General features: G+C 41.0%; 2 protein-coding genes across 2 annotated transcripts; both read right to left on the bottom strand.

Moving 5' to 3' along the window:
• Positions 1-3,339: 3,339 nt before the first annotated feature.
• Positions 3,340-22,822, bottom strand: slc7a1a (solute carrier family 7 member 1a). Its single transcript, XM_080482779.1, has 13 exons — positions 22,714-22,822; positions 15,331-15,601; positions 15,056-15,238; positions 14,801-14,959; positions 12,946-13,129; positions 12,630-12,763; positions 11,092-11,314; positions 8,744-8,880; positions 7,498-7,600; positions 6,988-7,193; positions 6,730-6,881; positions 6,524-6,632; positions 3,340-6,097 (listed from the first exon to the last, which is right to left on the bottom strand). Exons 2-13 carry the CDS (start codon positions 15,509-15,511, stop codon positions 5,913-5,915), a joined length of 1,956 nt encoding a protein of 651 aa, XP_080338905.1. The 5' UTR covers positions 15,512-15,601; positions 22,714-22,822; the 3' UTR covers positions 3,340-5,912.
• A 1,996-nt stretch (positions 22,823-24,818) lies between these two features.
• paxbp1 (PAX3 and PAX7 binding protein 1) lies at positions 24,819-34,016 on the bottom strand. Its single transcript, XM_080482962.1, has 18 exons — positions 33,584-34,016; positions 33,288-33,410; positions 32,494-32,703; positions 32,101-32,322; positions 31,697-31,797; positions 31,092-31,315; positions 30,614-30,803; positions 29,597-29,720; positions 28,888-28,990; positions 28,567-28,682; positions 28,273-28,472; positions 28,031-28,178; positions 27,809-27,930; positions 27,614-27,690; positions 27,435-27,501; positions 26,651-26,797; positions 25,675-25,829; positions 24,819-25,517 (listed from the first exon to the last, which is right to left on the bottom strand). The coding sequence occupies exons 1-18, from the start codon at positions 33,876-33,878 to the stop codon at positions 25,397-25,399; spliced, it is 2,745 nt and encodes a 914-aa protein (XP_080339088.1). The 5' UTR covers positions 33,879-34,016; the 3' UTR covers positions 24,819-25,396.
• Positions 34,017-63,272: the final 29,256 nt, after the last annotated feature.

Here is a 63,272-nt window from a genome sequence, read left to right as displayed (position 1 = left end):
TGCAGGGGAGGAGCCACAACAAGCTCATTGCCACCTTTCAGACAAAAGCAGCGTGAATGTGAGAATGCAATTTTTTCCTGTGTGCTGACACTTCATTCACACTTGAACGTGCAATAATTGTATCTATATCCCCCCCGCTGAGCACATACGTATATAAAACTGCTCAATGCAACAATCGCGACTTGCTAATCAAATACTGCAGTCTTTCAGCCTTTTGACTCATGATTAAAACATCATCCAAACATAGGCAATAAAGTTATATGACACACCTCTTCTTTCTCCTTTCTTTTAATTCACTTCTATGTGCTTTTTTCTCTCCTCCAGTTTGTCCCGTCTTTCCATTAGCTTCTTGCCTGTTCCATAAAATGACCTTGGAGGTCATACCAGTGTGCTGCACTCATGGGCTTTGTAACCAACTGTCTTGCCCCACCTGCAGACGAACAGACACTCACACTCACCAACAAGCACATGGAACTGGACAAACACGCACTCGAATGTGCTGCAAGTGATTTTGCTGCGGAATTGATTGCGGTTCAGACATGGCAGAGGTCAGATGTAACGAATCAATCACACATGCATCAGCATCAAGAACAGCCGCTACAGCAGCCAGGGTACAGTAGGAAGCCAAGGCCACGGGATCGGCTGCCCCGCTTTGATGCAGCATCCGTCTCCACATTAACATGACTGGGAGGGATTTGAAGATTTAGCAAAATGGACTGGAGGATCCATACATGTGGGAAGTCTGTGATTTTGGGATCAATAATGAAAACAACTATGGTCCGCTCATATATTCCCCCCCCCAAAGAACGCACAGTGAACATTGCTTATCAGTGCAGGCCGAGCCTCCACAATAGAAAAAAAATAAATAAAAAAACTGCAGAAGTAAGTACGAGTATTGGTTGGTAGGTAAAAAAAAAAAAAAAACCCCAACAACATTCACCCAAAGGCAATTGCCTCCCACAGTGTCAAGGACAACCCGAATCAGGCACCGATCAATCAGGAACGGAGACATCCGAGCGTGAAAGACATGCCCTCTGTCTGCTCACCTTTATTTGATCTGTCCTTTCTTTTCTTGTCTTAGCAAGTCCTAAGTAATGCAGCTGTCAACATGGGGAAGTTCTGTCCAAACAACGGAGACAATCAGCCCTGCCTCTGACCACAGGGTTCCCACTGTAGCCTACACATAGGTCTCATAAACAATGTCCAATAAAAACATTTAAAAAAAAAAAGAATGTGAATATAACTAAGGATGCATAAACAGTGTACAACCGTATGATCTCAGATCATTTGACGAGAGCGTAACAACACTGTAAAAATGATGTAAAACACTCCTGACACACAAGTACAAAAACAGGGATTCCTTCGCTTCTTTTGATCAAAAGAAAGAAGAATTCAAACTTTGAAATCAAACAAAGCTTTTGTCTGAAACACCTTTCAATTGATATCTTTCTAGTAAAAAAAAACCAAACATAAATTGAAATGACTTGTGCCCAGCTCGTGTGCAGTGGATCATAGCCGAAGTGTGTTGTTAAGTCCAAAATCTATGCTTGATCATTAACAACACCACTGGAGACTTGACCTGCTCCATCCATCACACTGAGACGATCCCGGCGGAGCGCACTTTTCTCTCGCTCTCTTTTTATTTTTAGCCTATATACAATCAAAACTTCCATGCTATGGGCATATTTTCTGTTAAAAAACATGAAATGGATCCATAAATTGCACCTCAGTGGGCCTGCGAAAATAAACCGAACCGATCCGAGCGTGGTTATTATTAGCCGAACCTGCACAACAAATCCATCATGCGCAAATACGCAACACGTCTTAAAGGAAAATATACAACAAAAATAAATGGTTGCAGGCTCCTAAGAGCTGCAGTGCTGTTTCGGCTGGGGGTCTTACCGCCAGGTATCTCTGCTGTTGATTCATTGAAGAATGTCGCTCGAAATGCGGGTCGTTGCGAAACGAAACAGCGGCGCGTCTCTCTCCTGTGAGCGGATGGAAACGGTGCGCGAGGGGAGAGAGAGAGAGAGAGAGAGAGAGAGAGAGAGAGAGAGATACTGCAGAGAAGAGGAGGAAGAGGAGGGGAGACGCGATGCTGATGCTGCAGCCGACACCTGCCAGAGCATCCTCATGCTTTTCCTCATGCTCAATTCTTTTTCATACACTCTGTCGCCCCCTGCTGGATCAAAGTAGGACATGTGGATTTGTCATGCAGCCGAGCTGAAGAAGGAGCTTTTTTTTTTTTTTTTTTTTGTTTCTTTTCTGAAAAGCTTGCTTTATTTACAAGATGAACACAACAAAAACACATTTACAGAAATGAAGCGGAGATTAGCGGACTGGGTGGGAGACGCGGCTATGGGTTTCCTCACGATTCTACTTGAATTGGCTCTCAATATCAACAAGCTGTGACAGCAACTTGTGAGATGAAAGAAAATCTTTAGTTGTTAGAGGTAATCACATATTAATCCGTTGCATATTTGTTTTCACTAGAGTGTGGGTTCTCAACATTAAAGCTGTGAAATAGCAATATCTGGTAATTCCTCACGCACACACACAAACACACACATATATATAAACTGTCAATGTTACACTAATAGTTTCTCTATATTTCTCATTTGCAAGGATTTTTAGATTTAAGTGAATAATAGCAATATGGCTTCATCACACCATCATCTAATTCAGAGATTAAAAGATAATGCTTTCAGTGAAATTCTTCATAGTCATACAGATTTAAATTGGGATTTTATTTCAGAAGCTAATGGTGAAAATCCTCATAATCCCAGGATTCTACTGTTGCTTCAATCCAGCTTCCTCCACACCTTGAGAGCTACTGCCCCAGATACACAAAAAGTGTTTGATGGTTCTATAAGCTGACTTGTGAACAGCAGGAGACGTCGATGTCAAGCTGTAGTTGATGCTCAAGATCACATGGCAAGTTATTGAGGTATTGACATCTTGTGTTGTCGTGTCCCAAATACATTGTTTGAGACGAGGATGTCACAATTGAATGCTTCTACTTAAATGCCCCACTTTCATGATATATCACTGTCGCATGAATTTTTTTAAAATTTTCCATAAATATCACCCAAAAGCCAAATATCCCTAATTTTCCATCAGTAGTGTATTTAGAGGTTCATGCCTCGATGGGTCAGGACTGTCTCAGCAGCAAACGACTGCTGAGACACTGAGTACTGAGTACGACTGCGGCTGAAAGTGAACATGAAGGCCTTGGAAAGGGGCATCCTGTCACTTTGTCCATCTTGCCATTTATCAAACGACAAAACATTTTGACAAAAGCGAGCCCATCGGACTGAAAAGAAAAATGGGACGAAATTTGCAGAGCTGTGTGTCAACACAGCAGGAGAAAAGACTAAGCTCCTCTTTAATAATCTACGATCGAGCAGATATGTGAGAAAACATTAGCAACCCGTCGACATAAAACCAAATACACAGATTTGAGCAACCAGACGACAAACAAAAAGAAAAAGCGTATTGAGCCACAGCAAAGTGACTTAAATGAAGAGGATGGTGTGTCTAAAAGTCGTGATGTACTTCGAAAGCTGAATGATATGGCAGAACTAGTATAAAAGCAATAACTATGTCACAGCTTTCAGAATCAGTGAGTAAGTGTCTGCTCATACACGTACCGTATATATATATATTTCAGACGTAAAACACTGAGCTTCGGAAGAACACATTTCCACAATTCCTCTGCATAGTGTGCGTATCTTTTCTTCTAAACAAATGAAATGAGAAATGGGATCAACACTATTGATCAAAATGCATAATGTTGACAAATTACAAAAAGAGTTATACTAGTTATAAACATTAATGAGGTAATGTGTGACGCTGCTGATTAATATTACATCGCCGCTGCAAAAACCTGCGATGAAAAGAGTGGCAGAGGCAGAACTTTTGTCAACCCTGAGAATACAAAGTTGCACTGATCATGTAAACGCAACAAAGAAAGAACCAAAGACGGAAGCACAACATATTCAGTCCTTGAAAATAGCAAAGAGCCTTTTTTCTTGGATTTACAAATAATTTACGGCAAGAAATATACACAACATCCTATATACACATTCTTGAATGGACATGTTTATATGTGCAGTTTTGTTAATTAGTTTTTTTTAGGATTTACCAAAACTGCACTTAAAAAGATGGATAATAAAGATCACAGTAAAATGCGTTGAACTCTTTTTTTTCTTTTACATCAAGCCCTTTAAGTAAAAGAAAAAGGAAGAAACAAACCAAATGGTACATTGCTTGTCGGTATCGCCTCAAAGTCAATGTGGTAGACAACAAATAAAAAGGTCGAAAAAGATACAACTGATTTGAAAACAAAAGGGGATAATACATATGTACAAGCTTGGCAAATTCTACCTGATCAGTTTCTCTGTGGGCTTTTATAATTAAACTCATAAAGGAGAATCAAGTTCATCTGGAAATGACTGCTTCAAAAAGAGGGAAATAAAGACACGGGTGAAAATGAGAAAAGGCACAGAGAACACAGACATTCTTCTAAAAAGACATTTAAAAAAAAAAAAAAAAAACCCTTTGCAAAAAGTTGGCCAAGTTTTTTGTCTTTTTAAAGAATCTAAATGTTACAAGCTACAAATGCAAAAACACAGCAGCCAGCACTGTGAAAACTCACATCACCTAATGATACACAGCATCAACTGACAATCTGCAGCCATCGAGCATCGAGTCACCGTCAACACGTCAACATTCAGACATCCGATCCAGCCCACCAGAGAATATTTTGATAAAAGTAACTGTCATTGTGAAAAGCCATGTTCTGATGATTTCGCGTGGTTTTTCCAGGCGTTTGGCCCTATTGCATCGTGTGAATGTTTGTGTAACAGTTTATGTAACGGCGCCAGAAGATAAAATGGGCCACAATTTTTTGTATTCTTTACCATGTCAGATTTAAACAAACGATCTTATCTTCAGATAACTTGCGAGAATAATATAAGCAAGAATATAAATGTAGACTACATAAGTTACTTAATTTGAATTCAATTTCAGATGAAAAACTGTGTTGAAGTAATGGAAAATGCCATTTTTATGTGATGACCTGCTTGCTTGTGTGAGGCCCATGGATCCGGCATCATAATATCTATATCAATGGGAAACCATAACCAGCTTTTTCATGGAAATGAAAGCCGGGAAATGTTCTTACAACACTACCTCTGCTAAAGCTGCTGTTAACCATAACGGGACACCAGGCCAAGCCTTTGACCTAACATTGTATAACACGAGACTCTGGGATACGACTCACCTTCACATGCAGTCCCTGACCACCAATTTCTGCTAGCAGGTGAGGGTAATTGTGTCATACATGCAAAGTGTGTTGCTTTGTGTTTCGTGCACACTCCCACTTGTCCGGGAGGACTGAGCAGCTTTTAATCATCAGTTACATAAGCTTTGCTTTTAGTAGATGTAAGCATTGGGAACAATGTCTATTCGATACTATCAGGTGTTGTCCGGCTGTTAAAAAAATCATGGCCATATATTGAAGCAGATATTTGCCATGGCATAAAGTCTGACTGCCAGAAATGTAACATAGAAACACTCCAAAGAAGTAACTACACCTCAGCGTGAAGAGAAAGAAGTAAGGTGATCGCCCCTGCTTTTGAATCTCATTGAAATACCGGCACTGTCGAATGTCTCTAACATGAGCCCTCCCAATCTCAAGCAGCAGAGATAATGAACCTCTGAATCTCAGAGGGAACAACCTCACAGCAAACTGCTGCAGCTGAGAGGAAAAGTCAGAGCATTGTAAGTCTTTGGTCAAAGTTGTTTATCGTTGCTTCGACCAAAAGGGAGTATCAGCAGTGGGGGGCGGCTGATATCCTCCCACACAGACGGATATCAGGGCAGGCCGACTTGGAAGAAGCACATTCTTCCTACAAATCCCCGTCGTCCTCTTCCCCGTCGTCAATGCCATTGCGCAGGAAGGCTTCCTTTTCTGGCGACATGGCTTCAGATTCATGGTCGAGCTTGAAGCCGTTCATCTCCGTGTCTGGAGACGAGCGTGCCATCGACGCCTCGTTGCTGTGATGAATCCCATAGCAGAAGTAGATCACGAAGCCTGGAAGGGAGCACAATGCTGTTTGTTTGGTACGATCACTGAAAATATCCTGCATGTTCTTATGCACAACACAAAACTGGGTGGGTTTTTATTCAATCTTAAAGAGTTGATATGTACGTGGCAAAGTCATAATTGTGACAGCAAACACAGATAAATCAAAGTGAAAGAGCACAGTTCTTGTTTTCAACACATTACGATATCAAACTGAAGCAGCTTGCATATGTCAAGCCATTGACGCCAGCAAACTGTCAGCCGTGTTTATGTGGGCTGGGAACACAATGGCTGAAGTGTGTGAAAAGAAGCAGCAACCATTCCACAGCCAATGGCACCCACAGTTACAACAATTGCGATTACCAGTTGTGTACAACTGAGTGAAATGCGACGGTCGGCATGATGACCATGTATAATACACGGGATTATAAGTACCTATGGCCATCCAGACTGAAAATCTGATCCAAGTGCCTCTGTCCAGCTGCATCATCAGGTAGACATTGACAAACATGCTGATGACTGGAAGGAAGGGGAGCAGGGGAACCTACGAGGCAAACATCACAAGAGAAGAACAGATAAAAGCTTATGTTAAAGCACATCAAAGGTTAAGGGGGAGGGTTCGGAGGAAGTTACAATCAAACCTTGAAGGAGAGTTTTGTCTTGCTCTCAGGCTGTCTCCAGATGATAAAGACGAGGAGCAAACAAACCAGGAAAATAACACTGAGGGCCAGGATGTTCCACGTGGCAGCGCCACCCTGCACTGCTAATATACTGAAGGCCAGGATCAACAATCCTGCATAAGGAGATAAGTTTTTAATCACTTCACGATTCAACACGGCACTTGCACTGATTTAATTTCTAATTCTACATTTGAAATTGTCCCCGGTATAAAATCCTACCCAGGACAGAGGTACAGATGTTGACAGCGAACCCCGACAGTACAGACGGCTCATGGTTATCTGGGAACAGCATCGTCCTGAAGCTGAAACGCTCCTCCACACCAGGCAGGATGCCCATACTGGGGACACTGAGACGGTCGCTCATCTCTACTTCTTCCTGGGTATTGGCCATCTCATACACCAGACTGGGTTGCTCCGGCTGGTACCTGGGGCACGTAAAAGCAAAGGCTCAGCTGTTTTACAACATCAGTGTAAGTCAGTCATGATTTGGTCTGGCAGTGTGCATTAATAGAGCATGAAATTACTTCCAGCTTGAATGAAGGGATGAGTATCACTTGTTGCTAAAAAAAAGATGAGAAGACTTCCTGCATATGTTTGAAGGGGGGGGGGGGGGGGTGAACATTTGCCATGTGGCATCTTGATATTCTCACTCACATTTGTACAGGAACAAGTATAGGGGGGTTTAAATCCACTGGAATAAACTGGACACACCGATATCGCCTCACTGACCTGAGCACTAGGACACAGGCAGCCACTAATGTGTAAGCCAGCAGGGTTCCTATTGACATCAGGTCCACCAGGTCTTTCAGTTCAAACAGGAACGCCATGATTGCTTCATAGAGCATGAAAGAAAGAAAGAAAGAAAGAAAGAAAGAAAGAAAGAAAGAAAGAAAGAAAGAAAGAAAGAAGAAAAAACGAGATCGATTGAAGACAATGTCACTCTAAAAGGCATTTGAAGTGTAAGCATGGGTATGATTACATTGAAGGTCCCATATTTTAGATAACAGGATTTCCTTTTTATTATCTTTAGAAAAATGTGTTGTATATTTAATATGCAGCTCCTGTGTCAGAAAGACCCAGAAAAGAGCGCCAATCAGAAGTAAGGGTTACCGAAGCCAACGTGTCTCCAAGACAGAAACAAAATGTATTTTTGACGGCGCCTAAGTGAATGTTTTTTTTTACCTTAATTAAGATTTGAGATATATTTTGAATGACAACAGCCATTTCAAGACACTAAACACACATTCCACATGAAAATCCACCATTGGCATGACCGCCGGGGGCAATCTGCCTAAACCACTTCAGCTTTGTGTAGTGACGTTCAATCCTCGTCTTGAATGGCTATGGCCCTGCACGTTTTGGACACTTCTCTGTGTCAAAATAACCTCTTATAAAGGCTGTCTTATTTTCATGATCTCTGGGGAGTTTGATGAAAACACATTTATGATATTCAGGTATTGTATAGCATTCTGACATTGAAAACATGTTGAATAGAGAATATGGAGGACTAGGTCAGCCAGTACCGAGCAGGACAGACAGGAAGAATCGATGACAATTACTCTAGACAATAACTTTAGAACTGAAACAGAGGGAAAATGCTAAATATGGGACCTTTTGGCTTAAAAACAATTGTGAGTTCACAAACATATGTATTATAGCCAGTATAGAAATGAGATAAACATTTCGTAAAGCAACTTGAAGAAAGAAATGAAAAAGATCTGAAGCTACAACACAACCATCAAGTACAGATGACAGTAAAAAACACCAATATTAGAAAATGTGATATTTTGTTTGCATTAGAAACAATGATAAATGCTCCTAAAGTTTAAAACCAACATTACAGACAGCCTTGTTCTGCTATTACTTTATTCTCCCAACCTCTCAAGACCCCCCCCCCCCCCCCCCCCTCACAAAGTCTCCAATTGCAGCATTTTTTTCTCATCTGTTGCTGTTTCACGTTCCTTGTTCATCTTACCAGACAAAACCCCGGCAGTAAAAGTGGCCGTTATGGGGGCTTTCCTCTCGCTGACTTGGGCCAGGAAGGAGAAGAGTAGGCCATCCCGTGCCATGGCAAAGATGATACGGGGAAGGGGGAACATGGAGCCCAACAGACTGAGGTGGAGTGGGGAGGAAAACATGAGATTGGGGTCACAGATATTGGGCGGAGGGACAAGGGACAATGGGGAAGGAAGGCGTTGCAGATTTTGGGAAGGACAGGCAGGGCTTGAAACACTGACAAAACCGTAGATCGATGGAAACTGAGTGGAGGATATTCTGACGTCACCATGCAAACTCGTGCTCCACATGCCGTTACATTCCCCTCTGCGCAACCATTTGGTTATTTAACCATGCAGTTAAATGTGGTGTGTTTCTCCTCACAACACCAAGATGCAGGTTTTCCAGCAGTGGAAAATAATGCATACCAATTTATGTTAGAAAAACAAAGTAGACATTCGGTAACCCGGAAAGCCTTAGTGAACTTCAGAGACCCATGTACGACGGGTTTAGATACTGTTAGAAATGCTATTTTCATGCCGAGTGCTGGCTTCCGGGTGGTTTCTTTGAAAAAACAAAACAAAAACAAAAACAAAAAAAACCCCACACACACATTTCAACCTGAATCCGTGTGACTGGCAGGTCAAACCACTTAACCCAGCAGAGCTAAGCCCCGCAGCATGAAAAAAAGGCTTTCGGTGAAGTTGGACATGCGTGTTAGTGCCTCACCTGATACCATGCCGGCGGTGAGGGTTGCAATTAGTGGGGTTCTGCTGCGTGGATGGATCACGGCCATGAACTTGAAAAGCAGCCCATCCTCGGCCATAGCCCAGATCACACGAGGCATGGGGAACATAGCACCCAGCAGGCTACCATGGGAGGGAGACCAGGATATATAGTATCCACACTTACACCCAAAAGATTGCCGTGAGACACATAAACAGAGACACCAGACACCATACACAATGTACATCACACATTATATGCACAGTGGATTCCAAAGTCAAATACTGTATTTGGTTTCAAATATACATCTACAAATTTTATATGAAAGGGGAAATTTATTGAACTATTCTACCTAATCTTAAATATAGCAAAAAAGGTTCGGAATATGTGTCAGTGTCATGGCTTCTAAAAGAAGAAGGAGAGGCAGAGCTGTATCTTCCTGCGTGTCAGCTCATGAGCCGTACTCCCTGCCACCATAAAGTGCGTCGCGAGAGATTAGTTTGCCGTCTGATATCAACCATCCTTTCCCCCTCGTACTATTTCCTCACATCAACCAGAACAGCAGAAAGCCACCTCCGAGTTTGGTTCTGCAGAAGCTTCCTCCTCTTAAGGGCAAGTTTTTCCTCACTACCTTCACATTAATTGCTCAATAGCTGTTGAAATTGTAACATTTTATAATTTTCTAAAAATCGGAAAGTTTTTAAAATTGCGTTGTATGTTACTTTCTTGTAACTTTAAACAGATGGAGAGTTTTATGAGAGAAATAGTCTTATTCTTCTTTGAGGTGATGCTCAACAATATTGGGTTTGATTTTGTTATTTTATTTTTTATATATGATCTTAACGGGCTGCGGTGCACTCTGGTTAGCACTCGTTCATCATAGCGAGAAGGTCATGGGTTTGAATACGGGCTCTCGCCGTCCAAAAAAGTGCATGTGAGGTTAATTGGTGTTCCTAAACTGCCCCTAGGCGTTAATGAGTGTGAGGTTGTCCGTCTCTCTGCGCTTGCCCAGTGATGGACTGGTGACCCGTCCATGACCTCACCCATAGTTAGCTGGGATCGGCTTCAGCGCCCCTGAACAGGATAAGAGTAGTACAGAAGAGGATGGATGTTTCTGATGGATGAGCTCAATTGATACATTGTCTTTGTCCTGCTTAGATAAAAAAAAAAAAAAAGGTTGGAATGAAAGAAAATTATGGTATTGGAATTACTAGCAGCCTTTTTGGCATTTGAACACTCTGAAATTACTAAACATTTTGCACATCGACTATTATTACTTTATATTAGCTCAAATCGAGTGTAATGGGATTGCATTTTAAAAGTACATATCAGTTCAAATGTACCTGGTGATGGCCTTTGGGTCGGTCCGTCTTACATAATCAGATACATACATGGACGCTATAATTATACTTTCGGCAGTGCTCTCATTTCTGGTTGAGGGTCAAATTTCGACTGAAGTTAAATATATATGCCAGCACAGAAGCTCACACAGACACGTGTGTGTGTGTGTGTGTGTGTGTGTGTGTGTGTGTGTTTCTGCGAGTGTGAATTAAGACGACATGTGCTTACATGTAAAAAGAGTGCAGGTGTGTAAGTGCTTACCTGGTAGAGAGAGCACAGAGAGAGCCTACAGCTACGGCATATTTGGCTCCTCCCCAGCCGACATAGTTAAAAGCTACAGGCAGAGGGCTGTTGCTGTCCAGCAGGTAGTACGGCATCATGAGTGTGAGGGCAGCAGAAACACCGAAGTACGCCACGAAGCAGATGAGCAAGGATGACACAATTCCAATAGGGATGGCTCTCTGGGGGTTCTTCACCTCCTCACCTGGCGCGCAGATTCGATAAAGACACAGTAAAGAGGCAAATTGCGGAAATGTACTCTTGTTTAAGTGGCGGCTGAATTATATATACAGCAACAAATGCACAAAGACAAAAGAAAAGAAAGAGAAAAAAGAAGATTAAGCACGAGCGAAAAATATTCAAACCAATGAACTATTTAAAAAAAATTGGCAAAAATGGTCAATAAAAGACATTTGAAAAAAAAGTTGACTTTCAAATTAACGATCAACAGATTCTAATTGTAAAGGTAATCTCAGTGATTACAAGAGAATTACAGGAAAGTTTGTAAATTAGAATTTCATTTGCAGGCTGCTGGTACGCATATATAAAATATAGAAGCTTTTTTTTTTAAACATAATATACAAGTTCCATAGTATTCACTATAGTTAGATCATCATCAAACATTGTCTTCTATATGGGCTTATACAAAACAACACTGGCTGCACTAAAAAGTGCTTATAACTAAATCACAAGTTATTGACCGAGTCTGCACAAAAGTAGCTTGTTTTCCATGTGGGCCAAAAAGACTGAAACACACAAACTATTCAGCTGCAGGCGATTACACAACAGTGGACCCCAGGCACAACATTCACGCCTTGTTTGTGGAGTAAAAACAGTTCAGGAAGTAAGAAGTCTGCGAGCCAGACGTGTGTGCAAGTAAGGCAGTAAGTGACAAATCAGTTTATCATAAGGCGCAAGCATGAAAACTCTATGTGTAAAATGGTACAAACTTTGGCAAAAAAATATACACAGAGTACACATTTACGCAGAACTGAGGGCTACTTGCAAGTGTGCGTGACAGACATTCATGCCCTTAGAGCCAAACTGGAGCTATGGCTTCATGCGAGCCAATTAGAATTCAGAATGAGAGGGGCGGGTGAGGGAGGGCTTGACTCAGTTACAAAGCTTAATATACATGAACATGCACTCGTCCCACAGGTGTAGTGAAGCTCAGCAGATTGTAGAAACACTCTAAGAAGGTCCAATTTTCATGTTGTAATGTATTCCCCAACCGTCTGTCAAAGTCTTTGTTATTCTGCTGAAAGCAAAGCTCAAACACGGGGAAAATTCATCTTCATTTTTGATTTTCCGCCGTGCCTCTCTTATGTAATTCTCCTGAATCTTCAGACGAGCATGGAACTGAAACGTTTCCAGCTCCGGATTAATTTACGCCGACCCTCTCTTCCCCTGCCACAAAACTGAAACCTAACCATGAGGCAGTCAAGGAAAGACGAGAAGTGCAACAAGGGTGGGGGGAAAAGAGGACACACCGAGGGAGGGGTTTTCCATTCAAAACTGACCTGTGGTAGCAATGCAGTCGAATCCCACAAAGGCATAGAAACAGGTTGCAGCTCCGGACAACACGCCCGTGAAACCGAACGGCATGAAGCCACCCACACCTAAACTCTCCTTGGTTGGTAGAATCTCTGTCAGACTGCAGAGGACAAGAAAAAAAAAAAGAAGATTGAATATAAGGGGAGTTGCACAAGACGTGCCCCGTTTCTTAGTTCCAACAAAAGTATTCACAATCATAATGGACTATTGGAGACGCTTGAACAAATTATCAACAAAGTAAAAAAAATAAAAATAAAAAATATCAAAGCGGCAAGTTCTTACTTTGAGGTGGAGTTACTTATATTATTAGATTTGCCATGGAGGATCTCTTCAGGGTCAAGTTGCCAATTCTTCATAGTCCCTTTGACCAGGCCAGAAATCACCATGAACAACAAGACCAAGACGTTGATACAAGTGAACACCTTGTTCACCATCGCAGACTCTTTGACTCCAAATGCCAGCAGGCCTTCAAGATTGAGAAGAAAAAAACAAAAGGGGGGAAAAATGTAGGGAAATTTAAACTTTCTCGGTAAATCTGACGCCTTCAGCATTGTCAGTGTTGAAGATAAATTATGCAGTAAAATGTAAAAACATCACATCTGTCAGAATACACCAGATAACTGTCACACTGGACTTGAACTTGGGAAAGTGGGAAGTTTTGGAAAACTCTAACGAGCAAGTTTGACATCATCCAACTCAGTACTATTTTTGCTTTTACAATAAAACAGTATTTGTTATTTTTTCCTTCTGTAAGACATTTTTAAAGTGGAGGTGAAACTAGTCAAACTGTATAGGCCTCGCTTCTTAAGTTTGCTTTCTAGAAAAAATAAATAAAAAATTTGTGGGGACTCTCTTGTTTTCAACTTTTCTAAAGGTCACTTTCCAAGTTCTCAGCTGCATGACTCTGCCGTTAGACACATTAAAGACCTTATGACACCATATTCCATGTTAATTTGTGTATTTTCACCGTTAAAAAAAAAAAAACAGTGAAAGGAATAATTGCCTTCATTGGATGCGTACTGGAATGTGGACACATTTACCCTTTTTAGAATTTTGCACAGTTGAAACGCAAAACTCTCTCCAGAAGTCGGAGACCGGAGAGGAATGTGGAGGTAACGTCGTGTGAGGAATGTTTTCTCTCGGATCCCTCTGGGAATGCTGCATTTTCATGTGGAGTTTTTTCCCTCCAGGATTACACATAGACATATTGTAGTAGACAGCTACTAGAATGTGTAAGTCTATGCCGTAGACATACTCTAGTAGATTGTTTACTACATAGTGTAGACTAGTGTCTCTACACATTTAGTGAACGAGCATATGTCTACGTTTCTAGCAGACATTCAATATACCAGGATTTGAACCGGGACCTTCTGGCCGTGAGGCAAGAGGCTCACTGCGGAGTCGGGACATGTCGAGTGGAACATGTACTATCATATCACATCAGCTCTACAGTTTTTATTCTGTCGTCTCCCACTGTAACTGATATGGACACATTCGCATTGCTTTGACTATCGTTGTTGGCGTCTCGTCTTCAGGTTTGTCTGAATCCGTGCCGGAGTTGCTTGACAAGATAAAGCTCAAATCCAATGCACCGGCGAACACTCGCATACTCTTCTTCTTCTTTTAAAAAAAACAAAAAAAAAAGTCTTCAACTACTGCTGAACAGTCTGAAATGTCAGAAAATATTTCTGTTTCTTGGCTTTCCTGTGTGTCGGTCGTTGTGTTTTGAGCCTGGCTGCCTGCACCTGTTACTCCTGTGACGTCACGGCCCAGAGGAGGCGAGTCAGAAAGCTCGCTCCGCGGCGATCGAGAATCATGACTTAATTTCACAAATTTTTCAGTTGTTTCCGAGCAGATGACAGCAATATGACAAAAACGTTTTATTAGGAAAATACTTTTTTTTTTTTTTTAATATTGCTTTTCCCCCGCACAAATGTTTTGGTGTCATAAAGTCTTTTTAATTTCAGTGGTGGACTGAAGTGTCTTCCTTTATTTCCCCGTTCGAATCCGAGCATTGTTTAGTCTCCTTGTAATGAAACTGCAGCCAAAACGACCAGTGAAACAGACATTCCATCATTTCTGCACAGCTTTTGAGTTTTTACTGAAAGCAACAACGCCACATTAAAAGTTGCCTTACCTGTAAGAGTGATAATGATGAGAACAGCAAACATGTCGGGATACTCTGCCAATATACCCGATGCTTTCATAGACATGTACTCCCTGCAGAATTGCTCGATACGCTTCCCTACCAACTCGTCAAACGTAGCACTCCATGCACGGGCCACACTAGAGGTACCTGGGTTAAAGAAGGATTAGCTGACATCTTGTTCAGTCTTTTCAAATGAAAACAAACTTGGATATTAAGCGACATGCAGTTTTGCTTGATATTTACCAATGATATATGAGAGAATGAGGTTCCATCCAGTGATAAAGGCCCACAGTTCTCCAACAGTCACATAGGAGTACAGATAAGCCGAGCCTGTCTTAGGGACACGAGCGCCAAACTCGGCATAGCAAAGACCGGCCAGCACCGAAGCCAAGGCTGCTATCAGGAAGGAGAGCACGATGGCAGGACCTGGGGGAAGCAACGCAGAGTCATGTGATTAAAAGCTTTTCAAATACGTCTTGCAAGATCGTTTACAAGTTCTCACAGCAAAGACGAGTCACCTGAATTCTCTCGCGCAACAGCACCAGCCAGCACGTAAACGCCAGCGCCCAATGTGCTGCCCACCCCCAGGGCCACCAGGTCAAAGGTGTTGAGGCATCGGGACAGACGGGAGTCCTCCGAGTTGCAGTTGATCACCTTCACCCTCAGCAACTGTTTCCCAAAACCCAGAAGCTTCTCCATGGACGACAGTCTGGCCTCAGGGCGGCGTGGGGGAGAAGGTCTTTTGAGGTTCAGACGTCACGGGGGACAAGGGGAGAGGCCGCACACACCCTAAAACCAGAACACGAACGCAAATGATTACATTATTTGAAAAATATACATTCCGTCTCATCTATTCCTCTTCTGCGCCTGCTGTTTGAAAGTGAGGATGATGTTCGGTTGGGGCCATGCCGAGCTGACTCTCCAAGCTATTTGTGCATCACCGGGTGACCACATACAGACAGACTGTCACAAACTCAGCTCTATGGAAAAGTTAGAGTTACTAATCAACCTGCGATTTGGGAGGATGATTGAGTACATCGAAAAAAAACACCCTGATTGATCCAGGGAACAATGCTGCTCTCCAACATACTATTGTCTCTTCCTGATTAACCAAGAAGACGAATTCTTTGGCGTCACAGTTTTCAAAGAAATGCAGAAACACACAAAACATCACATCTCTTTACTCGGTTTTCATGTAAACGGGACAATCTGATCCCTCAATTGTGCAGCCCACGGGATAAGTTTCTTACAATTCCTTTTTTTTTTTTTTTAACCTCAATCTTAATATAAACCTTTCATGCTCCACTCTAACAGTAGCACATCGTGTCACCGAGGCTATACTTGAAATAACATCTTTAAATAAAGGTTGCACGGTAGCAACATGGAGGAACGTTACGGATCTGAATACGGGGGTTCACTTGTTCCTGACAAACTGCTTGAACATGGCTTCCTGGGGTGTTACGTAACATAACCCGAATCCACAATGTGCGACTGTAAGCCTAAAAAAAGAAAAGAAAAGAAACACAGGCCTATAGGGAGAATCCATCTTATTGCTGGACATGTTGCTGACACACGTTACATAACGCAGCACAGCTCACCGGGGAGAAAGGGGGAAAACCCTTGAACAGGCTGATCAACTCCTTCACAACAGAGCTACTTTACATTATCATTATTACATTTTGTAATAAAGACACTAAAATTTAATATCTTTTATTATTGTTATTTCAAACGCTTAGGGGTTATAAGAGACATGCAAACAACAAAGAATCATGTCGGTCCAAATGAAAATCAAATCAACAGAGGCTGACAGTCTGCAGTCTGCAGTGAGTGTCCAGACACACAGAAGTATGCGCGCCTCCTGACTAATTTTAAAAACAAGGCTGTGATTAAAGTTTTGTTTCTCATCTTAAATTTCGAGTCACTGGTAAAAATTATGGAGGTGGCAAGAGGGTTGTTTTCTCAAACATCGGAAAGTCCCTTGAGAGGACTGCAAAGCCGTTTTCACAGCAACACTTTTGACGATGAGTAAACTGAGCTTGGAGAATAAAAATCAGTGCAGTAACCATATATTTTCTTCGAGATTCAACTTGAGCGTAGAGGCTTATGATATTTCTTTTACTTATCCGCAACTAAAAAGAAAACAAAAAAGAGAGTGAATGAGCAGTCGTTGCCATTTGAAATGGTCTTTACCCTCCAGAGACCTAATACAGCTGCAATATTTCTCCCCCGAGTGGCTATTGAGATGGTTTTCAGTGTCAGTACTCTGGGCAACATCTCATGCACATTCCCCTGTGCTGAGCTCACACGCTTGGACGCGATACACATAGTTTGGCTGAAGAAAAAGAGAGAGAGAAAAAAAAAAGAGGACAAGACAGAGGAGTGGAAATGGGGTATCACAGAAAAAGGGGGTGTGAAACGTATAGTCTTGTGGATGTACGGTGGAAAAGAAAAAAATTTAATTGCCTGAAACGGAGTGAATGACATGCAGCAATGTGAAAGTATAACACGGATGCAGCAATGGCACATTGTCAGAGGCTGCTGACCTCAAGGACAAGAACATGAGTGAGTCATGTGCACAGTGCAACAGTTGGCCACGGAAACTTCCAGGGTAAACTAAGGTGAAGACCTTGGAGTGTTCCGTCTTTAATCGAAAATACTTGGGATGATGCATTTACTAAATGGAACTATGGTGAAGAAGTAGCCACACAATTGTTCATTTCTGTTAATGTGTCATTTAAATAAAGCTGCAACTGTTGATTGGAATACTTTGTGTTTTTTTTTTTTGTCAAATATTTTTTATAGTGTTTTTCAATTGGGAAGGCACAGAAACAGTTAAAAACATTCCAGATGTACAACAGTGGTCATCTCTCATATGGGTTAGACTTTGTTACAGTAGAACATGACCATAAAACCAATGTGCATGAGAGGGCAAGTCACACCACAAACGGCAAAGTGGACAAGACGGTCAAAAGTCAGAAAAGTAAAACAATTAAAAGAAAAGCAAAAAAAAAAAAAAAATGGGGGGAGAGGAAAAAGAAAGAAAAAAAGTTATAATAAATAAATTAAAATAAATCAGTAATAAATACAATTCATTAAATAAATAGGAGTATAAAAAATAATGATAAATAGACAGAATCAACAACTCAGTTCATTGTTTTTCAGCTTCAACGTGCAAGGTATCTATATGAAGTAGAAAAGGTTGCCAGATTATTATAAAAAGGCCTGTAGGGAATCGTTCAGGGAAAATCTGATTTTCTCAAGTCTCACGCGTTGCAAAATCTCCTGAATCCGTCTATTAAGTGTAGGTGGGGATGAGTACGTCCATTTGAGGAGAATGAGCCTCCTTGCAAGCAAGGTGGTGAAAGCGATAACGCGTTGTGGAAGTTTTGGACCAGGCGAGTGACGGGGGCATTCCAAAAAGGGCGACAGGGGGGGGGGGTCAAGGTTCACAGTGCGACAGAGGACCGTCGCCAACGTATCGAAGATGGCTCGCCAAAATTCAAAAAGTTTGGGGCACGACCAAAACATATGCATGTGATCAGCTGGTCCGAGTTTACATCTGCCACAGGAGTCACCTCGATCTGGGTGAATCTTAGACAACCTTGCATTAGTGAAGTTGCAAGACAGTGCAAGACCTTGCACTGTCGGAGTCTGTGCCAAGCGCTACCTTGTGTTTTATATCAAATGAACACAACAGATCCGATTGGGACAAATTTGGCTTTTCACAGGAACAAGAGATTAAAAAATGCACATAGTTTGAAAAAGTTCGTTAAACTGAAGTAAAATTGAAGAACATAAAAAACAAACAAACAAAAAAAAAACTTTTTAAATGTATTTTGCACTTTAATCAAAGTCATCTTCTTCTACGTATTTGAACTTATTGCGACTCTATTCCACCAGTAAACATCGATGGCTGGAACTTTTTCTGGAAACACCCAAAACGGCCGATGCGTGAGGCAAACACAAGCCCTTCAAAGCCTTCAGGTCAGCCCTCCGGACAATTTCTCTAAGAGCTGAAGTTACAAAGAAAACATTCACTTAATTTTGGAATAGTTTTTTTTCTTTACTATTACTATTATTTTTCTTTTAAAGTCTGTACTGTTGTGTGAATGTTTACTTAGGGAGGGCACACACACTGGATGATGCTGGACATCTGAATCTCCCCAATTGGGGATGAATAAAGTATCTATCTATCTATCTACCTACATTTGGAATCGTTGGTGTTTACAGATTATTATGCTTCCGTCTTATTGGACTGCGCCATATTAGATGGCTATATGTGGCCCCCGAACTCAAAGGAGTTTGACACCCCTGATTAAGCATTATTGGAGAGGGAAATGCCGATGTGACAGGTTGATTAAGAGAAAATAAACAACAACAACAACAACAAAGCTGCCACACATTTAATCCAGCAAATTACTGGACTAAACCAGTTGGAGTAAGACTGCTGAGCTCAAGCTTGTGCATTATTATGCCAAGATTGATCTCAATACGCTGTCGCTCAGTCTGCATTTCTGTCACGTCAAAAGATATAAACAAACTAAAAAGCATGGCAAATAAGCTCTGGGGAAAAAAAAACAAAAAAAAAAACAAAAGTCAAAACGCTCAGGTTTTCCCTCAATACAACACCTTCAACAGGAAGAAGATCATTCAAATTCAGCACCGAGACACATACTGGCGCACACCTGCTGCAGATCCCGTCCAGCCCGTTTCCACACAAGCAGAATAAGATAAAACACGAAGCACTTACTTGGAACAATCTAGCCGTATGTGAACTGGAGTGACAAACAGATTAATCAGGCTATTTTCTAATTATTCTCCGGCGTGTGGTCAAGACAAGCGGAGCGTTTGACGGCAGGCGTTCTGAAATAGAAGTGGAAGAATCACGTGGCACGGCTATTCCAAGAAGTGCACGCTCACGCACGCTCCCGAAGGCACGGTCAAAATCTAGCAGGAGCTGGTCGACCATGACAATTTATACATTTTGGCTTTGGATGTGTGAAGGTGAGGAGCTGGAAGAGTAGGAGCTGGAAGAGTAGCAACTACAATGAGCGCGTATGAAACAAAAGTTACCAAAATGTTCAGAAGTCAGGAATTGAAATGGTACAGACTCTTCTTTCAGTACACACATGCACAGCTATATGAATCAGTGTCGGTTTTAAAACATTTCCAGGAAGAATATATTTACCTGGACTATTTCCAGCTGCATATATTCACAAAAAGGAATCAGCACCTATAAGGCGGAGAGGAATGTTGATCACAATACTGGGGCGTGAGCCTTAAGAGCCAATGAACACGCACCATGGCGGTGACACTGATTGGAAGTATATGAAAAACCATGTACAAAAAGACAGTTTATACAAATACATAATAGGATATTTAAAAAGAAACCTCTACTTCATGCTCGACAACTCATTAGAATGAATCTATTATTGATTGGAAATTCGTGTTCCCATACGAACAGATCCTAGGTGTTTTGGAAAGCAAAAAGTCATTTAATGTTACAAATAATGTGAGAAAATCAGACATGAAGGTTGAGCGGGTGCACCTATGCAACGGCGCGCGCGCACACACACACACACACACACACACACACACACACACACACACACAGGGAGTCCAGATATCTGAGCGGATAGCTGGAGCAGGTGCACTCACTGGGAAAAAAAGAACAGCATGCAACCGTTTATTGTTGACAGCTGCGTGTTGACATTTTCCATCTGCTTCCATCCCCATGCGTCTTCGGGTAAACATGGCGACAACAAACTCTGCCAGGTAGTCATGACCGTCTTTTGAACATAATTCCCCTCCCCGACAGTCTGCCAACGCTGGCGATATCTGAATCCTCGTCTTTGCAGTAGCGTCTTCTCAATTGGCACGCTGTCGCAGTTTTTTGTTTGGTTTGCAGTGATACATTTGAATAATGTGTCACGTTGCCGAGCGACCGAACGCAGCAAGGTTAGTTTGAAGTGTGTCCGACTGGGGTCACCTTAAACTCGCGTGCGGGACAAAAACGGCTGGTAACGGTCAATCAATCAAAAAGGAGTCAAAGTCAACGTTGACTTTGACGGCCGAGGCCCAGTGACGCTCAGCAGGAGCGATCCAGCAGCATGGGGAGTTTATTTTGGGTTTGACGTCTTCCACGTATCTATCAGCCAAGTTGCGTCTAACTTTTAAAACCACTGAGAAGTTATACTTGCAGGAACAGACGTACAGATAATTTTGCTGTGACCCTCTGACTAGACACAGGGGAGAGAAAATACTCACATACTTTAGTAAACAACAGATTGAGTCATTAGTTCAGCTCGGCTTGTCTGATAACTGGAGGACGTGACCTGGCTCGTGATGTTCTTAAATAAACCGCTCATTTTTCAACGACCAAGATCTTTTACCAGATTAAAGCAACTGAAAAATGTGACTTCAGCCCTGAGACTACCCACCCAACAGTAATAGTCTACACTACAGATAGTGTAACATATGTGTTCGTAATCGACCACATGAGCACTATATGAGGCATTTCCTGCACGCTGCAGGTAGGCTGTTCGCTCACAGACTCCCAACCCGCTTCAGCATGTAATCACGTCCGCAGGTACTTAATTCACAATGCATGCGTACAATTACTCAACATCTTCATAAGCCTCTTAATTCCATCTTAACTGTGTGTACAAACAAAGGCTGCACACTGTTAAGGGGAAACAGAAGTTCACTCTTGACGCATGCACACTCGGAGAAAACCAAAAAGAACCTGGAAAGCTTCGATGCCCCCCCCCCCTTCTCCACCACCTCCACCCCCCACACCGCTGCATTTGATGAGAGATGCAAGCGGCCCTGCAGCCAGCAAGCTGACCACTACTGACCCAGTCTCAGCTAAAGTTAGAATGGTCTGAACTGTTGCTATAAAGATCCAAAAGGTCAAGTCTTATTCAATCTCACTGCCGTTTCTGCACTGATGTCTTTCGCTGACGAGTCATGGAAGTAATCCTCTCATGGTGGATCTGAACAACCACACTGTGCAGTGATATAGTTTATCATGCTGGGTTGACTATGTTTCTAATCGACTCAAATACAACAAATAAACCCGACCCGGCAAAACGAGATAAAAATGAATAACAAGTCACCCTGTCGCTGCATGTCAACACCCGCCTGGTTTAGATGGTTTGTATTGGAACAAAAAGCAATGAAGTTCTAAAGTATGCGACCTTGAAGGATTTCTGCATGGCAGTATGCTTTCATGTGGCCACTTGTTGCTTTCACTCCAGCACAGATTTATAGCCACCCCACCCCCCACAAAACTCGGTTCAAACCAGTTTTCATCAAGTTGCAGCATCACGGCTTTTCTAAACCATCACAGCCTCCTTCCACCTTCCACGCAAAAGTGAAAGACTAAATCGGTTGACAGGTACCACTGTAAGGACGTCTCCTGGGCCATGTGTGGACAAACTATGTCTCCTATAGTTGCTTCTTAAAGGGGTTCACTCGTGCAAGCAGAGTGAAAACAGATATTATGTAATTCAGGACACACACACACACACACACACACACACACACACACACACACACACACACACACACACACACACACACACACACACACACACACACACACACACTGCAATAAAATGCAGTACCTACTGTGGAGCCGTTAAAATGGGGTCTGAGTGACACAAGCATGTGCTATTTGCAGCATGGGCGCTCCAGGCTGGACTCACACAGTCACTCAACTGTGCGTAATCGCACACGTTTCTCACACAATCAACCCGATGTGCTTAAAAAAAAAAAAAAAAAAAAAAAAAAAGAAGAAAAAGACAATCGTTCAAAAAAGTACACTTTTTTCCAGAAACTCCCATGCATGCAGCTACGCGGTGGTATTTACATATTTGCAAAGAAGGAAAAACTTTTACCTTGCAGAACCTCTTTTATTTGAGCGCATTTAAGGAAGTGATCCAAGGTAGAGATAAGTTCCCCGAGAGGTGGAGGAGAATGAGGAGGAAGACGTTGAGGAAGTCGATCCGCAAAGAAACAGTGAGGGGACTCACGGTGCGGGTGAGTCCTGAGAAGTTTAAACGTGGTACGGTGGGGGGGGGATTTCAGGTTTTGGGTTGCTTGCTGTGTTTAGCGTGTTCACATGGAGGAGGGCAAATAGCAGCCCCGCCCGCCCGCACGTCCATTACTACTGCAGTTGTGCAATAACCACACCGGCTGTGGCTCCACTATGGATAAATACATCTGGTGACAACATCGTCAAGAGTTTTGACACTGATAATCGGGGTTTATACAGACTATAATTAATAAACGGTGATATTAAAATTATTGCTATTACTGGGCAGACAATATTTTGACTGGAATAAAGTCTCCCCATGTAACTCTCAAACTCACGGATACCGAGTGTAATGGGCTTTTGGTGGCTGGTTACTTGTAACTCATAGTTACATATTGCGGACTGGAGACAATCTAGAGCTGTCTTTTTGTTTTTATTTTATTAATGCAGTTAAAAAAAAATCGAATTATTTATTCTAAAATTATCTTTGTATTATTATTACTGTTTTCATTTTTAATAATTTTGTTATTATTGTTCTGGTTTATTTTCTTCTTGTCTAACTGGATAACGTGCTGTCTGATGGGCTGGGGGGCATTGTTTCTGTGTTTTAGATTTTCTTTGTGCATAAAAACAATACAATGTGTTCAGAAAATAACCACAGACACTGATCTCCATCACAAGGGGCAGTATTTCAGGATTAACCTCCGGGGAAGAAACTGATTTAAAATGTGAAAAAAAAAAAAAAAGAGAACAAACCTGTTAATAATTTCAATAAAACACTTATTTTTTTAGTTTTAGCTTAGTACTCTCAGGGTTTAATGTTTTCTCTCTGTACATGGATCAATTCAAAGTATATGGTTTACTGTTACATGCACATAAATGTAGACTCTTTTATTGTCTTTTCTTTTGATTTAAGGAGCACACTTGTAGGGGAATGAGTTTGTTTCTATATGTGTATATATATATATATATATGTATTTATGTGTATCTATATATGGACAAATTAGTCTCCATTCATCACTACACGACAGGGATGTCTGAGGGACCTAGTTGTGGTGGAGCCATTTTTGGTTAATGTACAGCACAAGATGCACTGGGTGGTGATGTGTTGGACCCCAACATGATAAGTTCCAAGCGTTTCTGGGTGCTTTTTTTTTTTTTTTTTTTCATATTTTGCAAAATTCACACACAAATCAAAATCATTGTATATGTAAAATTGTGGAAAATAAATGAAACGAAATAACCCACTGTGAACTCCAGCCATCTCAAATTGGATTAAGCAGTTTAGAAAATGGATGGAAGTCATTACAGACGTGTGAGGAAACAGAACGGCAGGTTGCAACAATACATAAAGCCAATAGATCAGTAATGCAGCAATGAAGGGTAGTTACCCGAGTGCTTACAAAAAAGTCTTAAAGTTGCGTCATATGATGAGGGTGTGAAAACATGCATGCTGAAGGTTGCAAAAATCTTGTGTTGAGAAGCAATAAATAGGCTTTTGATCATAGAAATAACTTGGTGGGTAAGAATTAGCCTTAGTGGGGCAAATGAGGCCAGATTGAACCCTCTTGTAGGCCAGTATTGGCTCATGGGCTTCAGGTTTGACACTACTGTTTTAGTGGAAGTGAAAGATGGGAAGCTGAAATGGAGGTGAAAGCAATGAAGATGCCGAGATTAAAAATAAATAGTTCAAAGGTCAAGAGGTTTAGAGATAAAGGCCAAGCATGGTGGTGGAAGCATCATGATATGGGGATACTTTTCTTTCTTATGTAAATTTTGGTGTGGCCAGTCTAATCCCTGGACCTTAATCTGATGGGAAACTAAATGCTGTTTTTGAGGCAAAACTAAGAATTGCAGCCGATTCACTGTCCTGAATCAAACTGAGTATTTTCTCACTGTGAGAGGAGTGCGAACCACTGCACCACAATGGTAGTACGTAAAACAGCATCCAAAGAACAAAATTCAAACAACTGAAATGTAGATTTTATTCACAGGCAAATAAACAACTAAAACAAGTCGTGTGGAAGCAGAGCACGCCGCTTCTCTCATGTCATCATCAGGGCTGATTTTGTAACAAGAGCGGCAGGGAACAAACAACCATATCATTTTCCTTGAAGACTGTTCACAGACGAGTGGGTTTCAAGGCTTTGCTCGTGTGCAGTTTTTGTTCATTTGGTACACATGGAGATGAGGGTCTGTGTGAGGAGTGAAGGTGCTCAAGCGTTTTTTCTTTTTCTGTACAGGCAGCCAGAGTGAATAGGGTGTCAGATTAAGGTTTTCCAAAAAGTAATCCATGTCTACAAATTCTTACTCGGGACAAATGATGCATTTAAAATCCTGCCAGCGTGCAAGTCTTTGAGCTGACAAATAAAACACCTAATTTCAGCTTCTGTCTTGTGCCGATAGGTGCATGAACAAACTTTTCTATACAATATTCACAATATTTACAAAGTCTGCGAGGTTTTTATCTTCAGTCACGGCAGCAACTGAACTCTTTCTAGGAATCCCGGAGAGGTGACAGACAAAACATTTGCTGGTGTCTTTGTCTATGATTTGACTTCCAGGAGAGGTTTGATATCTTTGATGCCGTGTTCTGCTGCCACAAGGATGATGTGGTCCAGTGCGTTCATGCGGCCCAACATCCTCACAACTTCTCGGACTTGCTCCCTGATGGCAGACATGAGACATGTTACAAGAAGTATCCCAAAAAAAAATAAAAAATACAAAGTCATCCAAGTCACTGCCTTGCTGCGATGTAATTTGATCTGTGCAAACCAACGGAAGGCACCTAAATGTTTCTAAAAAGCCTTGATGAGGCCCTTACTTGGAAGTACGGCGGTCGGCGTCAGGTGCACCCAAGCTGCTGCGGTGTAAGGAGTTGGCCACGTGAGTGAGGTAGCGGCAGAACGGTTCCAGCTGGGGCAACGTCTGCTGGCCCTTCAGTCCAGAGAACCACTGCGCTGGCAAACACTCTGCCACCTGAAAAAGGCCCATGAACCAGGTAAGATGAGGAAGAAATGGCTTTTAACTCAGTGAACCATTGTGTTTGTCGAGCAAAATCTGCCAGTTCTCTAATTAACCCTGACTTGTAAAGGAAAGTACACATAGTAGCCCTCAAACTAGATGCAACAGGAACATTGTGGTTTATTAAAAGGACGCGAGCCAAAAAAAACAACAAAAAAAAAACCTTTTGGAATGTCTGATGCACGTGAACTTTCAAATAAAAATGCAAAAATGCTTTTTGCTGGAAATTGTGCAGACAAAAAAGATAAAATCAATTACATATTTTTGACTAAAGGTATCGGCTGTCTCTGGAAACAAAGCATACAAACTGTATTTTCTTCACCATTTCAACTTCAAATGAACACAAATCCAACTAAATATCTATGTATTCCTCTCGTTAAACAAGTTAAAATGGAAGTTTTCATGTTCCAGTCGTGAACATTGCAGCTTGTCACGTCGACAAAACTGCTGCATGAATGAAGCACGTTTACTCTCTACATGGTTGGTGTAGATGTAAACAGTGTGAGGTTTCATAGAAAAAGATATTTATCAGGGCATAAAGTTTGAGATTAAAAACACATATCACCTGTTACAACTGCACGGATAAGAACAAATAAAAACTCCACACAAGAGTTTATTCCATATAGGAAACTATAAATAAAACAAACTTGCATGAGATCTCCATTGGAGTTGTACATGCTCATCTTTTAACACACAAAATCAAAAGGTTTTGGACCACGGATGCTGTAAATAATACTGTCCAACCTTTTAGGAGAAACAACGAGGGCTTCTCTTACCTTTTGGCACTTATGGACGTTCTCTTCCTCTGTATCGGTGGTCTGCAGTGCAGAAAGGATGTATCGATTGAGAGTGCTGTCCAATGCCAGGTCCCTCAAACAGGAAGTGGATAAGACGCCTTCGAACTGCAGGATGTTTCCCAGCAACTACGTAAAAAAACAAAACAAAAAGCATAGTAGAGGCTTAATGGTACTAGACTGTAATATGACAGCTCAACAGGAACATGTATTCCATACATGAGGTCCAATGATATACTGACCGACTGTGACAAGCTGCGATACAAACTACATAATGTTTACAAGCCTGTAAACATCCTGCACAGTTCAGGTGTGTTACAGAGACGAGGGATCTCGCTTTTAGGGTGCACTGCCTCCATTTTCTGCACTGGTACTGTTGTCTTAAACATGGACACTAGCGCCCCTGGAGTAACTTTGCAGTACTGCAACTAATAGATAACGTTTCTGTGGTTGGTAATTATACAGTAATGCAAAAAAGAAAGAAAAGACTGCAGTCTGAAAAGACAGTTGTGGGTTGTACAGAGTAAATAAAGCCTCTTTCCAAGGAGCATTGATCTACAGTTTGGGAACCAATCTGCTACAGTTCAACAAATCAAGTTTGAACCTTGCAAAGCGACGCCATCTATGAGAACAATCGGGACTTCTATTTGAATATGTGTACTAAATTTCATCCTGTGGGATGAGTAAAGTCTTATCATATATATACCATTCACATTTGAATGGCTGAATGAATATTTGGAAAAAAGAAAAGTTCTTATGTACGTACCTTTACACAGGTCCAGAACTGCCTTTGGTAGAACAGGTAGGGACCACTATTCTTGTTGTCCAGCACACTAAATAAAAACAATCAAAAAATGTAAGTTTCAAAAGTTCCCAAAGATTTTTTTTTTTTTGGACCTACTGACTTTAAAACGGGGCATTACACTCTAGAAGTGTCCAACATACGTTTTGGGGTAGAGTGGAAGGAAAATGTCTTCGTCCAGCGTCCGCCTTATCCGGAAGACAATGGATTTCAATAGTTCCTGAGAGAGACAATCGAGGTTAGTGGTGCTAAAAGTGCACATGAAAGTCAAAGTGTTTGTCCGAGGGAATACGTGATGTACAAAAAAGGTAGAGGGAGAACGAGGGAGTGAGCGGTACCTGTGTGTATCGGTTGTCCCCGTGCAGCACAGTGGGATAGCCTTTCATCAGTCTGTGAATGAAGCCCACCAGCCTGGACGTCTGACTGCTTGACAGCGGGTCCCACACTTGCTCTGCCAGCTCTGCCACGCACGCAGACAAAGACACATGAATACACATGACATATTCGGCACTGACCTCTCTTTCTCGATGTGCCGGGTGCCGCTGTGAGGGTTCCACTACCTGTCAGTTTAGAGAGGATGACCTTTTCGACGATAGCAGGCAACAAGCTGATGTCCGCGTCGCCTTTCTGCAGCGTGCTGTGCTCGTCAAAGCCGTAAAACAACAGCGACTCGAACCAGAGCATGTACTCAAAGTTTGCGCACTGCGTCTGCATAGAAAAAAATATATTTCTTTAATATTGTTTTTGAAGAAGAAGAAAGGAAAAAAAAAAAAAAAGGCAGTTCTGAAAACAGAAAACTCACCTCAAGAGGATTCCACGTTATAAGCTGCAGACGAACTAAGGGGTTAAATAGCTTGGGCAGGCAGAGGCCGATGTAAGCTTCCCTGTAGCAGTCGGCGTAGGTTCTCCTCCACACCTCAAAATGGGATTTGATGCAGTCCAGTGAATGAAAGTCATCCACCACATCCTCGAACACTTTCTTACAATCTCTGATGATGCGATCTGGAAGTCGATGAAAACGTTTAATGAAGCCTGAGCTGCAGAACAAGTCTTCATATTGTGATTTTTTATTTTTTGCAAAGTTTCAGTGAATCACCTTTCTCCACGTTGAAGCTGGTGATGTCCGTCGAGGTTTCCTCATCATCAGACGACAAGCCCTCGTTATGCTCCGCCCTCCTTCCATTCTGCTCTCTGGCCTGGCGTCGCCGTGTCCTTAACCAAAACGATTCACCCATTTTCAAAGTTGCATGGCCACTCAATGTTCAAGCTACAGAGAAGCAAAGCTTTTTCCTTTTCTTTTTTAAACACAAATTCACAACTGAAAGCAGACGTGTGTTAAGATCTGACGCATGTTTTTCCCTTTTGAACAAAAGCCAACTACAAGGATTACTGTGTTGGCCGACAGGTGAGCTCTTACCGTCGTGCCTCCCTCTCGGCTATTCTCCTCTGACGACTGTGCTCTTGGTATGCTGCACGGTCTCGACCAAATGAGTCTAGATTAGGAGCCATGACAGCTTTATCTGCAAGAGACAGGAGCAATGTTAGAACCAGCAATGAAAAGCTAATGCCAACCCTACCCCTAATTCTTATTCTGGAAATGCAACATCTCAAACAACTGCAAAAACACTCCCGTTTAATCTAAAATGTTCAAAGACTTTTAAAAGGTATATTAAAAAAAGCTTAGATACAGACTCGAAGATATCGATGAATTACCACAAACCATGTCCGTTGCAAATATTTTCATTGTCTAGTTACTTACCTGACTGCAACTTCAAATGTTACAGTGACAGTGCAAGATGACTAACAGATCATTTTTTTGTCTTAGTCACTCATTGCTCGAGTTGAGTTACAACCGTCCAGCTGACTGTGAGAGTCAACCGTCAAGGAGAAGCCGAAAGAGCTCCTCCCATGAAAACATGGCCCACATGCTCACTCGTTCAAAATCACACTTAAGTCTTAAACACACTCATGGGGAGGGGGAATGTAATTGGGGCTAACATGATACAAGACCACACGCGCACCCACGCACGCACGCACACACACACACACACACAAAAACACACACACACACAGAGAACTAACGAGGCCGTTCAAATAAATCATAAAAACCTTCAAGATGGACTGACTTGAAAGGCTTGCAAACTCCGACGATTCATCTTTAATATCATCCTGTCTTCTCTGGACAAGGCGAGAGGCCCGTTGCCTTAGTAACTGGTGCATGGCAGCCTCCAGCTCCAGGACAGCAGGCACCTGAAAGATATGATGCTTTCTGTGACCTCTGACCCTTCAAAAAGTGGGACTCCGAGTCAGAGGGACGTCTTGCTGGAAGGATGAAGAGAGCATAAAACGCAACACAACACTGGAACCAAAATATCATTGTGTCAGGTAGAAACTTTTTATCTTCAAACTATTATACTTCCTTTGAGGAAGCGTTAATATCGTGGCTTTTTATTTTTTTTTGCGGCTTTAGTTAAAAACTATTGACAAACTATTTGACATGATTTCTGTAGAGTGAATGAATCAGACGCAAAGTTTTTTTTTACCCAACACTGACAATTTAAGGTTCCAGTCATGTTTACGTGTATTTTGGGACTCCAGTCTCAGCCATGCGGATAATAATTGGTTAGAATCCAGTTTTAAGCACAATGCTCTTATTTTTGTTGAGGAAACATGTTGGGGGCTGGCAGCAGTCCTCTCCTCATCCCATGCATCTGCTGCAGGATCAAGAATCGATTATTGTTGGGACATGCACTCAGTAACAAAAGTAAAATAATAAAAAAAAAAAAAAAGTCCATATTAACAACTGGTATCATCTGAGTTGGTAACTAAATCCTCTTCTCAAGACACCATCAATACATTAGTAACTGCTTTGAGTTATTCTGTGAGTCTGTACTCATTTCCAGAATTATATGTCAGAGAGTAGATCAAACTTTTTCTCCTGATCATGAGAGCAGCTACGCAGCAACACAAGTGTACTGCCGTAATGGGTTACTGACAATATCAATGACTGTAGTGTCAAAATAATTCCAGAATATAAGTGTGCTATTAAATTTATCCCCGTAAAGTGTACATGAAGTAGTACGATAATACACAGACACAATACATCAAGCAGCTAATCAGACTATAGATGAATTCTCCCTTACCTTTTCACTGAAACACTCAAGCAAGTCTCCAACATACCCTCGCATCTCTTGCAAGAATTTATATTGATCTGCATTGTCACTGGATGAGCCCTCCAGCTGCTGAATAGTACTCTCAGAAGCGGCAAGGTCTTCTTTGATCTGTTTGTACCGCTTGGCGTTTGCGTCGTGGCCTGCGTGCATTTGGCCGAGCCTGCAAAACACACAACATACAGGGAGAGACGGGAACGCCGACTTAGAATGGACTGAGAAAGCCGAGCTCGTCCGATTTTAATCACCGACACTGTAAGCAGAGTAGCACTAGCTTTGCAGTGTGTCTACGTCAGTTAACAAAAGAATACAGAGGCGTCAGTGTTGCCTCTCTGGCCGTTAGATGTGTCTGTAGCTTTGCTGGGCCTTCAGGACCACAGCACACAAGAGACGGCAGCAGCTGAGCTGAGGACTGAAATTAGACGTTGCTGCAGTTTTCTACTGAACCTACCTATCCTGCAGGCGTTTCTTTACCAAATCAATGGATATTGGGGTTAGATCACTAATTGGTGCACCGTAGTGAACAGAGCCGTTGTCGGCGTGCCCGGGCGGTTTGCCAGTCTGAGGAGCCACGGCGGTGTAGGCGAACGGCATGCTGTAGGAGGAGCCATACGGCTGCGTCTCATAGCTGTTCTGGTAGTAGACGGTGTTTTCCTCTGGCTGGCTGCTCTGGACCTAGTCAGGAAGGGAAAAAAGTTAAGAATTAATGATTTTCCTATAACCACTGGCGCGGATATTGTCCAACTACCAGGCCATTACAATTTACGAGTCATAGCACAGGCAACTGATTTCATCTAGCAATAACGTCTAAAGATGTCCGAACGTGACGATTTTCTTTTTTTAACAACTAATGGTGACATTTCAAAATTGCATTATTAGAGCAACAGTAGAATTAAAAAATAACATTCAGTAGCTAAACAGCAAATGTTTGGCATACGTAATTCAGGTGCAATCAAAAGCACTTTAACTCTCACATCAGTCATTCTTATTGGCTGTCTCAGATGTGCGACCACAGTAAAGGTGATCCTTTTGAGGCCCAATTCCAAAGCATCTTACCTGGGGTATGCTGATTCCTTTCCTTATCTGCTCCTGCTCCCAGCGGCTCACCTCTTCATCCTGACCGGCATCCAGTGCCTCGTCATCACTACCCTCGATACCTGTACACATACAAACTATGTTTTTAAAAAGACGAATGACTGAAAAGTAAGATATACTTGACAACTGTCCACACAGCAGCTCTCCTCCAAAGCAAAGCACCTCGAAGAATTGTTACACAAACAAATGAGGATTCGGGCAATTAATGAGTCAGTAATGTATTGCAAAAACAACTTCTTAATCTACGCCTGTTGACCTGTCCATTCGAAGGTCACCACAGCAGATCATCTGCCACCATGTCACTCCCATTGACAAGACAAAAATATGAGAAACAATAAAATCTGTTAAATGAATTGGTCCAGCACCTATCTCTTCAGCGATCTTCTGTCTCTGGCTTTTGTTTTTAACTCCACTGAAACGGATCCTCTTCTCGTCTTCATCTTCGTCATCGCTGACATCTTGGTCTTCTCGAACCAGCCGTTTCTTGGGAGTCTCTGTTTCTATGAGAGGGGTTTCACCTCCCAGCTCTCTGGCCAGTTGCCTGCGTTTCCTGGCGGCATGTATGAACGCCGCATCGGGGATCTCCCCTAGAGAAAGGAAATATAGCTTTTACCATGTAGCGGTGCATGCAAATACTAAAATGTCACCGTGGGGGAATAGTGTTGTAAGCAATGGCATGAAAGTGCAGAAGAACAATTCATTATGACGGGATGAATTGGCTGACCGACTGACTGAGGTCCAGCTTGTCGGGTCTGTACCTGGTCTCAAGCTGCCCAGGGAGGACAGTGTGTTGAATGTTGCTCCGCTGTTGTGCTTGGGGAGTTGACTTTGGGGCTGAGCACCTTGACCCTTTGCATCCTCCTCGTGTTCATCAGCACTGTCCACCTCCATTTCTTCCTCCCCATGGTCACTCCCCGCTCTGCTTGTAACTTCCTCTTTAATTGTAACCACAGGCTGCAGAGGGCCATCTGTGGGGAAAGACAAAAAGTTTTACCGATTTGCAGTAAATACATTTTTAAAAAACAAAATCGTTCCCATTACATTACATTGTAGCAAAGTAGCTAAGACAAAGAGGCCAGCAGGAAATAATGCAACAAGATGATGATTTTCTTAAATGCAAACGACTCCCAATTCCTGGATAACGTAGCATTTACTCAAATTTCCTCCTTTTCGATGGTGCAGTTGCAAATAATATTACCTTAAACTTTAAAAGAATTTGGAGCCAAAAGAGAAACCTTTTACAGTATGAATACCGTTTTTATACGAATGTATACGGAAACTGTCAGCTATTGTACAAACAATAGGTATGCATCTGCTACTAGGATTAATAAATGATATATGTGCATCATTTTTAGTCCTCATTTTCAGCAATATCATGTGGAAACACTTTGGGAAAAAAAAAACTTTTAATAAGAAAAATAAAAAGTATTTTAATGTGCAAAATTGTAGTTTGTATGCAATTTTGCAGAAGTGAAATGGGTTGTCTGTTCAACATTGAAACCTTTCGAGGTAAGTTATGTGACGGGAGGCATGCAATGCTCCGTTGACGCACCTGATTTGATCTCCTGTTTGATATATCCACCCTTCTCCAGATCCTCCTTGTATTCTTTCTTGAGCTGTTTGACGATCTTCTTGCTGTGGTTGGATTTCTTCACTCTGAACACCTCGGATCCTTCTGTTTACACACGTCAGGAGAGAAAAGTCAGCGCAAAGCACCGTGAGTAGCGTTTAAGAGATTACCTGTCAGTAAACGAGGTTATCTAAGGCGAATTGTTTGGATTTATCCCTCAAACGAATTTGCAGAGTTGCACATTAGCCACTTTAGCGCTGCGTTAGCTACCACGTTACCTTCGTCATCGGCAAAACTCAGCAGACTGGCTTTCGTAGGTCCTGGCAATACCGGGACTTCTTTGCTCTTCTTTTCCTTCTTGATGGGCCTGATGCTGCTCAGGCTGGACAGGAAGCCGTTGCTCTGACAGTTGTCGGCGGTAAAGCTGCTAACGGAGGTCTCCATGAACGGGATCTCCACCACAGGCCCGAACGAGGTGAGCGGCAGCGGTTGCTGCGGCCCCCCCACCTCCGGCTCGTCCTCGTCCGACTCATTCCTCCGCCGAATGTTTGCTCGTTTCGCCTTCTTGAACATCGTGCCTGTCTACTAGATGGGATAATAGATATCGTGAATTGAAGCAGTTTTAAGACAGAAGCAGAAAGAGATTACAGCTACGCGCAATGCCAGCCATTTTCTGCCACTGCCGCTACATCTTCTTCTGCCGAACCGCCGGCAGAAGAAACGCAACATTGGTGTTTTACTGCCCCCTACTGTCTATTTACCGCATAACCTCTATTTTTGCATACAGTATATAACAGCTCAATGGGTTTCACCCGTTTCTTTAGGTTTTAAAGTTCCCCTTTGCTTATTCTTACTTTAAAATAAGCCCTTTACCACGGAGCTTTGCACCTTGAGATAATTCTTGTGTCTGCCCTGATAGCAAGGTGCAAAGATTACTCCCCTAGGTGGCCGTTTGATATTATTATTATTATTATTATTATTATTATTATTATTATTATTATTATTATTATTATTATTATTATTATTATTATTATAATAATATTTCCTCAGTAATTATCTAGTTCTTAATGCTACATTCACTGGATCACCTATTTACGATTCACAAACAAAACAAATGTCTTAACAAGGAAACACACAAATACAGAAAATAAGAACATGAAGAATAACAGCTGTTTTTAATTCATTCACACATAGAAAGAGTAACCCGAAAGAGTTATTGCATTTAAAAGAAAATTATGCAAAGTCTGAAGGGATTTTGAGCAACAAAGATATGAAACATTGAAGATTTCCATAAATCAAAAACTACAATTTTAACTATAATGTCAGTAGTCAGTATTTAAGTAATTTATGTCACAAAACTACAAAGGGTTTACATTAGAAGTGTCATTTATCATTCATTTCAAAATATAAGTATAAAATACAGTACTATTTAGAAGTGTCTACAATATACAAAGGTAAGCTTGCAAAGTCAGCAGTGGTTCGAGGGAAATAGCTGAGCCTGCATGTCAGGCTCAAGAGAAAGATGAATCAGTCAAAAAAACAAAACAAAGAGTGGACAAAATTAGAGCTGAATGCATTTTTTTTTGCAGTGAAAACTTGTTAAAGTTTGAAACTGCAAGCTGCAGCAGCACCAGACCACCAAACATCCCAAAATGGTGTGTGGACCCAAAGAGTTTATCCTCAGAGAAAATTACTCCTTGTCACAGAATATAACAAAGAAAGTGTATTTCAGTAGGAGGCTCCTTCAATTTTGGGGGAGAACTGTACAGGTTGTTGTGGTGAGGGGTGGGGGTCGGTTGTTGCCTTAGTTTACACGGGTTAAAAATTGGGTCCCTCAATAAAAATAGTGGGAAGTACTAGTATAGAAGATGTTTTTTTTTTTTTTTTTTTTTTTTTCAAAGATTTTCAAAGAAATTCTTTTCTAATAATTTATGATTTTTCTCCACATACTATAGGGAGTTTATGTACTACTGGTGGCGCGTGTGCTAGAGTTTGAGTAACACTGCTCTATTTCAAACCATTAACCCTTTGAGATCTGGATTAACCTTCACATGCCGATTCGATGTCAAACATATACAAGCGTTTCACCCATAATGATGTATTTGATATCTTAAAATTGGGAAACCCCAAAAACCAGTGCGCACAGTCTCCATAGTTCCTCAGCTGTAAGTAGTTCCTAATTCATTACCTCCAACTGTTTTAAGTAAATATGCATTTCACCCCTCACTTATTACTTAGAAACCAGAATTTCCCCTCAAACACATGTGTGATGCACATACCGAAATTAAGGATGTTATTTAAAGTACAGGCAATATAAAAAAAATAAAATACTCACATGTTTCTCAATTAAACTAGAACTAAACACCAAAACTTTTAAGAACCTAAACTGAATATATATATAAAACACAATGTTTTTAAACATTTACTGATTCCAAATGTTTCAGTCCTGACTTTCTACACACAACAGTGTTTGATCTCGCAGCCCGGCTGCTTTGATGCCGAGTTCACAAGTCAACACAACATCATCGTGCAACACAGCAAAAAATCCCATCAGGGCTGGGATGCACATGAAACACACAAAACCAAAGTCAACAAAAAAACAAACAGCAGGTTTTACCCTGGAATGAACTCTTTGTGCGGGGGGAACATTTAGACATGTGCAGGGATCGAGGACAGTGGATTAGATGCAACAGTACATGCCTCAAATCTCTTTCCAAACTGCAGCCAAAGGTGAGCAGTCCTGAAAATCACAGCAGAGCCCAGAATATTGGCAGTATCTCCGCTGCAAATGCTATGACGCATAGATCTGAAATTTAATATCTAATTTGTGGGCTTTTTTGAGAAATTCTTATCCTCAAAATCACACCCGACTCACTGCATCTGTTGATCTACAGCTGTGGCACTTCTTTTTTTTTGTGTGTTTTTTCAGTCATAGTCGTACATTGACCAACACACTGGAGGCTGTACATTAATATAAGTGGTCATTTAAATGTTTGGTGTGGCCTCTCTCACACCTTCAAGAAATCCCTTCATGTTATTCTAACGGGCACTTTGGTGTAAATGTTTAACTATGTGCTTGAATGCCAATTATATATTTAGTCTATCTTCAAAGATTTGTCTTAGGGGTTTTAATGAATAAGACACAATATTGGAATCGTCTTTATCGTCCTCCACATTTTAAAGGCCTTTTGTGTATCGTCTTCCGTTCCTGAGTCACCGTGTGCTGCTGACCACATTGGCATCATGTGGAGCTTCCCTTTTCTAATAGCTGGTCTCAATGTTGTTTTCTCCGTAAATAACACTGTCCTGTCAGCCCCACTATTCTCTGGACACTGTCATTCAGTCACATGCATTTTGAAGCAGTATTGAAGTTTGACTTTTTTTTTTTTTTTCTTTTATAAGTGACCTAATTAGAAATCTTGATTCAGAAACGTGTGTTGTCACCCAAGTATCATGTAATCTATTTGGTGTATGGATGTTTTGAATCACAACCAATCACTGGCTCACGGAATGACCTGATCCAGAGCTCTTTGAATTTAGCCTGAAAGAGAAGTAACAGAGAAAATACTCTGTAGAAGATGAAAGAGCCTGCAAACGCACCTCTAAAACTTCACCTGAATGCAACAGTACGTATGGTGGCGTGTTAAACACATTATGGACCGTGGCAGAGTTGAGAGGAATGTATATCTGGCTTGATTGGAGCAGATAATATGTATTCTAGACTCAGACAATGTTCACTTCCTTTAATAAATGCCAGACATGTGAGGTGCTGTTAGTGAGGGTCATTACCGAGCCATTACGGAGAGACAGTGTAGTCAACGCTGCGGCAGTGATAATAACTGCTGAAATTAAAGTGTCACTGCAGCCGGAACCGGAGTGATATGTTGTGATTAATTAACAACAAGATGACCCTTTGCCATTTAAATGATAATTGGCGATAAATATCTTCCCATTATTGGTCACATTTCAGTTTTAACATCCTTGAGCCCCCCCTTTTTTATTGTTGCATACCTACATGTTTTTCGTGAAAGTATTCTGCATTTGTGTGTGTGTGTGTGTGTGTGTGTGTGCGCGCATGTGTGTGTGTACACTGGTGCAGAATCACATTTTGAGCTCAGGACAGAACAGTGCTATTTTGTTCTTTGCAGAAAATGTAGATGCATCCAACCATAACTTTTGGCCTTTAGTAATTGAAAAAAAAAAAAATGCAAATAAATGTCGTTCATGCCCCCTCCTCATTGTTTCTACTTTCAGATGAATGTTGCGCAGAGGGTGAAGAAAAATCTACAGTTTCAACACTGAGTGCTGGGGCTGATCACATGCTGTGATCTTATGGGTGAAGGCACCACACACCTTATACAAGTGTTGGAATCGTGTTGGCAGGGTCGGCGAGGACCCAAGAGAACGCTCACATTAGAGCCAATCAATGAAAATGTGATTTAAACCCCTTTTACTTGGACACTTTCCGCAACAACAACAATTTGCCTGACATTTAGGTCCATTGCATCCATATTTGACTCGACTAGAAACCTCCCTTAAACTGCATTGAGATGTTAACAATCCTCACAAAATAGTTCCCCTTCTCGCAGCCTGCTGTTGTGAAACACTACATCAAAAGTAGTTATGCTACTTTGTCCCGGTTTAACACTTTTTCTGGGCAAGAAGCCTCTCGCCCGGGGCCCCCAGTGGGTCTGATCGAACCAGGTCGGAAACAACAAAATGACCAGTGTTTGGTTAAAAACAGAAAAGAAAGGTGGACTCTCAAATTCAAATTGATTGGCTTTGTGCGCTTCAACCAGGAGCAGGAGCATGAATTTCATCCAGGACACCACTTGAGGGCACTGAAGCCTCTTGTAACAGAAAAGCTGCGTCTCGGCTGTGGCCAAGGTGTGCTCCCAGTTCACTTATGTATAAATGCTAATGAAATACAATGACATTTCCTGATACACTGAATGTATCTGAAACCAGCCAGGATGAATATAGATGACATCAATACGGGATACTCTAAGGTTCATAACGCTCATCAAATCATTCCTCTCATCTTGAGAAAGGAAGCAGTTGCTGTGTGGCCATCGATCCCAATTATTTGTATAAAAAGGGAAGCAAATCAATCTGTGCGAGAGCATCGCTTCTTTAGTGGTTGTTTGTGTTCAGGGGGCGGCGATGAAAGAAAGCCGAACATGCCCATCTCCTGTAAGGAGTGGCGCCATGCTAAATGGCTCCCCGGGGATAAAGAACTGTAAAAGCAAAGTTATATAAGAGCCAAGGTTTCATTTGGACGGATGGAACAAACATCAAGGTTGACTAGATGAGCATATTGAAATACACAAGTGACAGGATGTAACGCAGACGCAAAGAGCAAAGAAAGACATGTTGGAAGGACAAGAGGCTCACACCCTCCACCTTCGCCTGAGGACTGCAGCGAGAGCAAGGCTTCAGATGTTAGTTTGGATATAATTAAAACATCAGAAATTCAGCAATTTTCAAAGCAAACATTGCGACCCTGTGTTTCTACTTTCCCGAATCCAATTCAGGGTTCCTATATTGCGGTGGGAGTTAATTTTCTCTGTAGACAGATATCTAATTTTTTGAATTAGCTGTTACACATGTCCCCGCGCTCACAGGTAATAACATCCTTTAAAGACAGATGATAAAATGTGATACGGGCACACATGTACAAAGCCGCAAAAAATAAGACTGCTGTGGATAACTAATTATTCTTATCTCTAACAGGGGATCGTAAAGTAATTTCTGTTTAGGCTCTCCGGTTTCTTTGTACTGACAAGACAACATTATTTCTCTCCCAGCAGAGGAGGAGAAGGAGGTACAGGTGCAGGTTTGGCCATCTTACTCCCAATCACAAGATTTAATCGGGGGAGCATCCGCTCTGTTACCGGGGACATAAGCCGTTTGATCACCAGTGAACCTGAAAGTTCAGACAAACCAAATCACATTCAAAGTGGGCATGGAAACACAGTTTCAGCAGGCAGAAATAGTGTAATGACGTGTTTGATTGATTGAATATGGATTGATGAGTTTTAACTCCCATAATCACTCGTTTGAGTGTTTCAGTGGGATACTATACATGTTTTTTTCCCCCAGTTTTCCTTTGTCTGCATGTCAAATCCTGGAGTTTATTCTCGGTGGCAGCGTGAGATGATTATAGCAGACTGTTTGTCTTAGGTGCTAAACCAATGTTGGTAATGCAGCAGTGACCTCTAACCGCCTCCTTTCCACATTAGAATTGAATTTGACATTACCCCTTATGCATTTTTTTCCCCCCCTATCTTTCCTCCCTTCTCTTCGAGCTGCCACCCATACTGCCCCCCATTTCTACTCTTTACTCCTGCCATCTCCTAAGTAAAGAAGTTGTTTTTTTCTCTCCTGTGCTTTAGCAGTGAAGTTAGAAAAGTGGCAAAGACTTAGGAAAAAAAATAAAATAAAAAAAAGTATGAGGAAGAAAGTTGTCTCAAAGTACTGTGTCAGCAACATCACCTTTTCTCTCCTCCAACCCTCCTACTCCTTTCTCATCTATCACTCAAGGTAACATCAAAGCCTAATCACTGGGAGACTTAGCCCAAGTTACACATCCTGTCCAGGCAAGAAAACTCTATCAGGACTCTGGCTGCGCTCCTACATTCACACGCACACGTACTCCCACACACATATGCACACATCCTATCCAGCTTTGCATAAATGTATCTCAGAGACTGTCCGTCTCCTGACAACTCCTCTCCCGGTGGTGCTTGGGAGTCGGTGCTGGATTTGTTCAGAGAATTTAAGTAAACTCGCTCTCCATGATCTATAACCCTTAACAAGGGCGAAGCAGCAGCATCATTTATAAGACTTCGCGGAGAGAATATCCCCACAGCACCTGTGAACGAAGCAGATGGAGAAGTTGGGAAAAAAAAGGGGGGGGGGGGGGGGGGTGGAGGACATGATGTGCCTGATTAAAGAGAACACAGAGAGAAAATGATGATGTTTAAGCCCACTTTGAAGCCTCAAACTGGTAAATAAATGATGTGCTCAAGAAGACTCAAGAAATGGCTGCGGTTCCTACACCTACGGCTCTATGCTTAAATATTCATTTCCTGTCATAGTCACACACACACACACACAAACACACAGTGTGAGTGTGTTTTAGAGATACATGTTGAATAAGAACGATGTGTTGCTCACAAACCGCTGTCTTTGGTATACAAGTAGGCACATATATGAGAAGAGAAGAGAAGAGAAGAGAAGAGAAGAGAAGAGAATTGAGGATTTATTTTCTTCTTAATGATCAACTCAAACATCCTGAAAAACCCCCTCATCAGTGGACAACTCAGCGGAGAAGAAGCGAAAGCCCTCAGTGCTTTTCATCAGCTCCACTACTATTCTTTCATCCCTGCAATGCCCACAATGGTCCCAAGATTAGTGCTGGATGTGTAGCTAAACTTCTCATTTGGCGGAGAGGGAGGGTACGAAGACTCTTGTTTGAGAGAATTACTGCAGGAAAAAATGAAAAGAGAGAATTTTCAATGCGAATGTTTAGAAGATGAAAGGGGAGCTAATTCCAAGAGGAGTTTCAACAGCATTTCTGTATATTCTAAAGTAATAAGTATGTTGTTGTACACAATTACGCGCACATTCAGAAACTTACACATTTTCAGCAAGAGCTGTTCCCACTCAACTCCGGGAAATCAACTAAGATTACCTTAAAATGTTCATGATTTTCATACAATAGCTTCAAATTCATTTAAGTTTATTGTTCTCTGATTGGCAATCCACAGTGCCTGAAATCATACAAACCCTCCAGACAGACTCGCATGTCGCATCCCTGTGCAGGTAAAGATAATCCTTTGACTGCAGTTTTGCCAACATTATTTACACAAGTACACACAGACTTTCTTTATACGTCTCCACTCCACTCTTCATCACTGTCTGCTGATTAATCACTGCACCTGACTGCTCGTTAGACCAGCTCCTTTAAAACGGCTTGACTTTGTATCGACTCCTTTCTCTCCCGTCTCTTCATTTCACCATTCTTTTCTTGAGTCGCCTCTCTTCTCTGCCCTCTCATTTCCTAGTCAGCGTATGTTTCAGACAGTCCTTCAGGGGCTTTTTCTTCTGTCAGCCTGCGCACAGATATTTCAGCACCTTGATTTCAGAGTAATTACACGAGGATAAATGATGACTCTCCCTGAATGCATTTCGCCCCTCTCTTCTGTCAACCCATCAGGAAGAGGACCTGGGGCACAGCAATCACTCACCACTCCTCTGCAGGCACGAGTCAGAATCTCCCAAAAGTTTACGCGTTAAGACAAAAAGACATTTTTTTCTTGATTGCAGAGTTATTACATAAGGATAACTCTCTCTGAATGCGATTCCTTCTTTCTGTCAAGGCAACAGGAGAAAAAGACCTGGGGCACAGCAATCACTCGCGAGTGCTCCCAGTGCTCGTACAGCAGGGAGTTACAGTTGTTGAAAAGTTCAAACACATACGCACGCACACATGCACATGCAGGAATGTGCACACACACACAAACACACACACACACACACAAAATGAAAGAACAAACATGCAAAGGTAAATACATCTATAGTAGTAAGCCACTAATGGCAGAGCTAAGGCGAAGGCTATTCTACTTTATTTTATTAGGGAGCACGAATGTATGTAATGAAGTGTTAGGGTGACCCCAGAGTAACTTCTTGAATCGCATGCATGCGTCTTTCCTGCACCATACTGTGGCACATTCATCCTGTCATATAGATTCCCACCAGGGAGTTGCCAGGGGCAACCACATTCTGCAGTTTGCCACTGAGCCTCCTCACTGGAATAATTGAGGATTGCTCATAGGAACTTCAATAATAGCTGTGCAGAGGGACTGTTCATTTTTACCTGACCCAGATTTCCTAACCTGGTCCCCACTTTTAATACTGGAATCTTGTACTCAAAGCAAACTTTATTCATCTTTAAGGAGTTTGTTGTTATTTCGAGAGTTATGTGGTTTCAGGTTTCTTCATGTGGTTTCTAGCAACTGAAGAATAGCACACTTTGGTGATTATTGTTATTCCTTTCACCTTCACATACTGCTTTTTTTTTCTTGCTCGATGGCCAAGGGCTTTTTGAAGTCTATTTCTGAGTGTTACAGTTGATATCCAGCAGGTTAGAAAACAAACAGCCTGGCATTTCGAGAAGGCATGAGACAATTGTGAGCAGTGTTTTACTTCATGACAGACACAAAGGACTTTTGATGCAACTTCCATTAAATTCAGAGTGCAAACAACAGAGATGCTTTGTAACGTCTCCTTTCAGCGGCACATCCAAACTCAGCATGGGGAGAAACCCACTGCTGCCCCAGCAGAAGGCCTCGCACCAGGGCCTTGATTTAATCACTGCCCAGCACGGGGAGAGGCCAAGCAGGCAACAAAGCTGCCCTCCAGCCTTCCATCCTCCTACCATCAATGCTCCCTGTTGGTTGGCCCAGGAGAGGCCATCCCTCAGTCTCCACCCTCTGCCCAGGGTTGTTTGAAGATGAGAGAAACTGTGTGTAAGGGGAGGGATGGCCAAGAGGAGGTGAGGTAGATGAAACCCCGGTTGTTCTCTTTGAACTGCTAATCACTGTGTTTAAAGCTGACCTCGCTTCCTGCCTCTCTTTCTGTGTTTGGCTCATTAAAATATGTACTCTGATAAAGGGTCCAGATGGGAGTTCACCAGGAACCCTGCTTCTACCTCAGCCCCAGTGAAAAAAGATGAAATAATAAATAACCAGGTGAGAGATGGGGAATGAATGATGGGTACCCAAATGAAAGATGTTTAATATTCTACATCTATGCTAATTTGCCTTTTCCATTAATTTTCCTCTATAAATAAGGATGGAATCTAACAGCTGTTGCTCAATCAAAATAGCAAGAAAATGCAAATGAAAGACTGATGGTGAGATTTTACCACAATGATATGTCATGTCTACACAAAACACTTCTTTTTTTTTTTTTTTTCCTGACACGATAACTTAGTGCATCCTACAAAGATTTTGCTGTCAGTTAAATCTGTGGTAATTCTGTTGAGCTGGTCTTTTAAAGATGCATTACAATAGGAAAAAAAAGGATTGACCAGTTGAAGCTGATTAAGCTTTCTTTCTTTTCTCCGGGATCACAACGGCAACGTGTAGTCTTGTCTGACTGCACTGCTGTGGGCTGAAAAGCATTTTCTCTACGTGGGATTAAATTAGCTTTCTTGTGTGAATCTGGCTTCAGACGCTGAATGTCAGGTGTGAATGGATATTCATGTGTTACGGAGCTTGATTCAATCTGGATGCATCTTCGCTGAATGGACTTGGTCTGAACATGCCCGTATAGACTACAGGGAGCGGGAAGGTTGGGCATGGAAGGAGGGCATGATGAGGCGAAGCAGGGAACGAGAGTGGGGTAGTCGGGGATCAATCAATCATCACTCCTGTTGGTTTATATTGACTCTGCAGTCCCACTGGGCTACCACGGTCAATGTGCTTTCAGGCATTTTGCGTGGGTCGATGAAGGAGCGTGCCTGGCTTAACACTCACCTTTTATAGGAATATGCACGCGCGCGTGCGCGCGTGTGTGTGTGTGCGTGTGTGTGTGTGTGTGTGTGTGTGTGTGTGTGTGTGTGTGTGTTGTAATATAATAAATTAGATGTTTTTATGCAGTTCACATTGACAGGTTTTCATGAAAGTGTGTGGTGAGGAAAGTGCAGCCATTGATAATAAGTGAATACATGTTTTACAAATTTAAAGCCATGGATCGAATATATCAACGTAGCGATATCACATTGGTGCCATTGGTCATTAGGCTTTGCTGTATGCAGCATGTTAAGCTCTTTTAATATTTGCTGACTTTGCCATCACAATCGATGAAAGACCCTCCAAAAACAACATGTAGACCACGTCACTGGGCTGTTTTACCAACATGTGAAGATAAGCTGTCTACTCCACATGGCACAGATATTTACACTGACATTAGCCTAAACTAATATCAGTGTAGAACAAATACTGAACTCCAAACTATTGCAGTCATTAAAATATAGATACTCCCAGTGGCTTGATTGGTTAATTGTACATTAGCATAATCAATGGACAGGAACTCGATAGTTTTAAAATGATTGCAAACACTGATTCGAAAAAAATAAAAATAAACAGCATTGTTCTTCTGTATTCAACATTGCAATGTATTGTGTGCATATAATGGTGAACAAGAGTCGTTCTACAAAGTATTTGCAAAGTGCAGCCTGCCATCTTTGCAAATAGACAGAAGGCAGGTATTATTTAATTTTCCTCGTCAATAGTTTATTGAAGGTTTTGGAATATGTGAAGAAACCCAACATACAGGCACCATTACCATAATGTAGGATACATCGGAGGCATATTACCTCAATTTAAGGCAGCAGGCGCTGTAAAATAACTCCAGATTGAGTTTGTCTGATTCGCAGTTCCACCTCTGAACAGATTAACACCTCATAATTGGCACTTCAAACTGTGTTTATATTATTTTACATTATACAGTGCTATGTTGCTTTCGGGGGATCTTATGTGAACGTCACAAGGAAAGTTACAGAACAACAAAGCAACAACTAGAGAATATGTTTCCAGACGAATGCCACATGGGGAAGAAATATTAAATTTAGGAGACTAATGTGAAAACAGGGCGGCATCTTGAGCTGCTGTGTTTTTCTAATGAGATGAACACTGGGTGGGGTTCAAAAAGACTGTCTTTGTTTATTGTGTTTCTCCTGGAAATATTTTTCTGGGTGTGTTTTTGACTGTGGAGACAAACTGTTCTCCAGCAGCTTTTCCTTTAAAAACATGTTTTCCTCATCTGTCCATCTTATCACATGAAAAAAGACTATTCATACACATGGTTTAACACGTGGTTCATTGTGTCATGGTGTAATATGCAACCACAGGGGTCCATATTGACACATATTCATCCCTGAGTGTGCGATGCATGAATAAACACATGGTACGTATGGACCTGTGCGCTGTCTCTTCAAAATATATTCACCGATACTATTTTAGACCAACCTGGTCATCCATCATCTGGATGACATGAAGCCATGGACAGAGATGGACAGGGAAGGAGATGAATGATTGGCAGCCAGTGATTTTCTGAGTTGAGGGTTGTTTCTGGTGCCGCAGGTAAAACTCTCTGGGGCTTTTCGCTTGTTGGTTCATGACGGTGAAGTTATTCCTTTGCACCAAAATGAAAATATATTCTCACGATATAAATTTAAGCTCGTATCACTTAACTTCTGATTTTCTGAGCATGTTGTATTTGTTGTATTTTTGTAGGTGATTTCTCTAAACAAAAAAAAGAAATGCACCCATTCCATAGGTCAGGCAACAACTTTGCTCAAGGCCTCTTTTTGTTCCTAAATGGAAGGACAAACATATGAACGAGTCATCTCTTAACAATGGCACTCTTCAATCCAACCAAGCCTTGAAGTGTTGCACATATTTGTTATCTTTCATTTCACTGTAAAGTTTGTTTATCTGAAGCTGTATCTCTTTGTATCTCTGTAGCAAAGGACTGCACACTTCATTATAGACCTGTACTTAAACGGCATCTGATATTTACATATGCAAGCATTTTTATCATATTTTGTTGTTCAATAATTAAAACTCACAAAATAAAATATTGATGAGTAATTAAACAGATCTTTTGAGACAGATTTGAGTATCCCAAGTATATTTTGCTGATGTTGAATAAAACTATTTCAGTTGAATAAATCTATTTCTTTAACTAATATGACTGCTACTATAGCTCCAATAGCACAATACACTCCAACTAGTCATAAAATTCAATGTAGTTTGTGGAACAAAAATTAAATCACAATCAAATGCAGATTTTGCTTTAATATAGATTGTATTATAATTTACACAAAAGGTTTCATTGGATTGTTAATGGTTTTTTCTTCACATTGAAAATGGTGTTGGATAAAAAAAGAGAGTCTTAAAGTCTTAAAATGACAGCAATGTTTCAGATTTAACTTCAGATCTTCTGAAAAGAGAACTTTATTTGCTCTAATGCTCCAAGGTCCCGCATAAAGCAATTCAAATTACATGCTCGTGTGTCATACATTGTGAGATCAATTAACTAAGAGTAACACCAGGAATGATATCATACACAAACAGGAGTATTCTAAAAAGGTTGTGCATGCTTTAATTCCAAAATTGACTTACTGCCATGGAGTGACTGCAACCAGCACTAAAATATGGACTTTTATAATATGGGAAATGATTGATTATTAAGAGTTTATATATTAAGAACAATAACTCTTAGCATTTCCTGTTAGCATATCAGAGTTTGTCTTTCTGTCCGTGCAAAGCTTTATTGAATCAGGCCCTAAGTCTTTAAACAACTCACAATCAATTCTAAAGAGCTTCAGTTTACAGAATCAAAAGCCAATAGTAAACCTGGAGTTGGTAGGAAGTGTCACTCTTGAGAAAGACTGACTGAAGGTTGGCTTTTACAAGAGTAACTTCATACCATGTAATGTGCGCTTTTTCCACCATCCAATTTGCTGAGCATCTCTGACACTGTGACCCTTCTTTTATTAACAGTCTGAGCAGCGTAAGAAGGGACAATGTTTCTTTGAGCTGGCAGGCCCACTCAATAGAGCCAAGGTAATAAAAACAGTTTGAGAGAAAGGCTGAAAACAAGGAGAGACTTAGATTGAGTTGAGTTGAGCAGCAGCAGGTGGACTGGCCAAAAACTGAAAAGGCTTTCTCTCTGACAGGTTATTGATTAGCTCATACTTCTAGTGAGGATCCTGGAAGACTTTAAAAGAGAGAAACGGATGCTGCTTGCTCAAGCAACACTTCTCTCCCCAAATAAAGTCTTCTCCCTCTCTCTCTTCTTAATACTTGACATTGTCCAAAGCCTTGACGCTATTGGAGATGGAAAAGTGTAGCTCTGTGGAGTTGATAGAATTTAAGATCTGCACTGCAAGACAACTTGTGCATATTCAAAATATTCATAATGTTAGATGAAGCGGTATTACGTCAATTATTCTGTTGGCAAATTTCAAACTTAAATGATTTCATTTGATTTTTGCTCTTGTGACATCATTCTCTGACTTTAACCCCTCTTGATTAGATTCAAAACTGTCCAACATTACCAATAAGACTGAGACAATGTGTCAAATGTAAATAAAAACAAGGTGTGGTTAAATTTGTTCCTGGAGTTTTTGGAATCTTCTCTAATGTAGAACAGTTCTGGGTCTTCATTGTGGGTTTTTTTATTTTAAGTTTATGACCCTTTAAATGTTTCCTCTTGTCAGAAATGTCTGGACTGGGGGCCAGGCCAGCTCAGCATCTCATCTCTTCCCCTATGAAACCCGAATTAATTCAGTATGGAGTCCAGCACTGTCTTGCAACTGGAAATTTTCAAATCTCAAAAACCTTATTTAATTATCCTTACAAACCACCTTTTTACCTTTAGTCATCCCAATGAAACACATGACCTTGTGTCAAATCTGTTTCATTTTGGGTGGGTGAGCAGTTTGAAGAAAGCAAATAAAGTATTATCAGCTGGATAAGGGCGATTTAAGCATACTGCACCCAACACATTTTCTTCAGTAATTCGTTTTCTGCAGTAAATCATTATCAGCTCCACCATCTCTTACAATGAGGTTTGGATTAAGCAAGGTTTGCTAAGACTGCGTGCAGTACATCTCTTATAGAATCCTGTATCGTATGCGTTTGACTGAATAGACCTACACGCAGACTGTGCATGCAGCGAGGCCATTCAAATTCCATTACTACCACTCCTGCAGCCCCCACTCAGTTTTCACGAATCCATTTTCCTTATGACATTTTTCAATTAATCTGCCAACAACATGGCTGAGGATGTGTGCCACATCTGAGCATGTGGCACATTCATTTTGAGTGTACTGTTTATAATTTTAGAAGATGAATACTAAAACATGAAAATGTGAAGTCTTTGAGAAAAAAATCTGCTTAGAATCCACCAATAAACCCTGAAGGTCTAAGTCCTCAGATTGCAACCACACTCTTAAAGCACGTCACAATCTTTGTTTTCTGAGGATTTGTCCTTGAATCATGACGCAATCACAAGGATTTTTCATGTTCGTCAAACAAAAAAAAATTGTATTCTTCTACTAATGTGGTACTTCAAAATGTATAAGACTTATAATTGGTACCTTCCAATAACTATGTTCTCTCGGCTAAACACACGATAAAACAGACTGGGAATAGGAGATACTAAGGTTGCAACAGTTTCAACTCTTGAGCTTCAAGAGTTTTTCTGCATCTCCACAAATAGTGAGTGAGGTCATTCTTACATCATACCCAGACACCCAGAAATACAAGTACTGTATGTCTAATGTTTTTTTTTTTTTTTTTGGTCCTAGCTTCAGACCTGTACTGTCATGTCCACTCACACAAGTTTCCCCCTGACAGACTCTCAGGTGGTGTCCCAGTGGTATTGGCGGGAAAAACACAACAGAAGAGGCTTGAGGGTAATATATAAAAGGCTTATCACTGAATGAGAAATGGGAAGACCAAAAGCTTTTTTTTTTTTTTTAACCAACAGTGTATTAGCACAAATCCCAGACCACTAAGGTACTTTCATTTTTGAGACCCCAGACACTCGTACCCCCCCCCCCCCCCCCCCCCCCCCCCCCCCCCCGCTGCTATTGTTTATTATTGTGTTACAGAATTGGACTAAACTTGCAATCTGTGATACAACTCAATTTTTGAGCTGCCAAGTGGGCCGTTTTATGTCAAAATAGGTCATGCTTTGCTTTAGTCTATGATTAATGGTGCAGATTGAGTTTAGAGCAGTTACCTGGAGTGAAGTTTAAAAGATGTATTGGGCGAAATCATGCCGGGGTAAACTTGTATAAGACAGGTTTGTAATTGAGTCTAAATTGCAGTTGGATTAATGTGGTTTCGAGAATATAATGCACTTCTTATTGATGTGGAGAATAGGTGTGCGGAGGCTTGTGTCTCATGCTCCTGCAGGTGATGGAGGCTATGAAACTTTTGATAAATCCCCTTCTCGAAAAGTGTTGTGCACGTTGTGACTGTAAAGATAATGCGGACTGTTCACACGTCCCTTCTCTTGTGTTGGATTGAATTAGAGAAACACCAAATCTTGCAATACAGTTAGGGCTTGTTTCGGGGGAACAGAACACAAAACTTTCATTGGCTTTGCAAATATCGATCATTGGCGAATCATTCAAAACATTTCTTTTCAGTCGGAACAAAACTAAACATCAGCCATCTGGTAGAGGAACTGGCATTAGCAATTACAGGCTGGGATTTATGTTTATATTTTTTTGTATGTATTCACTTGACCACCAAATAGAGTTGAGCTTTATTGCATCTCATCTCCAAGTCAACACTGAAGCTGTGGAATCTTTAGTGATACGTCATGGAACACGGAGACATTCAAATATCAACAGTGTAGGAAAAAAGTTGGTCATCAACAGAGCGTTCGCTACAAAAACCAGCTTGTTCCAACATCCAAACCTTCCTGTTTACACCATCCAGGTTTCATCTTTCATTTGATTTAGTTACTTGTCAACAGACACCATTTGAGCGTGACCAGCATCACACTGAACCAATCTATAGCAAAGCGAATAATCTTCTATGGTCTTGGTAATGATCCATGGGGTTTACCCTGCGGATCAATAGGAGTATAATCCTATCCTCTTAAGACAGATAGCTTTTGTCCTCAAAAAAAGAAGGCAAACTCAAACAAACCCACACAACTGGCGCTATGTGCTACTTGTTGGCCTGCATGGACATTTCAATCCAATCCCACTTTTCCAGAAGCCAAACAGACGTTATAATAAATGTTAGTAAAGACTGTGAAACTGCAACAATTTCATTGATGTTAGTCAGGATAATATCCTGGATCAATCGGTGTGTTAAAATGCTTAATGACTAACCCCACTGATTGCTTAAAAAAAGAAGAGCACAAATATCATCCATCACCTCTGATTAGAACTTTCTGTGACAGGCCTACATGACTGGTGCGTGTCCTCACACACATCCCACGCTCGGCACAGACATCGATGTTGATGCACACATACATGCCCACAGCATTCTCCGCACAACGTCTCCTACCTCAGCTTATCTCACAACTCATCCATAATCAAAACTGACGCTCCCTGCCTCCTCCTTCCCCTCTCTTCCTCCTCCAAACTCTCGCAACCCCCCCCCCACCCCCCTCTATTTTCCCCATCGACTCTCCTTCTGCTCTCACGTCCCAAAATACCAGGCTGCTGAACAGGAGACTCTCCCTGTAAGCCCCGGGCCAATTAGTGTGGTGTTGCAGCATTGTTATCTGCCTGTCATGGTGGGTTTCTCCTGCCTGCTCTCTGTTTGTGGCAACACAAACTGCTGCTGCTGCTGGGCCACAGGCAACTTGAGAGCTGGAGAAGAGATGAATGACGAGGAGCGGAGGGAAACAAAGGGCATGTAAGGAGTGGGGGAAAATCATCCTATTTACCCAGAGGTGACATCTGAAAGTGAAATTCGAAATGAAAAACTTTTTGACTCATGTTTTGCATAACATTACATCCAGTGAGCCTCTTAAACTATACATACTCGTGAAAGGAAAGGAAAAAGTTACTTCTTAGTCGAAGAGCTGAAAACACACAAGTCTTTAAAATAACATACTGTACAGACAATTATAGTACTGTGGGATACAAACGGATAAAAAAGAACAGGAAAGTTTAGGTTTGTAGCTGGAAATGGAAATGGATTCACGAGCGCTTTCATCTACCTTGTATGACGATGAATGGGGATTTTGGCCAAGAATCACATTTCATTGTTTCTGCATGTAAACATGTCTTGAATTAAAAAGTCAAGATAAGGGCCTGATGCTTGTTTTGAGACGGTTTCCCAGAAGGATCCAGTATGCTGTTGCCCATTACACTTTTGTCCAGGCGCGTTTCTGCTCACGTTTCTCATCTACTTGGCTGCGGTAGCAGTCCCCGCCTCACACCAGTCAAAGAGAAAGACCAAGTCTTATTTCCCGTAGCTTCACATTTCCAGGAGAGAGAAGTGAAAACCCGCAGCATCATGCTGCTGTATCACTAGTTCACAAAAATGCATTATTTCTTTATTTTTTTAAATTGAATTAGAACTATATATTTTTGGGACGCCTTTGAAAGTAACTTTTCGGTAATATTTGGTTAATTCGAAGATTTAATGTCAAAGCACTGGATTTGGCTTTTTGAAATTAAAAGGTGAAAATGAAAATCTTTATATGGAGACATAAAATAGTGTTTTGATTGAAAACCATCCCTGAATGTTGAACATAAACAATTTGATTAGACACTGTCCTGTGGTTTGATGTTAAAGTAGTTTGAATTCTCAAACTGCATCACTATGTCATGTTGTGTTGAGTTACTGAAAAATAGCACCAGGTTATGCTCACTCGTTAGTTTCTTTTAATAAGTAGTGAAGTTATTCAAAAAGAAGTACTGTATAAACCACCTCCTTGGTAAAGTAATTTGCATGTTGGTTTTAATTGCCTCTCTCATTTATGATGTTTTAATAATGTGCAAGTCTCTCTATTCTTGTGCTGTTGTGAGGGCTGAACTGAGCCATCAACAGTCTGCTGGTCAGTCTAATGCCTAAGTGACTCATTAGGTTCAGCTCGAGTCACTTCAGTTACTTGGAATTCAAATGGTTGTATACTCATGTTAGTCTGCATTACCCCATTAGAGTTATTTAGTCAGTATTCAAGTCTTGCGTTTCCAACCGTAAGCGCTTCACTGCACGAGCTCCTACAAGGGGGATAAACTTTTTCCAGTCATGCAGAACTGTGCATAACACCTGCTCCTTAAAGAAATGGATTTATGAACTAATGACAAGAAGAAGCAGCAACAAAACAGCTGAGATAAACTGCTAACAATGCAGATCGAAGCAGAATGGTAAGTACATGGTTATTAAATAATTTCTAGGTACTGTGGCTACAGGCTAACGTGTTGCTGTCAGTAGGATTGACTTTGTCCAGAATTAATGAGACGCTACTTCACTAAACAGAAGAGTTACAAGAAGCTTTGAACAATGTTAACAGTTGGCACAAGGAAACAGACAGACCGCAAGTAATGAGTCAATAAAGACACGAACACCAGTCATTGTAACTGTTTTTATTTCATGATAGTAATCATTTACTAATGTGTTACTTCACCAAGTAATTGCAACTATGATTTTTTTCACGATAATTACTGAAAGAAAACAGGACATTTAGAAAACAAAAAAATCTCAAAATACTAATTCTTTGTTCTGACCGAAATCGAGGTTGTCAAACAGACAGAAATGTCCTCCCTAACTCTGATTCATCAGCTGCAAAAGTTGCTTCGAGCCACCCATGAGGTAAACTGACAGCAGGGTAGTGAAGGTACAGTACAAATCCACATTTGAGCAGAATAATAACGACACTAACACATTCAGCATGCTGTGCTGATGACTATCGACAATGGCTTCGATGGACAGCAAAGATAACAGCAACAGACTCCTTGTGTGTGTGTATGTGTGTGTGTGTGTGTGTGTGTGTGTGTGTGTGTGTGTGTGTGTGTGTGTGTGTGTGTGTGTGTGTGTGTGTGTGTGTGTGTGTGTGTGTGTCACAGTAATAGTTTCTTTACTTTGCCTTGCACATGGCAAAAAAAAAAAAAAAAGGAATACAACAGGCATGTCACAATGCTGGATTGTCTGTATCTCTGAGGAAAAACATTGTCAAGGGACAGGAAATAAACCCATTACAGGTTTGAGGAAGACAATAATTTTATTCTCAAAAAAGAAAGGATAATTATGCACTGACGTTGTTCTGAACATATCCTTTTTACTTCATGACCAATAAATTTTGTAGTTATAAGACTGATTTCAGCTCGGAATAGTTCAATACAATTGATTTATTGTGCCCAGTTTAACATTTGAAGTGCTTGTGACATTCAAGGCAGATAACATGGATTTACTCCCATTATTTTCTAGGCAACCATGCAGTTTGTAAAGTTATCGAAACTAATTTAGAAATTCTCCATTGAATATAAAATTAGACCCTGAGCTATACTTGTTGCTTTTTTTTTTTTACCATATGTGAAACAGTCGGAGAGCTGCGGAGCCGCCGTCTTTCTCTGTTCTGCTTACTGAGCACAACTTGCTCAATGCGGGGGGCTACAGAAATATGCAGGAGACGTCTAATGAAGTAATTACAAAACTCAGGCTGCTGTCAGCGAACAACCTAAGGATGACTAAAAATAGTGTTGACAAGAAATTATCCTAAAATCTCATACTGCTGCGGCAGATGCAGAGAAGTGACATCCAACTACGAACATTAACTGATAAAAATCCATCATAATTAAGCAATACATATTCAATAGATGTTTACATACTGTATATATCAGGGAAAACATTTCTTTTCCTCAAATTACCTCAGCTTGTCTACACTATGATTAATGTATATTTTAATCTTTTTCAGGCTCAAAATAAAATCCACAAAACCCATAAAAAGTTTGTAAAATTGTGTAAAATGTGAAGAAGTGCAATGATCTGGAAATCTCAGTCCCATGTTTTATTCACAAGTGATTATCAACAACACAACAGATGTTGGAAAATAGGACATTTTTACAATTTCATAAAAAGTAATAGCTCATGTGATGGCAGCGGCAAAATGGACAAGGGCAAAATGTGAAGGTACTATTAAAAAGACAGCAGCAGGAGGAACCACTTATTTAGTCGACAAGCCATATGACTACATATGGAACGAACATTTTTAAAGAGGACGTGTCTTTCAGAAGTGACGGTAGTCAAAAAATTCACCCATCTGCAGTATAGTCAAATTGAGGACATTTTCATTTAGGTACAATCGTGAAAACTTTTACAATTGCGATACATAATATCAATCAATCATTCAGAGGAACTGGAAAGCTCTCTCTGCATAAGCAACAAGGCCGATGACCAATATTGGATATTTATGATCTGAGTGTCCACATATGGAAACATGGTTGATTGTGTACTTGAAACCACTGTAAGGGCTCAGGAACAATTCTAGTTCAGAAGCAATTGTCTCTAATGGTCTGTGGCTGCAATAGTTACTACAGGAAAATCTGGGCGGCTTACAAAGCTCGAATGCTATCAAAAGTGGACAAACGTTTTAGGAAAATATCAGCTCTCATTCAAGGAATAGCCCTGAAGGGTAGCTGGGCAATGTTGGACCACATTTGCCAGAGTTAAAGAGTCCGGATGATCTTTTTAATTCCCACATGTTTAAAACACATGGTCAAGTTTTACAAGGCTGTAAACATGACCCTGTCCCAACTTTGTTGAGATGCGCTGCAACTATAAAAAGCTAAATAAGATGATTTATTTTTTTTAATGCAATTGTGAAATGTCAATTTTTCTTTATCGGACATGCTGTCTAGGTTCTTTTGGGAGATTTTTTGGGATTAAAGTGTGACATTTAAAAGTCATTGTATCCTGCTACTATTCACTTTTAGCACATTACTTCAGCATTTTTTGATTTTAATGTTCAATGACAGAAAAGAAAGAGAAAGATTAAACCTACCAACATCCTGCAATTTTAATAAAGCCACTATTTTGGCCATTATGGTTGTTACGGTTATTTTTATTTCAAATACAGATGGTGCTATTGTTGCTGAATAGTTGTCAATCATTACACTGCAGTCACATTTTCTTTCATTTAAATATCTCCCAATCTTTTAGAGTCACCATTTTTGTGTACAGTTGTCATGGTTACATGGGTTATACTCATCTATTGCAAGGTTAGTTGAGAAATGGATTGTTTACTTGTTTACACACTTGGCGTCCATGTCCCTCTGCTCTGCAGCAATACAACAGATGGACTCTCCTCAGCGAAATCGGTTATGGCTGTAATTTCCAGACTCTGGCTGTTTGCGCAGAACTGCCCTTGGTCTTTGCTCGTCCTGCGTCAGCATCACCGTCACAGCAAATTCCCCCTTTCACTGAAGAGCGGCAACTCCTCCTCGGGAGATGACTCACTCCCTTGTACTTTAAGCTATTGCTTACTAGTCCAACTTGTTAAAACATGCAACTGAGTCACTGAACTGGACAAATGCTCAGCAGATGACATCCTGAATGGACTGATCATAACAATCTTGCGATTTGCGCGTTGATTCTGGAAGCCAAAAGAATGATCAAATATCCAAGTATGCATATTTGTGATTTCACAGATAAATGTTTAGTTGTTATTGATGTTTCTGTCACAAAAAGGCGATCAACAGGTATGTTTTTTTTTCCATGGGATTTTCTATTGCCGACATTTCCATATCAGATGGAGTGACACACAGTGTAGTGTAGTGGTTAATCTCTCATTGAGACTATATGGGCTCAATGTCTTTAAGTGTGAACATTTGCATTGCATGTTCTCCCTGTGCTTGCAAGATCTACCAAATAAAACAGTGAGAAAGGGGGTGGGTTAATAAAATTAGAATTTAACCTACTAATTTTCAGACACCGTATTGTCGCGTATGTTTATTTTTTTATTTTCCATTAATTATGTGTCAATTTTAATGAACACAAAGTTGGAAAAGCCCTTCAAATAACCTAAAAGTTGAGTCAAAAGAAGACACAAAGCCCACCAACAGCAGCAAGTCATTCTGGGGCAAAAAGAGAACTTGTAGTCCCACGGCTCTTCCTTGAACTTTGCTTTGTTGAGAGACATTTATGCTGCTTAAATTTCACATCCAGGCATTTTTGCAACATGCACAGCGGGTAGAGAAGATGAAGAAGAAGAATACAGATGACCATTTGCCAGTTCACAGGATCTGATGTAACCATCTGTTATTCAGTACAGGCGACTATGGAGGAAACTTTCTTTCATGTTGAGAGATGAGATGAGAGTTGGGACTTCAACTTATCATTTGTGATATTAAGTGGGGCCCCTCACACTTCAGATACTTTCATCATCTGTATTTTTGTTTTTCTTTTTTAAGCACAGCCCACACAAGCTCCATGAGATTTTATTAAAAAGGCCCGTCTTCTTAACATCCACTATCAGACTTTTAATAAACTACAACAGAGACATTAAGCTGACATTAAATCAGAATCCTACAAGTCCTGTGGGACCGCCGTAGGACAGGAGTGTTGCTGCAACGTGTGGCTGGGAATCGGATGAGACAAGGCTTAGTTAGAGCCTGGGGAGGCGATAAAAGTTAGTGGAACGTTTGCATTTAATTATGTGTTCTATTTTGTTATATCACTGACTACTGTAATAGACACACCAGCACGAGCTTTGAATGCGGAATTATTTGCTCAAGTTTTAGTAGTTCAAGAAGTGCAGATGTGGGAAACATTCCACACAAAGTCCAAATGACAGAGACAACATGATGAAATAAAAGTTCACGACTGGATTAAATATAGACAAGACATTCAGCTGATGGTTAATATTCACATCATCCGCACATCTGGCTGCCGGACTTACCTTTCTTAATCAAAATCCACTGACTGTGCATTGTAGATCGTACGTCTGCCTCTTACTATGTGAAATTTAACTTTTCTACTACAATGCTAAATCATGGCCTGCCGTATAATTTCCATATTTTTGACTCCAACTTGTAAACTTTTTTTTCAGCCTGAGTTGCTTGGTGCCCTTTCTGGACCTGTCCTCAAATCTCTAAACTCATCTACATGTGCCTTACAAATCCACAAAGGTTACTCTGCCCTCATCTGCCATTCCTCTCCGAGCAGGGTGAGTTCTACCAAGTAAACAAACGGCTGAGTGTCGGACTGTAATTCAAATTCAGACCTTAGACTGCTGCTGACAGTCTCTGGTGGGACTGCAAGTTGCTTTCATTTCTCTGCTTGAATCTCAAGGTCCCTTCTCGCTCAGCTGTCTTAACATGCACCTACTCAATAATACATTTTTCCTGACTTCAGCATAAGTTTTGGCACCTATCAGTGGAATCTTTTTTATGCTGCCTACAACCAGAACTAATAGAAACAGAAACTAATCTGCGCAACTTGCCTGATTGGTGTCCTGAGGATGACAAGCATAAAATGTGTTGTTGCTTTGCAACATATACTCCGTGGATGTATATATAGAAGCCCCAACGCTCATTTTCCAGGTTTAAAAGAATCTACTGCAAACATATTTGATTACACGACAGAGGACTTCAGAGGACTTGTTCATGAGACTTAATGGATCGGACCGACAAAATCTGGACAGTTTTGATGTTGTGGTGGAGAATTATCTATCTACAGTCATCTCTAAAGAACCTGAAAGGAAACCTCATCTTATGTTATGATTGTTGATTGTTTTAGTGATACAGTCGAATTAAAAATGAATTTGGATTTATAGGAACCTATTGAATGATCTCTGAACCTGCATTTGGACCTCAGGAACGTTCCCCAACAATGATGTGCGGGTGAGACGCTGACTCTCACTGACAGATTCAAGCTCAAGTGAAAACTTAAAACTATTGTTGGGTTTTGGGAATCTGACAATGGTGCTTGAAGCCACTGAAAAACGCCTCAATGAACCCGCTGCAGTGCAATAAAGCACCATCACAAACAGCACAGGTTGATCCTAATCCATGTTTACGGTTTTACTTTCGCTTTCGGATGACAATTGTCATTCAAGCTTTCTCATCTTGCCATGTCTTAAATATTAGCCAGTCAAACGTTTTCCTGCCAACCAATAATCTTTGGTAGTTGGGGGCAACTTGCTCTATTTGAAGTGTCAGTGTCTCTTGGCTGTCACTGCCGCGTGCTACGACCCCCCTCTTATGTGAAGGGGCAAATAATCGTTTCACTGCAGGAGGACGCCAGCAATTGTTGCTATCACTTCCAACAGAGAAAGATTTCTTTTCACTGTCAGTTGTTGTTGTCGTAGGGAGAAAAAAAGAAACTGGAGGGGTATTGTTGCCCGAATTCAACAAGGTTAGATGGAAGCAACTGGGTTGAAATTTAGATATCAGAGTAAATCACACACCCTGTAATCACATCAGAAAATGATTGCAATGTTTTTTTTTTCTGTCTTTCAATCTTCTGATTATGCCAAACTAGTTTGCTTTCTGGTGGTAATGTATTTTGTGCTCTGCTACCTACTTTTTCAGTGGCAACATTTTATTACACAATGATGCTTCTGCTTCTATGGTGACCAAGAGTACAGTGATGTTGTGTCTCTTTCTTCATGGCTCCATTGGATCAACTGTTCCTTTAGACGCCTTGTGCTTTTGAAGAGTGTTCAGCCTGATATAGGAATTCCATTACTAAGGTTGATCCAAAGTCACAAAAGAATAAGAAAAAAAAAACAAAAACACTTAGCTGCACTGTGTGCGGGAGCAAATGGAGAAGCATTCGGTTTCTTTTTTCTTTTTTCTTTTTTTTTTTTTAAGCGGGGGTGGAAAAGACCCATGAATAGTAGTAAGCCTCATTACTTTGGTAAATGGGTAAATGCCCCATGGCCTGTACCACCTACAGTATGCCAGCTGCAGGAGCAAATTGGTCTCCAGGGATTCATAGACAGCTGTGTGTGTTTGTGTGTGTGTGTGTGTGTGTGTGTGTGTGTGTGTGTGTGTGTGTGTGTGTGTGTGTGTGTGTGTGTGTGTGTGTGTGTGTGTGTGTGTGTGTGTGCGTGCGTGTGTGCGTGCGTGCGTGCGTGCGTGCGTGCGTGCGTGCGCGCGCTGGGCAGAGACAGTTGCAATTGACAGAAATAACGATTGACAGAGAAGCCAGTGTAAAAGAGTGGAGTCACATAAATAAGTTTATTAACTGGCTAACAAAGCAAAAGAACAGTGACTACTGGTGCTATTTTCTACCATTTGTATTTAATACAGAGTAGCTCTATACCAAAATAAAGAGTAAAACAATCTTGGAGCTTCTTTGAAAGCCTTGAAACTTTCTGCAGCACTGTCAGAAACAATTTCTGTGGAGGAAACTTTTTTTTTCTTTCTCCATTAATGCAGCAATGTTACTTAAAGCCCCGCCAATCCCTTTTGTCTCCTACATAACGACTGTATTGAGTAAATGCACTTTCTCTTTCAGCCTTGAGTTATATATGTTTGTTTATGTACACATTCACATGAAGTGACGAGTCACTACAAAAGCTCTACTTATGTGGCAAGGTGATTATGCTTTGTTTGTCTTTCAAAGCACACCTCAAACATGTTTACGGGAGACTGACATCCAATCACAAAGCACCATTACCTAAATAGAGATGCTTCGTTTGCACTTTAGAAATGGAAGGTGGAAGTTGTCACACAAAGACAAGCATGATTAAAAACCCACTGTGTCTCAGGCATAAACAAGAGGCAAAAGGTGGAAGCAGCCATGCACTCTCTCAACTGGAACAATCAGCTAAAACAATGGCTAATCAGGACAACTTCAGCTCCATCCAAGCCCAATGGCATTAAAGACAGCAGTATTACCATTAGGTTTTGCATAATACAAGAGCTCAGCTCGTGTATTGATATTAGGTGATGGGAAAGTCACCCTTACATTATCTTTCAAGACGTGATCAGCTGCACCACAGTGGAAATGAATTTGTTTTACCTTGATCAATTATTATTGACTGGAATGACATGGTATTTACCACGACAATATGTGGGAAAACTTTTGATCACCATCAAGTCCTCGAACTTCTGGATAACAGCTTCGGTGATAGATCTTTACTCTCTTGCTGAACAGCATCATGTGCACCACCTGATGTAGAGCCTTATGAGATCTCTTTTGATTATGTGTAAAATTCTACATTATTTTCTTTTCAAAATTATGTTTTGTCAATTTTGTGGACAATTTGGGGATTTTCGTTTTTTTCAACCAAGCATTGAAAAAAAATCTATGATAAACTCTGGTACAATACACACCTTAGGCTTTTTAAATTATTGTAATTTCCCGATTATAAGTCATGCAGTTTTTAGTGGCTATCAAAACATACTGGAAAATACCATGTGGAACAAAGGATGCTGCTACAACACCACAAAAACAAACGCGAACAAAAACCAGACTCCACTATATCATATTTTACTGACAGGGTAACCAAAAATTGGTAAACGGCAGAATTTAGACTGAAAATAAAAATAAAATATAGTATACAGTGCGAAATTGAATGAAAGCAGAAAAAAGGAGTGGCGTGTCTGAAAAAGTTGTGATGTAACGGTTGCGAAAAGCAAAAAAAACAAACTGTTACTGCGATGAAAAACTGCAAAGAAGGTTAATCGTGGACTAAAAGCATAAAGGCTAATACAGTTACATCTGGCTATGGGGAAAATAAATGTGTTATACACCAGTGCAAGTTGAACAACACTTTTTCTTCATCGCAAGACAGATGTGACTTATAGGCAGATGAAATGCTAACAGTTTCTCTGCTTTTCGCTGTTTCTTCACAGCTTTTTAAGATACTCCGATCTCTCTTCCTCCCCGAGGCTGTACCGTAGCAGCCGATCGCTCGTTGCATCTGTTGTTGGGTTAACTACGAATATGATGGGTTAAACGCAGAGAAGTTATTTCCCAAGGGAGATCAATAAAATATGCTTTCCTCAATCTTTCTTCAGACTGAGTAGTCTGATCCCTAACTTTTTTGATACAGTTGGCTTACTAGAGGTTATTTATTTTAAGTGAATTTTTCAAAACATGGTTACTCATGGCAACATGAGTGCACTTGTTTAGCCAGATTTGGCTATGGCAGAGTCCCTCTTGTTGAAAAGCCTGGCTATGACTGCTGTGAGGGTATTTTACACAATTGGTACTATATCAAAATGTAAAAAAAAACCATCAGAGATCTGAAATATCAACACAACATGCCAGACTTCACTTTAGTGCCTTGATTCTGTGATTCTGTTCATGTTTTCTGCATCATGATGCTCAATTGGCCCGACTTTGTATAAAGGTATCTACAACTACTGAATTGTATGTCTAATATTGTTCCATACGTTGTTGAAAGCCCTTGTGTCACTGGCTGACCTCCTATTGCATCTGGGAGCTGACCTGCTTTTCTATCTTAGGCTCATTTTGCTGCAGCCTTGCTAAGTGGTTGACCATCAGAAGAACACAATGTCGCATTCATGCTTGTATCACGCTGACAACTGCTTCTATTTTCATCTTTAGTGAAACATCCTTGACAGTATAGACTTGGCATGCTTGTCATTCACGGGGTTTATCTTTCCTCAGCAGTGCTCAGTGCCATTGTTGAATAGATCCCTAGTTTAGATCACAGCAGTCTTTCAAAGTGTCTCTTCCTGCCTCCAAGGAAATATTTCTTTTTTTTTTTCTTAATGTTTTATTACTTGTTTGTGTGCTCTATTATGTACTTGTTGGATTATTGCAGAGAGAGCACCAGCAAGAATTCTTCACTTGCCCTGGTTAAATGTGTGCAGCTCAGTATTCAGCAGCATTTGGCTTCACTTTTTCCACCGCCACCTGTAATTCTCCATCAATGCTGGAGAGTTCACCATCAAGGTCAGCAAGTACAGTCAGACTGAACAGATATTTACTGAGACCCACAAAAGGGATGTGGGAGTGAGCAGGAGAGAAGGCGAGAGAGAGAGAGAGAGAGAGAGAGAGAGAGAGAGAGAGAGAGAGAGAGAGAGAGAGAGAGAGAGAGAGAGAGAAAGAAGGCGAGAGAGAGAGAGAGAGAGCGAGAGAGAGAGGGAGAGAAAGACGGCTTGATTTTTTTTCTTCTTCTCTCTCCTTCTCTATTTTTCTTTCTTGGTAGAGCGTGTTTAAGAAGAACTCAGTACAGACAGCATTTCCAAAAATCCTTTTTACTCCTGTGAGCCAGACAGATCAGACACACAAATACAAAGAGAACCGACCCAAACAGGCACACTAAGTCTGGTTTTGTAAGCCATGAAAGGTGAAGTAGTAACACAAAGAAAAGCACAAATAGATACAGAACCACTGAGCTTTAGATATGGAAGGACCCACACACACGCACCCGTGCACACGCAATCCCTGAATCATCCATGAAGCTGAGGTAGCCTCTCCCTCCTGAAGTGTGTGCGATGAGTCGAATCACATTGTGAAGCTGAAGGTCCCAGTCGATGGCAGAGGCTGTGAGATCAGACATTTCAGGTTTTTGTACATGTCTATCCATCGCCGAGGAGGCTGGTGTCTTTGTTTGATTTCATTTCCGGGACTGAGTGGGAAACTTCCAATAGCTCTTTTAGCATCAATAATGCTTTATCCTAAAAAAAAAAAAAAAAAATCATATTCCAATTTGAAGACCTAAGCAATATTCCCACATGAATAACATTCAAGTTGTAAAAACTGTGCAGCAATTATACTGTTAATGAGAGGCTGGTATATTTATGAAGAGAAATTGTCCTCTGTTTATCTTGGCAATATTTGGGGGTTTAATTATGACGATTATGCTCCTGAAATGCTTATAATCTTCTGATAATGCACCACACTTCATTACAAGCAGTATCAAATTATGCAATGAGGAATTTTATCATCAGGCTTGTTATTTCCTTCAGCAGCGATTACATCCACCAGCAGTCAGGCAGCACTAATAATTTATGTGTTTATGAATCAAAACCTAGAGCAACCCTGTCAAAAAACAGTATTTACACTTTAAGGATTAAATGTTGATATATTTGTATCTACAGTATATATTTGTTTTTGTGTGAAAAAAACACATTATTTTGCCTTTGCTGCCGTTTTCATTGGCACTGAGGAAATAATGGAATTAAAGTTGGCGGTTTTGCTTCCTCTTGTCCTGACACAAGCACAAAGCTGTTCATTGATATTTGGCCTGAAGTGTTCTTGTTAGGGACGGTGAGGAACCCAAGAAAAGGACCCAAGGTGCGGAAACAGACTGAGAAACGAAAAGCAATCTTTATTGAAGATGTTGATTGAATTTTTTTTTTTACAAAAATCAGAGTCCAAGGACTGAAACAAAAATCCAAAGGAAAGAACACAACGGATCCATAAATGGATCACTGGACAGCGAAAAGTAGAGGTCTATAGAGTGAGAAGAGTCTGGGGTCAC

Source organism: Lipophrys pholis, assembly GCF_963383615.2.
Source record: "Lipophrys pholis genome assembly, chromosome: 16".
In the NCBI taxonomy this organism is placed as follows: domain Eukaryota; kingdom Metazoa; phylum Chordata; class Actinopteri; order Blenniiformes; family Blenniidae; genus Lipophrys; species Lipophrys pholis.
Note: the sequence above shows the minus strand (reverse complement) of the source record. Positions and strands in the feature narration are given on the sequence as shown.

Bases quoted from the DNA above. Each gene is read 5' to 3' on its own strand.
- slc7a1a (XM_080482779.1), bottom strand. From the start codon at position 15,511: ATGGAGAAGCTTCTGGGTTTTGGGAAACAGTTGCTGAGGGTGAAGGTG. The intron at 15,239-15,330 runs GTGACTCGTCTT...TGCTTCCCCCAG, and splicing joins TGTTGCGCGAGAGAATTCAG to GTCCTGCCATCGTGCTCTCC. The intron at 7,601-8,743 runs GTAAGATGAACA...TGCTCTATGAAG, and splicing joins TACTGCCGGGGTTTTGTCTG to CAATCATGGCGTTCCTGTTT.
- paxbp1 (XM_080482962.1), bottom strand. From the start codon at position 33,878: ATGTTCAAGAAGGCGAAACGAGCAAACATTCGGCGGAGGAATGAGTCG. The intron at 32,323-32,493 runs GTACAGACCCGA...TCCTTTCTCTAG, and splicing joins CCTGGGCAGCTTGAGACCAG to GGGAGATCCCCGATGCGGCG. The intron at 31,316-31,696 runs GTAAGATGCTTT...CTTCCTGACTAG, and splicing joins AAGGAATCAGCATACCCCAG to GTCCAGAGCAGCCAGCCAGA.